This window comes from Oncorhynchus tshawytscha, linkage group LG09 (genome assembly GCF_018296145.1).
Source record: "Oncorhynchus tshawytscha isolate Ot180627B linkage group LG09, Otsh_v2.0, whole genome shotgun sequence".
Taxonomy (NCBI): Eukaryota; Metazoa; Chordata; class Actinopteri; order Salmoniformes; family Salmonidae; genus Oncorhynchus; species Oncorhynchus tshawytscha.
This window is the reverse complement of record NC_056437.1, coordinates 64,429,536-64,495,097: the sequence shown is the minus strand read 5'-3', so window position 1 is coordinate 64,495,097 and position 65,562 is coordinate 64,429,536. Positions and strand designations below refer to the sequence as shown.

General features: G+C 42.5%; 2 protein-coding genes across 7 annotated transcripts; one reads left to right on the top strand and one right to left on the bottom strand.

The window, feature by feature from the left end:
* The first annotated feature begins 3,867 nt into the window (after nt 1-3,867).
* LOC112261713 (serine/threonine-protein phosphatase 4 catalytic subunit B) lies at nt 3,868-15,018 on the top strand. Of its 6 annotated transcripts, none has more exons than XM_042327216.1 (9): nt 3,868-4,005; nt 4,505-4,786; nt 4,868-4,919; nt 10,592-10,642; nt 10,844-10,945; nt 11,276-11,449; nt 12,890-13,016; nt 13,209-13,398; nt 13,599-15,018. In XM_042327216.1, the coding sequence occupies exons 2-9, from the start codon at nt 4,677-4,679 to the stop codon at nt 13,726-13,728; spliced, it is 936 nt and encodes a 311-aa protein (XP_042183150.1). In that variant the 5' UTR covers nt 3,868-4,005; nt 4,505-4,676; the 3' UTR covers nt 13,729-15,018. The 6 variants fall into 6 exon arrangements, with proteins under 6 accessions (XP_042183150.1, XP_042183155.1, XP_042183154.1 ...); XM_042327221.1 differs by having other exon boundaries at nt 3,880-4,005; nt 4,616-4,786; XM_042327220.1 differs by having other exon boundaries at nt 3,880-4,042; nt 4,578-4,786.
* A 5,638-nt stretch (nt 15,019-20,656) lies between these two features.
* On the bottom strand, nt 20,657-52,108 carry mmp25a (matrix metallopeptidase 25a). The gene is made up of 10 exons (XM_024422663.2): nt 51,069-52,108; nt 50,295-50,427; nt 49,598-49,745; nt 32,899-33,209; nt 32,236-32,415; nt 32,002-32,098; nt 31,793-31,875; nt 26,449-26,598; nt 25,945-26,226; nt 20,657-21,623 (listed from the first exon to the last, which is right to left on the bottom strand). The coding sequence occupies exons 1-10, from the start codon at nt 51,168-51,170 to the stop codon at nt 21,367-21,369; spliced, it is 1,743 nt and encodes a 580-aa protein (XP_024278431.1). The 5' UTR covers nt 51,171-52,108; the 3' UTR covers nt 20,657-21,366.
* Between the last annotated feature and the right edge of the window lie 13,454 nt (nt 52,109-65,562).

The window sequence follows — 65,562 nt, the reverse complement described above, 5'->3', positions numbered from 1 at the left end:
GATTGAGGTCAGGGCTTTGTAATGGCCACTCCAATACCTTGTTGGAAAAATGTCTTGTGTCATGCACAAAGTAGATGTCCTAACCGACTTGCCAAAACTATAGTTTGTTAACAAGAATTTTGTGGGGTGGTTGAAAAATGAGATTTAATGACTCCAACCTAAGTGTGTAAACTTCCGACTTCAACTGTTTATACCCCTTGATTATTGAAGAATATAACTTATAAATGCCACATGAGCTAAGTTCAACTGTCGTACCAAGTCAGAACCCAAACTATAGGCTTGTTTACTCCCAATGTTTACTCCCAATGTAAATGTAAACAACCATTTCATAGCCTCAAAACATGGTTAAAACGATCATTTTGATATTGTGGATAGTTCGGCGTCTAAATCTGAGCGTGGTTACATTTCTCCAGGCCACTTTGTTATTGTTTCAATTAAGTAATCTAACTTTAAACAGACACAATGTGGATCGATGTCCACTTTGGTTCGCAAATTACATTCAGAGGTACTAAAGTAATCTCATCCAGGGTTTCCCCTCCAATTTCATGACTAAGAGATGTGCTTCCCCGACATCGGAAGTTGACTGGTTCCCAAACTGTGGGTCGACCCAGCCCAACTGGGTCGTGGGATGACCAAAGATTTACAGTGCATTTGGAAAGTATTCAGACCCGTTTTCCACATTTTCTTACGTTACAGCCTAATTCTAAAATGTATTAAATAGTTTTTTACCTCAACCCACACACACAATACCTCAATTTAATACATTAAAATATATATATATATATAAATATATATATAAATATATATATTAGTTAAGTATTCAGACCCTTTTCTGAGTACCTTGTTGAAGCACCTTTGGCAGCGATTACAGCCTCGAGTCTTCTTGGGTATGACTCTACAAGCTTGGCACACCTGTATTTGGGGAGTTTCTCCCATTCTCTGCAGATCCTCTCAAGCTCAGTCAGGTTGGATGGGGAGCGTCGCTGCACAGCCATTTTCAGGTCTCTCCAGAGATGTTTGATTGGATTCAAATCCGGGCCATGGATGGGCCAGTCAAGAACATTCAGAGACTTGTCCTGAAGCCACTCTTGCGTTGTCTTGGCTGTGTGCTTAGGGTCATTGTCCTGTTGGAAGGTGAACCTTCACCCCGGTCTGAGATCCTGAATGCTCTGGAGAAGTTTTTCATGAAGGATCTCTCCGTTCATCTTTCTCTCGACCCTGACTAGTTTCCCAGTCCCTGCCGCTGAAAAACTATCCCCACAGCATGATGCTGCCACCATGCTTCACCGAAGGGATGGTGCCAGGTTTCCTCCAGACGTGACGCTTGGCATTCAGGCCAAAGAGTTTAGTCTTGGTTTCATCAGGCCAGAGATTCTTGTTTCTCATGGTCTGAAAGTCCTTTAGGTGCCTTTTGGCAAACTTCAAGCAGGCTGTCATATGCCTTTTACTGAGGAGTGGCTTCTGTGTGGCCACTCTACCATAAAGGCCTGATTGGTGGGGTGCTGCAGAGATAGTTGTCCTTCAGGAAGGTTTTCCCATCTCCACAGAAGAACTCTGGAGCTCTGTCAGAGTAACCATTGGGTTCTTGGTCACCTCCCTGACCAAGGCCCTTCTCCCTTGCTTGCACAGTTTGGCTGGGCAGACAGTCTTGGTGGGTCCAAACTTCCATTTAAGAATGATGGAGGCCACTGTGTTCTTGAAGACCTTCAATGTGTCAGACATTTATTGGTACCCTTCCCCAGATCTGTGCCTCAACACGATCCTATCTGAGCTCTACGGACAATTCCTTTGACCTCATGGCTTCGTTTTTCCTCTGACATGCAGTGTCAACTGTGGGACCTTATATAGACAGGTGTGAGCCTTTCCAAATCATGTCCAATCAATTGAATTTACCACAGGTGGACTCCAATCAAGTTGTAGAAACACCTCAAGGAGGACAAATGGAAACCGGATGCACCTGAGAGAAAATTTTGAATCTTTTAGAAAAGGGTCTGAATACTTGTAAATAAGGTATTTTCGTTTTTTGTTAATGCATTGATATCATTTCACTTTGTCATTATGGGGTATTGTGTGTAGATAAGGATTTATTTTTATTTGATCAATTTTAGAATAAGGCTATAAAGTAACAACATTTGGAAAAAGGGAAGGGTCTGAATACTTTCCGAATGCACTATATATATATATATATATATACACACACATACATACATACATACATACATACATACATACACACATACACACTAGATGGCGAACAGGGGGCTCTGCCACTGCGCCTCCATGTTGGCACTCCCCCACAATGTAAAACAATATTTTGGAAGCTATAGAAATGTATGTCTACATTTGTTGGTTCCACTTTTATTATATTACAGACACCTTAATGCATTCTTTTAAATGATTGAACAAACAAACACTGAACAAAAATATAAACGTGACATGTAAAAGTGTTTCATGAGCTGAAATAAAAGATTCCAGAAATGTTCCATATGCACAAAAAGCTTATTTCTCTCAAATTACTGTTAGTGAGCATTTCTCATTTGCCAAGATAATCCATCTACCTGACAGGTGTGGCATATCAAGAAGCTGATTCAACAGCACGATCATTACACAGGTGCACCTTGTGCTGGGAACAATAAAATGCCACTAAAATGTGCAGTTTTGTCACACAACACAATGCCATAGAGCTGTTGCCAGAAAATATGTTAATTTCTTTACCATAAGCCGCCTCCAATATCGTTTTAGAGAATTTGGCAGTACGTCCAACCGGCTTCACGATCGCATACCACTTGAATGGCGTTGTGTGGGGGCGAGTGGTTTGCTGATGTCAACGTTGTGAAGAAAGTGCTCCGTGGTGGTGGGGTTGTGGTATGAGCAGGTATAAGCTATGGATAACAAACACAATTAAATTTTATCGAGCTGTGATTCTGAGGCCCATTGTCATGCCATTTATCTGCCGCCATCACCCCATGCTTCAGCATGATAATGCACGGCCCCAAGGATCTGTACACAATTCCTGGAAGCTGAAAATGTCCCAGTTCTTCCATGGCCTGCATACTCACCTGACAAGTCACCCATTGAGCATGTTTGTGATGCTCTGGATCGACGTGTATGACAGCGTGTTCCAGTTCCTGCCAATATCCAGCAACTTTGCACATCCATTGAAGAGGAGTCGGACAACATTCCACAGGCCACAATCAGCAGCCAGATCAACTCTATGCGAAGGAGATGTGTCACGCTGCATGAGGACAATGGTGGTCACACCAGATACTGACTGGATTTCTTATCCTTGCCCCTACCTTTTTTATTTATGGTATCTGTGACCAACAGATGCATATCTGTCTGTATTCCCAGTCGTTAAATCCATAGATTAGGGCCTAATTTATTTATTTCAGTTGACTGATTTCCTTACATGAACTGTAACTCAGTAAAATCTTTTAAATTGTTGCATGTTAAATTTATATTTTATTATGTGTGCAAAACAAAAAAGCTAAATATATATACATTTTCCTTAAAGTTTATATATTTTTTAAGTACTAATGTTAGTGTCTGCACTACAACAACAAAAAATGCTTAAATACATGTAACATTATCCTTACAACATTCAATTGAAATTCTGTAGAATTCCATCAATTCCTTCTGGGGAGTGCCAATGGCTTCAAAGCCTCTCATTGGCCAATACATAGAAAATGCAATCGGGGTTCCATATACATCAATGGGGGTGAAATTGTTTGTGGATAGCAAATATATATTGTTGTTATTTGACATTTTCAGATGGGAAAAACTATTTCAGTGGCAACTTAAACGACTAAAACCAAGTAGAAAGTATGTAGAAAATTTGCTTAAAAACTGAAAAATTCCCCTCCGGTTTCATGACTGCGAAATGCGCGTTCCCGACAGCGGAAGTTGCAGACAGAGCCCGTCCGGCTGTGGTTTGGTGAACCGGTGAAAAAAGATAACCGTGGTGGAGCGGAAAAATTGCTTTTACGTGGAATAAAACAGCTATATGTATGTATCTCGGGTTCTTCTTCCCCAATATTCAAAGGTATTTATGTTAGTTTTGGATTACGCCGTTTCGACTAGAACACATTGGTAACAGCTAGCTAGCAAGCTAAATTAGCTAGCTAAGCAACGTTAGCATTTCGTAAGTACCTGATAAACAGGCCAAGATTGTTAGCTAATCCTAACAACGCAGTTCTCTTTTCTACCACAAACTATCTGAGTATTACATATGAACACAAATATAGCCATAATACCAACCTTAATGAAAAGACCAGCCAACTAGCAGACTGAGGTAACGTTACCAATTAACTAACGTTATTATGTTAATGTTTAACTCACTTCATGCTAACTAACTCGCAAACTTCGCTAGTAACGCTAACTATTACGCTAGTTGGTTTATTGGTGTTTACACTGTTTGAAGCCCTCACATTGAACAGGATAGACATATAACAATGTCTACATGTTACCATGCTCTAAAAAAATGTATTTTCTTACTCTTCCATAGATCCCTCTATCTGCCGCTCTCTCTTTGTGACTATAACTGCCTGAACAACGAGTGTGTGTGTGTTCCGGACCAGGGTGACTGTGTGTGAAGAATACACTCTGTGTTTGCGAGGCCCTGTAGGTGACTCCTCCAGACCCCAGAGTGAGGATTGTGTGTGAGCCTCTCGCTCCATATGTGTGTGACAATGGGGGACATCAGTGATCTGGACAGACAGATAGAACAACTTAGGCGTTGTGAACTTATCAAGGAAAATGAAGTCAAAGCACTGTGTGCCAAGGCCAGGTAATTGAACACAAAGGCCATATTACTATAACATTTCTGATACTATCTAAATCTTCATCACTAAGCCTGTTTGTGTTACAGGGAGATTCTGGTAGAGGAGAGTAACGTACAGAGGGTGGATTCTCCCGTTACTGTGAGTATTTTCAGAATAGAAGACACCTTGGTTACTTCGTAGATCTGCCTAGACTGCCATTATTTGCACTTCCCAATCTGAGCCCTCGTGTTACGTGTAATGTTGGATGGCTGAATACATTAAGGGAGAATGGAAACCCTAGGCTTTAGAACCCCAGTTAACTGTAAAGTCTAGTTCATACTTGGTCTACATGTTTGTAGGCAATTAGAATGCGACCAGTGTCACTGGTCAAAACAACATTTGATTTATACTCAGGTGGAATGTCTGTAGACCGTCACTTTCCTTGTCGCACAGACGTGAAAAAAGTTTACTTCTCTGCGACTCGCAGTGTCCGTTGATGTGGTTACCGTACTGTCACAGCAACCAGACCAAATCCTCCTTTGATGATGATGCTGTTCTAAAAATTCTCAGAATGACCAACTTTTATTTTGTCACACTATGGCATTAAGCTATTTTCTGTAAGCTCGCAATTACCTTGTAAATAATTTCCTGTAATAATGGATCACAAGTAACTAAAGTTTAGACGTTGTCAGCTATACTCTTGTCATTATTTGAACTGGCTAGACAACGAACCAAAACATTGTTTAGAAAATAGCTTTTTAGTTGCCTGGCTTGCTAGGTTGACATTTACTGAATTCATTTTTAAACGGATGGGTTTTATTGGTGATAAAATAAAGTATGCTATTTGGAGCACTGGGGTGCTGATGTCATGCAGAGGCTGTTTTGTTTATACTTTTTCATAAGTATAAAGTTTGATGTCGGACGACGATAGAATGTTCATGATGTCGCTAAGACAATTGTCTACAGACATGTCGATAGACAGACTGTAAACCTGACTTAATTGTAAATCGCCATATTGGCATTGTTGCATCATCGGTTGGAGAGTTTTGAAATTCCTGAATTTACTGAGATCTTGCATACCTAAATGAGCTATACTTTGCTGGTGTCAAACCATTATGAAAACATGATACATATTTTGAAAGCTGAGAAAGAGCCCTTTCAAATGATATGACGTAAATCAAATGGTAATCAGTCAAGAAAAAACACCTGTGAAAATGTGCCGTACACTTTTTTTTCCCAAACAACTGCAATTTACACTTCCTAATGAAGATAGAGAAACACTTAGAATATATTGAGTCTTCCTTGTTTTGTAAGGATTGACTGATATCAGAATAGTAATACCTTTTAACTGTGAATGAGTTACAGCTGTTTTAAAGACCTGTGGTATTTTTGTAGAATTTTATGGAATGTTCTGCAATCAGACACTTTCTTATTTGGATAGCATAGTAAATGCATATATGCACCAAAACATATTACAAATGTCATTTAGTCTTACATTTGATAAGGAAAGACTTTATATTACTTAAGGGAATACATGATCTCATTCCACCCTGAAAACAAAGTGCAAGTTACATCATGCTATCCTAACCATAACATTATATACAACTTTCATCTTTGGGATATTGTCATCAAAATTTTACTCCAGCAGGCCACAAATGTGCATGTGTCTGCTCAAAAGGTCAGAATCAGACTCCATGAGGGTGGTATGAGGGCCCGACGTCCACAGGTGGGGGTTGTGCTTACAGCCCAACACCGTGCAGGACGTTTGGCATTTGCCAGAGAACACCAAGATTGGCAAATTCGCCACTGGCGCCCTGTGCGCTTCACAGGTGAAAGCAGGTTCACACTGAGCACGTGACAGAGTCTGGAGACGCCGTGGAGAACGTTCTGCTGCCTGCAACATCCTCCAGCATGACCGGTTTGGTGGTGGGTTAGTCATGGTGTGGGGTGGCATTTCTTTGGGGGGGCCGCACAGCCCTCCATGTGCTCGTCAGATTTTTTGGGGAAATCCTCCTTTCCATCGTGTGCCTTTTGTCATCAGACAATTTTGACTGAACTCTGCTAAGCTGTTGGACTTTGGGTAGTTGGGGCTGGAGGTGTTGTGTCAGAATCCCCGGTCGTTAGCGAACGATTGAAACTTGAGAACTGCGGGCCATTGCCCGAGTACAGTTCAGACGCAACACCATGTCTTGCAAAGACTGATTTCAGGTAGGTGATTACAGCTTTGCTGGAGGTATTTGGCAGTGTTGCTACTTCAGGGTAGTTTGAGTAGTAGTCGGTAACAACAATGTGACTTTTGCCATTGCAGTCAAAAAGGTCAACTCCAACATTGTAGTAGGGTCTGTTGGGTACTGGATAAGGCATTAGTGGCTCTGCTTGCTGCTTTGGCCTGTCGGTCAAACAGTTCACATGAAGCCTGGTTCATTTTTGGCCAGTACATTACTTCTCGTGCTTGTCGTTTGCATTTTTCCTCACCCAAGTGGCCCTCGTGTATTTTCTGTAGCGTTTCTTTGCGTAGTGTCATGGGAATGACAATCTTGTTGCCTTTTGAACACTGTCAGCCACAACAGTGAGCTCTGCCCTGCACATCCAGTAATCCTGTATTCTCCTTGGACAGTTGTTTTCCTGTGCGGGCTATCCTATCAGTGTTGTTTCTTTCAACTCTATCATTGTTTGGTCAGCTGCAGCTTCTCTTTTGATCTGCTCCATTCTCTCAGAAGACACAGGAGGTGATGCTACGATCATGTCGACGTAGGCCTGAATCTGTGTGTTTCTGTGTTTCGAAGCTCTCTTTCTTGTCGACTGCTTGAGAAAGAGTGTCGGCGGCGAACAAACCTTCCCGGGGTATAGATTGTCTTCACATTCTACTTTTGCTGTCTGGTCAACATTCTTTGGATTCTCATTGGACAATCATTCAGTGGCTTAGACATGATTGACACCAATGGTTTGTGGTCGTGTCTACTTTGAAGTCTCCCAAGCCAAACTGACGCGTCTGCAGAAATCCTTGTGCTTTTCTCTGGATCATTGAACTTGAGCACGGGCTCTTCTGTGATTGTCTTTGTTTTTGAAGCAGTTTTCCTGTTCATGGGACCATTCCCATTCATTTTTCTGTTCCAGAAGACATCTGAGTGGAGCGGACTTTGCCTCTGACCTCTGACGCTGAGAGAATCCCATATGGTAGATGAAGAAATCTGTACCTGCCCTCAGGTGTGTTGAATGTGCATAGCCTTGAGCTTGCATCGTTGAGCTTCATTTGCCAGAATCCTGATGAGGCATCCAGCTTAGTGGACCACTTTGCTCCAGCAAACTGTGACGTTCTCCTCTCTTGTTGGCAACTTGAAATGCTCTCTCTTTCTTTGTTGAGATCTCTCGGGTCTAGACATATCCTGAGATCGCTGTTCTTTTTCACCACCACAACCAGTGAGCTTACCCAGTCTGTAGGTTCGTCCATTTTTGTGATGACATCCATCTTTTCCATGCTTCCGAGTTCCTCCTTGAGCTTTTTCCTCAGTGCAAAATTGAACTTTTCTGCATGCATGCACAACTGGAGTAATTTTGTCATAAGTACATATTTTGTGTTCTCCTGGTAAACATCTAAGACCCTCAAACACGTCCTCATACTCGGCCAGTAGCGATTCTTGGTCATTTTCAGTCTGTAACGTCAATACATACTCTTTTCAACAAATTGAGCTTTTCACATGCATTGATTCCTAGAATAGGCTGTACACTTTTCCACGATCAGCAGCTGTGCTTTGAACTGTTTTCCTTTGTGCTGTAAAGTTCCTATGCAGCTTTCTTTGACTGGTACGTTCTCCCCAGTATAACCAGTAAACTTAATTTTCACCAGATGTATTTTGCTCTTCACCTTCAGTGTTTTGTAGTCATCCAGTAACAATAGGTTTACCTGTGCTCCAGTATCAAGCTTGAATGGTATTAGTTTCATTCACAGTGAATGGCACAATCCATTCAGCTTTTACTGCGTTGCCTATTTCCACAAACTCAACAAAGATTTCTTCAATCTCCTTGACTGTGTGAACCATTTTCTTTCTAGCCTCAGCTTTGCAGCATTTTGTAAAATGCTTATTTTTCCCACAGTTGTTACATGATTTGCCATATGCAGGGCAATTTTTTTGCTTGTGGATAAATCCACATTTTCCACATGTAGTGTTTTGATTTCCCTCTTTTGCTTGTTTTTTGTTTTGTAAGGTGTGTGTGGTGCTCCTCTTTTTATTGCATGCACTGACGTCTCATCCCTGTGCAGCTCTTTAGCTTGTGCTCTGGTTGTTTTTGGCTGCTGGACACATTCACTGCTTTATAAGTATGCCACAGACAGGAAAGTCTTTCACTAGTGAGTTTTTCAAATTCACACGTTTTGCTCAGTGTGTTCAGCTCAGCCAAATACGGGTCAACTGACACAAGTTTCTCTCATGATCAGAAACAGGGTATCTCTCAAACGTGACGTTCTGGCATGGTACGAAGTACTCCTCAAATTTAGCACAGTCAATATCACGTTTGCCTCGTCTTGCTGAAAGCTATTGTAAATGTCCAATTCATCCTCTCCAATAACATGCAGAAAAATGGAAGCCTTCAATTTGTCATCTCCCCCTGCTCCACTGGCTGCTAGGTAGAAATTGAATCTCTGCTTGAAATGTTTCCAACTGTCAGCTAGATTTCCTGTTAACTTTGTAGGAGGACTAAGCCTATCCATGACGGAGAACAGGAACAGTGTCAATTTCTCTTACTTCAGTATGTTGCTCATCAACTTGCTCGTCAGCAGATTCCAATGCAGCCTCGCTCTCGCTACTGTCACTCTTGCTGCTGTGGCTCGTTGTCCTCGCTCTTGCAAGCTAGCATCTTCGACTACTCGCGTCACTTCACTTGTGGTAGAATGTTCAATTTTCATCACGGAAATTTGCGGAGTACTGCTTTCTTTTCTCTTTGTCTCGTCATAGCGACTACTGATTTTACACCATGTTATGTTTGTTCCTTGTATAATGAAAAAAACGGGGTGTAGGTTTAACTACTTTTAATGAACATGTACTTAAGCTAAACTCCTTGTTTAGCCATGCAACTCATTCTTCAACCCCCCCCCGTAGTCTAAATGTTATTAACGCAGGTAGTATCATATGAAACGGCACTATGGTGTTCTAAAATGTTGGTATCCATAAGTATCATCATGTTTTTTTTACCAGTATACCATGCAGCACTTCTTCATATTTAACTTAATCATTAGCCAGTTCGTGTTAGCTAGGTCTAGCTCATACCTAATGACAAATGCTCTTCAAAGTGTCAATAGGAGTATTTTAGTTTGTAGTTATCAATTAAAATATTTACATAAAGACAAGTTGAGCTCAATCAAGTAGGCTGACTTGCTAGTTATTAACTACTTTGCCTCATTTTGGCTGATTTGTCTACTCTGGCAACAAGCAATTTCATTTCACCGACTCATCAACTGAAAAAATACTCTAAAGTATACATGTCATTACATCAAAATTAATTGTATACAGTTTCATTCCTTAATATTGTTGTCCTAATCGCAATCCAGTAGAGGTGAGGAAATTCCCAGTGGCAGCATTCACTTGCAGTCTCTATGCCAAAACTCACAATCTGCTCACTCCTACCAATGCAATGACACATCGGTGCTACCATGGCAATTCAAGATAGCGCTACCCTTACCTCTAATAAACGTTAAAGGTCAAAATACAAAAAATATAGATTTTTCTATGTTACAAGCACATGTTTAGTATTAGTGGATTAAATACATTTTTGCTCAGCTTTACTTCCTGAATTGTTTCCCTTTAATTCTCTACAATTCTCCTTTTCTATCACAGGTGTGTGGGGATATTCATGGACAGTTTTATGACCTGAAGGAGTTGTTTAGAGTAAGTTGTCTCCTTTTGTCTGCATTTCATCTGTATGATTTCTGAGTGCTGCTCTGTGCGGTGTGTGTACAGTTCCAAACTCAACATATGCACCATTTTCTTCATAATGCCATAAACTCTATGTAATTTACATACATGTCATATTCTACTGTGCCCATTTTGCTGTGTCATTATTTAACACTTCAATTGCGTGTGTGCAAGGTTGGGGGTGATGTTCCGGAGACAAACTATCTCTTCATGGGTGACTTTGTGGACCGAGGCTTCTACAGTGTGGAGACATTCCTGCTGCTGCTAGCACTCAAGGTACTCGAGAGAAGCCAAATCAAAGCTATTCAATTATTTGTATTCTTCTGACTCTCTTTTACCGCCTCTGTAGTAGTGTTTCTAATGCTATGCAAGGTGGGCGTTAATTCAATTTAAACTTATGTAAATTCAGGAAATGCAATAATTGGACATTTTTGTGTACTTCATTGTACTGTGCGATGTGTGCCCTTTGTGTCTAGCCCTACTACTAACCTAAGCTCTCTATATGTCAAAGTTGGACCTACCACCCCTCTCATTTGCTTTTTAGCCAGTAGGGTCCCTCTGAAGGACCCATTCTAACACGTAACTTAACCCCTCCTCCTCCCACAGGTTCGGTATCCAGACAGGATCACTCTGATCCGAGGGAACCACGAGTCACGACAGATCACACAGGTCTACGGCTTCTATGACGAGTGCCTCCGCAAGTACGGCTCGGTCACTGTTTGGAGATACTGCACCGAGATCTTTGATTACCTGTCCCTCTCTGCCATCATCGACGGCAAGGTGCGCTCCCCGGCCCCTTCAGTCATATTTGTCTGCTTCTCTCTGATTGTTATTTGTGCCATCTTACCAACTCCTATGGTCATGCCAAGTAGGGACGTGACAATGAACATAGGAGTTGACAATTCAGAACAAATAGATCTGGGACCAGGCTAGATTGTTATGGTTAGATGGCTAGTCTCACTAAATCACTACAATCTCCCCTCTTTATATCTTTCCTGCTAACTCTAGTTTTCCTCTGTAATTGTTAACTCTGTAATTAATGCAAGTAACGATCGCAATTGCACTCATTGGTTCAAACATGTTTTGCTGCTGTATGAGGAAGAATGTTTTTAAAGAAACCTGTTTCTGGAGTTGAATTGTGTAAGGCCTTAACTAGACTGAACAACAATATAAACACAACATGCAACAATTTTAAATATTTTACGGAGTTACAGTTCATATAAGAAAGTCACTCAATTGAAATAAATAAATTAAGCCCTAATCTATGGATTTCACATGATTGGGAATACAGATATGCATCTGTTGCTCACAGATACCCTGGAAAAAAATAAAATTGCCTCATGCAGTGCAACACCTCCTTCGCATAGAGTTGATCAGGCTGTTGATTGTGGCCTGTGAAATGTTGTCTATGTGAAGTTGCTGGATATTGCCAGGAACTGGAACACACATGTTGATCCAGAGCATCCCACAGATGCTCAATGGGTGCTATCTCTGAGTGTGCAGACTATGGAAGAACTGGGATATTTTCAGCTTCCAGGAATTGTGTACAGGTCCTTGAGACATGGGGCTGTGCAATTTCAGGTGATGACTGCGGATGAATGGCACAACAATGGGCCTCTGTGCATTCAAATTGCCTTTGATTAAACAAAATGCTATTGTGTTCGTTGTCCATAGCTTATGCCTGCCTATGCCATAACCCTACCGCCACCATGGGGTACTCTGTTCAAAATGTTGACGTCGGCAAACTGCTCGCCACAAGACGCCATACATGGGGTCGGCGGTTGTGAGGCCTGTTAGATGTATTGCCAAATTCTCTAGATGTTGATGGCTTATGGGAGAGAAATTAACATTCAATTCTCTGGCAACTGCTCTGGTGGACATTCCTGCAGTCAGCATGCCAATTGCACAGTCCCTCAACTTGACATCTGTGGGATTGTGTTGTGTGACACAACTGCACATTTTAGGGTGGCCTTTTATCGTCCCCACCACAAGGTGCACCTGTCTAATGATCATGCGGTTTAATCGGCTTCTTAATCCGTCCACCTGACAGGTGTGGCGCATCATCTTGGCAAAGGAGAAATGCTCACTAAAGTTGTGCACAAAACTTGAGAGAAATAAGCTTTTTGTGCATATGAAAAATGTCATGGGTCTTTTATTTCAGCTCAGGAAACATGGGACCAACCCTTTTACATGTTGTGTTTATATTTTCTCTTTGTGTAGATATTTTGTGTGCACGGCGGCCTTTCTCCATCTATTCAAACTCTGGACCAAATCAGAACTATCGACAGGAAGCAGGAAGTGCCTCACGACGGCCCCATGTGTGACCTGCTGTGGTCTGACCCAGAAGGTAAGATACTGGTACTGTTCAGAAACAACCCCCTAAATAAACTTATGCCCCAAAAACGTGTAGCTGTAAGCAAGATGGTGAAGTCATCCTCCAAGTCATCCTGTCACACATTGTAGCATCTATGCCCCAACGAAAAGGAATGAGATGACTCCAGTAGCAACCAGAATGTCTCTCTACTTCTCTCTCTCCCAGACACCACAGGGTGGGGTGTGAGCCCTAGGGGGGCAGGCTACCTGTTTGGCAGTGATGTGGTGGCCCAGTTCAATGCAGCCAACGACATCCACATGATCTGCAGGGCCCACCAGCTGGTCATGGAGGGATACAAGTGGCACTTCAATGAGACCGTGCTCACTGTGTGGTCTGCTCCCAACTACTGCTACAGGTCTGTGTCCTGTCTCCATCTTTTTCTTGCTCGCTTGTCTCGTTTTCTTCTCCCGTCCTATATATTCTGTATTTGAACTGCTGAGTTTATGGCCAAACTCTGCTGTGTATGCATGTGCTTTGTTAGCTTATAACAATGTTTAGGTCGCAATAGCAACCACCTCTCTCTCCTGCCCCCTTCTCTCTCTCTGTGACAAACAGATGTGGTAATGTGGCGGCCATCTTGGAGCTGGATGAGCACCTGCAGAGGGAGTTCATCATATTTGAAGCCGCTCCGCAAGAAACCAGGGGCATTCCCTCCAAAAAGCCAGTGGCAGACTACTTCCTGTGACCTCTCACCCTGGAGGGAATATATGGCGCCTTTGGCCGCGTTCCCCTGCTTAGACGTTGCGTGCATCAACCAATGGTTACGTGCCACGTCATCGACTGTCGTCGATTGCTATAACTTGATGCGTCGTTTGCTATAACTTGATGTGGTTAGCTGATACTTAAAATACCTATCCAGGGGTTGTAAGATCTGGCATGCGTCAGCAATGCCTGGGCAGAGGAACGCGCCCTTTATGTTAGGATGGATTCTGGTGTCTTGAATCTCTTCAGTTCTGTTTCAAACTGACCCCTAGACCAGGGGTAGACAACCCTGTTCCTGGAGTGCCGCAGGTACTGTACAATTGTCTCAAAGAGCCACACTGAGCTACTACGCTTATTGTTCAGTGATTGCCTAAATTCAACACACTTGGTCTTCCAGGTCAGTTTAATCAAAAACAGGAAGTGTCTGCCGCACTCCAGGACCAGGGTTGCAAACCCCACTCTAGACACTTCTTGATTCCCCACTGGAGAAATGAAAGCGCTGTGTCGGTGTGAGCAATATGGCAGGAACTCTACCTAGCCCTCTATCCACCTACCCTATCAGAGGATGAGGTGGCGCTATTACCATACTGCTGATACTGTCCAGACCTTGGTCGGAAGATCATGAAGTATTTAGTTGTGACCGCTTTGGGTCCGTTTGAAACTGTGCCCATGATTGTTGTTATTTCAGCTCCATAAAATGGCCATCACGGAGTTCTCCTTTTTCTTCCTCCCCTCCTATTAACTTCTCTTATCCCCTCTTGCCACCATTGAGTTGTTTGGTATTTGTCATTCCCCCTAATCTTGTAGTATTTTTACATTTGAAAATGGGAACATTGTCCTACAGATGGTGGGATACTTGAAAGGAGATGAGAATATTTTAATCTGCAGATATAGGAAATTAACCCCATTTCTGGGTTGAATTTTCCATATGCATAATTTCTTACACATTTTTCTTTTCTTAGATTTTTGTATAACTGTTGTGTAAAGGATGAACTGCAAAAATGATTTTTGCTCCAGTTTGCTATTTCAGTTTACTGTTTGCTTGTGTTTTGTCTCCAACTCAGTTTTCAAAAACATTGTTCTCAATGCTACTCAGCATGCACCTACACTCAAACAAAACAAAAATAAAGTAACTGGTTAAATGGGATCACTACATACAACTTTTTTTTTTCTTTCTACCCTGCTGATGCCTATTGATCCACAAATCTCTGTAGGGTTCACTGTTGACTTTTGATATTGTGAAAATAAAATCTTTTTGTATCAATCTCCTTTATCTGCTGGAGGTTTCAAGTTCTGTTTATTTAGCCAGTTGATGCATGGATTGAAGAAGAAAAAAACTGTTTTTGACCTACTTCAATTATGTATCCAGACATGATATACTGTTGGGTGTTCCCAACAAATCCTAATAGCAATATTACAGAATGCATGAAATGAGTAAGTGTGGTGATTGTAGATAACATTTTAGTAATTTAGCAGGCACACTTGTCCAGCGTGACTGCTATATATTTCCACATATGTTTATATATGTGGAAATTCAGAGAAACATTCAGAGAGAGCTGATGAGCAGATGGGCTCCTGCATTTTCAGCATGTTTTTACAGAAAGATGGATTAAGAGCTAGATAGTTTTGTTTTTCTGCAAGGACATATACAGGATTCTACCCTCCACAACATAACCTTCAATCCAAATCAAAACCAAACCTGCAACCTAATTTTGGACAGAATTGCCTGGAAGGATTCCTACTACCAAAGATTATTTCCTAGGTATATACAACAAATGCGCTGGCAAACCAACTACCAGCAAAATAAACACAAGAAACCTGAAAACACCATCTAACCTGGAACTGAGTAATGTTTAGTCTGAAGTTACTTTTAAAGCCAAGAAGAAAAATAAATATGAATTATATATTTGACTTTATAAGGGCTGAATGCGAAGTTAAGGCTAACAAGCTTACTAGGACAGATCAGATCAATTAGCACAGGTGTGAAGTGAGAGGCCCTTGAGCCCAACAATGGCAGGAGAGTTTCACAGCCTCCCCCACCCAAATCCAGAGGCCTTTGAAGCCCCCCCATCTGTGCAGAGGTCCTTACAATACAGTATCCCCTGGATTTATCTCTATTTTGAACTGATATGCTGCAAGGACACTTCAATTGTTAATTACCTCAAACTATTTTGTTGCTTTGATCACATCAGAAATTATCCTCCCCGCAATCTCCAAAATACAACAGCCGCAGGACAACTTTGTTTGGAAGTCGTAAAGGACGATTCGCCAACACTACAGAGATATAGCTAGCTAACGTCTTCCTTTTCCACGTGGAAAAAAACGGTGGACAAAGACTTGCAAGCTAGCTGGGAATTTCTACAAGGAACCCAAAAAATCTTTTCCCAAGTGGGTGACACCTACTCCCGTTGCCTGCTACACTGCTGCTTGGATTCCACCTGGCGATCTGTTCACCGTCTGCACTAGCCTGTCTGGGTACCTGTGCCCTCCCCCTGTCTGGTACAGGTACCCCCGCCACACTCCCCCCCTCTCTCCCAAGCTTTCACTCGCCTCCAGCACATGCACTGTTGGGGCGAGTGACTTTTTGCTAGCCCCAAGTCATATATTTTATCTTGTGCTTTAAGGTATTTGCCTCATGACTCCTGTGTGCTTGATTGACTATGAACTTGCTTGTTTACCCAACCGTGGGACAGACTACGTTTGTTTCCATACTCGGGATGCCGACTTTATATTCATGTTACCTGATGAAATTGCTGTACAATATGGTCTTGTTGCCATCTTATCCACATTCAAATGTCATAAATCAACACTACAGAGCTCTCCCTGTCCTCTGCCGTGCCCTGATTGTATTACTGCTGATGATATCTGGAAATGTGCATGTACACCCTGGGGCATCTACTGTTGCTAGCCCTAATTCTCACTTGTGCTCTGGCAATCTTTACCAAGGAACACCTTCAGTGCTTGCTTGTCTCCACAAAGTCTTTCTCCAAACAATTTGATTTGCTGTTTTTAAGCATTCAACTTTCAAATAGCTCTTGACTGTTTCTGGGTATTATCGTTCTCCATCAGCACCGGCCTGTCCTCTAATTGCCCTAAGCGCTCTCCTGGACCCTTACACTAAGTCTGAATGTGTCCTGTTAGGTGACCTAAACTGGGACATGCTTAAACCACCTGACCAAGTCCTAAAGCAATGGGGCTCCCTAAATCTTTCTTAGATTATTACCAATCCCACAAGGTATGACTCCAAACACCTAGGAAAGGCTGATCTCATTGATGTTATCCTCACAAAGAATCCTGATAGGTATCAGTCAGCCTGTTTTCGCAATGGCTGCTCAGTGAAACGACCTGTCCTGATTTGTCATGAATGCCTGCTAAAAAACTTTCATGAGCAAGCCTTCCTTCATGACCTGGTCTCTGTAAATTGATGTAGAAACAGCTTTATCCCCTCTGTCGCCTGGACCTCCTTTTTTTATATTTTCAGTACTGTTAACCAAAACGTTTTATTTCGTGTATGTCCATCACATGAAATCCAAATAAAAATTGATTCAAATTACAGGTTGTAATGCAACAAAATAGGGAAAATGCCAAGGGAGATGAATACTTTTGCAAGGCACTGTACTCCACCTCAAGAATACCATTTGGCGAAAGGCTCAGCACATGCATAGTTAGGCTGACTGGCTCTCGTTCAGGCAAATGAGAAATAAGTGCACTCAGGCTATCCGGAAGACCAAAGTTAGTTACTTTAAGGAGCAATTCTCTCTCTGTTGGTCTAACCCCAAGAAGTTATGGAACACGGTTAAAGACCTGGAGAATAAACCCTCCTCCTTCCAGCTGCCCATGTCCCTTAATGTCGATAATGTGGTTGTTACTGACAAGGAGCACATGGCTGAGCTCTTTAATCACCATTTCATTAAGTCAGGCATCATATTTGACTCAGCCATGCCTCCTTGTCCGTCCAGCATTTCCTCATCTCCCACCCCTTCTAATGTGACTATCCCCGATGCTGCTCCTCTTTTTCCCCTGCCCCACTACAAAGTTTCTCCATGCAGACAGTCACTGAGTCCGAGGTGCTAAAGGAGCTCCTTAAACTTGACCCCAAAAAACCACCTGGGTCAGATGGTTTATACCCTTTCTTTTTTAAGGTTGCTGCCTCTATCATCATCAAGCCTATCTCTGACCTTTTTAACATCTCTCTCCTCTCTGGGGAGGTTCCCATTGCTTGGAACGCAGCCACGGTGCGTCCTTTATTTAAAGGGGAGATCAAGTTGAGCCTAACTGTTATAGGCCAATTTCTATTTTCCCTGTTTATCAACAGTGTTGGAAAAACTTGTCAATGATCAACTGACTGGCTTTCTTGATGTCTATAGTATTCTCCCCTCTGGATTTTGTGTTAAACGCTCTGCAACAAAGCTTTCTCTGCCCTTAACCTTGTTCTGAACACCACCAAAACAAAGGTCACGTGGTTTGGTAAGAAGAATGCCCCTTTCCCCACTGGTGTGATTACTACCTCTGTGGGTTTACAACTTGAGGTAGACACCTCATACAAGTACTTGGGAGTTTGACTAGACGGTACACTGTCCTTCTGTCAGCACATGTCAAAGCTGCAGGCTAAGGTTAAATCTAGACTTGGTTTCCTCTATCTTAATTGCTCCTTTTTCACCCAGCTGCCAAAGTAACGCTGATTTAGGGGACCATCCTATCCATGTTAGATTACGGTCGCTCGTCTTTCAGTTCGTTGTATCTGGTGACTGGAATGAGCGGCAAAAAAACACTCAAACTGGACAGTTTCATCTCCATCTCTTCATTCAAAGACTCAAACATGGACACTCTTACTAACAGTTGTGACTACTTCGCATGATGTATTGTTGTCTCTACCTTCTTGCCCTTTGTGCTGTTGTCTGTGCCCAATAATGTTTGCATCATGTTTTGTGCTGTTACCATGTTATGCTGCTGCCATGTTGTGTTGCTTCCATGTTGTTGTCATGTGTTGCTGCCATGCTGTTGTTGTCTTAGGTCTCTCTTTATGTGGTGTCTCTTGTGATATGTGTTTTGTCCTATATTTTTAATCCCAGCCCCTGTCCCCGCAGGAGGCCTTTTGCCTTTTCTTAAGCCGTCATTGTAAATAAGGATCTGTTCGTGACTGACTTGCAGAGTTAAAAAAAATCCCAAATACATTTTGACAGCATGCTATGGTAGTTAGTCAAATATAATCCAACATATTTTTCATAAATACTGTGCATTGGGAAAGTATCCAGACTACGTTTTCTAAAATGGATTACATTTTTGAGAAATGTTTGCAAAATAAAGTAGAAATACTTAATTTACATAAGTGTTCAGACCCTTTGCTATGAGACTCTAAATTTACGTCAGGTGCATCCTGTTACAATTGATCATCGTTGAGATGTTTTTACAACTTGATTGGAGTCCACCTGTGGTAAATTAAATTAATTGGACATGATTTGGAAAGGCACACACAGTGGATGTCAGAGCAAAAACCAAGCCATGAGGTCAAAGGAATTGTCCGTAGAGCTCCGAGACAGGATTGTGTCTAGGTACAGATCTGGGGAAGGGTACCAAAAAAATGTCTGCGGCAATGAAGGTCCCCAAGAACACAGTGGCCTCCTTCATTCTTAAATGGAAGACTCTTCCTAGAGCAGGCCGCCCAACCAAACTGAGCAATCGGGGGAGAAGTGCCTTGGTCAGGGAGGTGACCAAGAACTCGATGGTCACTCAGACAGAGCTCCAGAGTTCCTCTGTGGAGATGGGAGAACATTCCAGAAGGACAACCATGTTGTCCAACCAGCACTCCACCAATCAGGCCATTATGGTAGAGCGGCCAGATGGAAGCCACTCCTCAGTAAAATGCAAGCTCGCTTGGAGTTTGCCAAAAAGGCACCTAAAGGACTCTCAGACCATGAGAAACAAGATTCTCTTGTCTGATGAAACCAAGATTGAACTCTTTGTCTGAATGCCAAGTCTCACGTCTGAAGGAAACCTGCACCATCTCTATGGTGAAGCATGGTGGTGGTAGCATCATGCTGTGGGGAGGTTTTTCAGTGGCAGGGACTGGGAGACTAGTCAGGATCGAGGGAAAGCCGAACGGAGCAATGTACAGAGAGCCTTGACGAAAACTTTCTCCAGTGCGCTCAGACTGGGGTGAAGGTTCACCTTCCAACAGGACAACGACCCTAAGCACACAGCCAAGACAATGTAGGAGTGGCTTTGCGACACCTCTGAATGTCCTTGAATGGCCCAGCCAGAACCCGGACTTGAACCCAATCGAACATCTCTGGAAAGACCTGAAAATAACTGTGCAGTGACGCACCCCTTCCAACCTGACAGAGCTTGAGAGGATCTACAGAGAATGGGAGAAACTCCCCAAATAAAGGTGTGCCAAGCTTGTAGAATTATACTCAAGAAGACTCAATGCTGTCATCGCTGCCAAAGGTGCTTCAACAAAGTACTAAGTAAAGGGTCTGAATACTTATGTAAATATGACATTTTTATTTTATTTTATTAGCAACAAAAAAACATTATGGGGTATTGTGTGTAGATTGATGAGAGAGAAAAAAACATTTAATCTATTTTAGAATAAGGCTCTAACCTAACAAAATATGGAAAAAGTGAAGGGGTCTGAATCCCTTCCGACATTACATTAAAATGTGTTGAAAGTGTTTATTTTTAAGGAAATAGTATTTCACAGTTCGCTAGCTTCATGCTAACTGAATTTAGCTTCGCCAATCTCTAGCTAGCTTTAGGCTATTAAGTTTCAGCTATTGTTAGCTCACATGTTGACGATTTAGAATGTAATGGTTCTAGCATTGTTTATCTCATGCCGCCAGTCATTTGTAGCTTCATGGGAATTGACACTGCTGAGTTCTATATAATGTTACCCGCAACACTATTGCTAATCATTCATTTTTATTAGTGATGACTCATTTGCTTTTGGATCATGAAATATGTTTGTGAAACTATATGGGCACATTTACACACTTTGCATTCAGTATTTTCACAACACATCTTGTGTTTGGGACTTATTGTTCATATGTTTATGCCCAAAAAAATCTCAGCCTTTTTAATTTACATTTCTTGATTATTTTTTTTTAATACAATCTGCAAGAAGGCATTTAATTGTACACCATGTATATCCTGTGCATATGACAAATACATGTTGATTTGAATTACATAGATAGAGAAAAATTATCTTTACCAACATCTCTGTGTTCTTGTTCGCAAATGTAGCAAAACATTCAATCAACTGAACGTGCCCCTAAGCTAAGTTCAGAACGACTAAATAATAATTGAACCAATCACGGTATTACACAGGATAGGATAGAATAGTATAATTTAATATCCCATATGGAAATTGTCTTTGCAACAAAGGACAGGCATACTTGTTGGGCAGATTACATACATCAGGTAACATACAGTACATCACAAGACCTAATGACCAAATGGACATACTTAAATACACTGTAAATGTCTTATAGTCCTCTGAGCACTGAAATCATCACAACTCCTGAACCCTGCTTGCTGTCTGTCATTTTATCTATTTAATTTTCACCAAATCATTGTAATCATTGTAGTTGACAGAGAAAAAAAACATTGAAAACAGTGAATACTAACATACAGAAAATAACAACAAAGCAGAAACAGACACTATGATTAGCCAATAAGATGCTTGTATTGTTACAGTTCTGCTCCGGTCACAGTCTCTGCCTGTAGGGTGAGGCATCTTGGGTAAGTGGGTGGGAGTTGGTCCACCAACCTTACATTTCATCCAATCCACTGCTGTGGATTTTGGATTGATACTTCCTTGGTCCAATCCCCCTCTCTTTAGCACCCAGTAGGAGGTGTCCTTGAAGAAATAAGCATCTCCTGAGGGGCAGAGGGAAGAGAGTGATTGTGGTATGGTTTGTGTACTTCAAGGAGAGATGTGGTCAACTAAACATATTGGGAGATTCTCAATTGGTGTTGCTCGACTCCTCGCTTCATCTCCTCGCCTCGTTTTGAAAAAGGTCAAAGGTAATCTAGGAGCGGAGGCGAGAAGAGGAAACGTTGAAAGAAATGCGCTTGTATGAAATTAGACTCTCCTCCACTCGTGCGTCATCAGGCAAATTACATTTACAGGGAAGGAATCCAAAAATAAAATGTTTATATAACTACTGTATAGTTTTTAAATGTGTGCATGCTTTTCTCCTTCGAGAGGGTGTGGTAGATTTGTTTTTAAACACTTCTGCGCTAGCTGCAGGGAAGAAACTCTTGTGCATCCTCTGCCGAAGTAGGTAATCGAGGAAGAGAGCATACTCCTCCAATAAATGTCGTTCCACTTCATGATTGTGTCCCACTTGTTGTTGATTCTTCACAAAAAAATACAGTTTTATATCTTTATGTTTGAAGCCTGAAATGTGGCAAAAGGTCGCAAAGTTCAAGGGGGCCGAATACTTTCGCAAGGCACTGTATTTGGTCAATAACAAAAGTTTCTCAATACTTTGTTATATACCCTTTGTTGGCAATGACAGAGGTCAAACGTTTTCTGTAAGTCTTCACAAGGTTTTCACACACTGTTGCTGGTATTTTGTCCCATTCCTCCATGCAGATCTCCTCTAGAGCAGTGATGTTTTGGGGCTGTTGCTGGGCAACACGGACTTTCAACTCCCTCCAAAGATTTTCTATGGGGTTGAGATCTGGAGACTGGCTAGGCCACTCCAGGACCTTAAAATGCTTCTTACGAAGCCACTCCTTCGTTGCCCGGGCGGTGTGTTTGGGATCATTGTCATGCTGAAAGACCCAGCCACGTTTCATCTTCACTGCCCTTGCTGATGGAAGGAGGTTTTCACTCAAAATCTCACGATACATGGCCCCATTCATTCTTTCCTTTAAACGGATCAGTCGTCCTGGTCCCTTTGCAGAAAAACAGCCCCAAAGCATGATGTTTCCACCCCCATGCTTTACAGTAGGTATGGTGTTCTTTGGATGCAACTCAGCATTCTTTGTCCTCCAAACACGACGAGTTGAGTTTTTACCAAAAAGTTATATTTTGGTTTCATCTGACCATATGACATTCTCCCAATGTTCTTCTGGATCATCCAAATGCTCTCTAGCAAACTTCAGACGGGCCTGGACATGTACTGGCTTAAGCAGGAGGACTCATCTGGCACTGCAGGATTTGAGTCCCTGGCGGCGTAGTGTTACTGATGGTAGGCTTTGTTACTTTTGTCCCAGCTCTCTGCAGGTCATTCACTAGGTCCCTCCGTGTAGTTCTGTGATTTTTGCTCACCGTTCTTGTGATCATTATGACCCCACGGGGGTGAGATCTTGCCTGGAGCCCCAGATCGAGGGAGATTATCAGTGGTCTTGTATGTCTTCCATTTCCTAATAATTGCTCCCACAGTTGATTTCTTCAAACCAAGCTGCTTTCCTATTGCAGATGCAGTCTTTCCAGCCTGGTGCAGGTCTACAATTTTGTTTCTGGTGTCCTTTGACAGCTCTTTGGTCTTGGCCATAGTGGAGTTTGGAGTGTGACTGTTTGAGGTTGTGGACAGGTGTCTTTTATACTGATAACAAGTTCAAACAGGTGCCATTAATACAGGTAATGAGTGGAGGACAGAGGAGCCTCTTAAAGAAGAAGCTACAGGTCTGTGAGAGCCAGAAATCTTGCTTGTTTGTAGTTGACCAAATACTTATTTTCCACCATAATTTGCAAATAAATTCATTAAAAATCCTACAATGATTTTCTGGATTTTTTTTCCTCATTTTGTCTGTCGTAGTTGAAGTGTACCTATGATGAAAATTACAGGCCTCTCATCTTTTTAAGTGGGAGAACTTGCACAATTGGTGGCTGACTAAATACTTTTTTGCCCCACTGTATATTTTATATTTAAGATTCTTAAAAGTAGCCACCCTTTGCCTTGCACACTCTTGGCATTCTCTCAACCAGCTTCATGAGGTAGTCACCTGGAATGCATTTCAATTAACAGGTGTGCCTTGTCATTTGAGCCAATCAGTTGTGTTGTGACAAGGTAAGGGTGGTATACAGAAGACAGCCCTATTTGGTAAAAGACAAAGTCCATATTATGGAAAGAACAGCTCAAATAAGCAAAGAGAAACAACAGTCCATCATTACTTTAAGACATGAAGATCATTAAGGAAAATGTCAAGAACTTTGAAACTTTCTTCAAGTGCAGTCGCAAAAACCATCAAGCACTATGATGAACCTGGCTCTCATGAGGACTGCCACAGGAAGACCCAGAGTTACCTCTGCTGCAGAGGATAAGTTCTTTAGAGTTAACTGGGCTTCAAATTGCAGTCCAAATAAATGCTTCACAGAGTTCAAGTAACAGACAAATCTCAACATCAATTGTTCCGAGGAGACTGTGAATCAGGCCTTCATGGTCGAATTGCTGCAAAGAAACCACTACTAAAGGACATCAATAAGAAGAAGAGACTTGTTTGGGCCAAGAAACACGAGCAATGTTCATTACACTGGTGGAAATCTGTCCTTTGGTCTGAATTTTCCAAATTTTAGATTTATGGTCCCAAACACCATGTCTTTATGAGACGCAGAGTAAGTGAACGGATAATCTCTGCATGTGTGGTTTCCACCTTGAAGCATGAAGGAGGAGGTGTGATGGGGTGCTTTGCTGGTGACACTGTCTGTGATTTATTTAGAATTCAAGGCACACTTAACCAGCATTGCCACCACAGCATTCTGCAGTGATACACCAACCCATATGGTTTGCACTTAGTGGGACTGTCATTTGTTTTTCAACAGGACAATGACAATGACCCAAAACACAAGGGCTATTTGACCAAGAAGGAGAGGGATGGTGCTGCATCCTGGCCTCCACAATCACCAGACCTCAACCGAATTGAGATGGTTTGGTATGAGTTGGAACGCAGAGTGAAGGAAAAGCAGCCAACAAGTGCTCAGCATATGTGGGAACTCCTTCAAGACTGTTGGAAAAGCATTCCTCATAAAGCTGGTTGACAAATTGCCAAGAGTGTGCAAAGCTGTCATCAAGGCAAAAATACATTTAGATTTGTTTAAGATTTTTTTGGTTACTACATGATTCCATGTGTTATTTCATAGTGTTGATATCTTCACTATTATTCTACAATGTAGAAAATAAGGACCCACAAAGCTTCTCACGGAGTACTGTAGTGTGATCCTGTATTGGTCAGTTGGTAGAGCATGGTGCATTTTGCTATGGGGCGTAGAGAAGATTTTGCAATTTCATAACTCATTTTATGCAATTCTACTCATTTTGCCAAGGGGCGGGGAAAAGAATTTGCAGTTTTCCAGCTAATTTCCTGCCATTCTGCACATTTTGCCATAGGTCGGTAATTCGACCATGCTTACTACAAGTTTAGATAGCTGGCCACTAGACTAATTTACAAATCTAAAAAATGTTAGCTGACATGGGCTACTGTAATTGAGTGACCGACATAATAGAAATTATGCAACCTTTTGAAATAGCACCTTTTGAATTCCATGTTCCAGCTCTCAACAGTAAGTTGCGACCCCAATTGAGTTCCTAAAAAAAATGGATCCGCAGGCCTACAAAAGTGGGGGTAGCCAGTTGCCCATTTCTGGGTAAAATGGTTGGATTGGTGTTAAGGGAATTTTTATCAATGATGACTAATTATGTATACATTTCAATCAGGGCTGACTAATCCGAATACTATTATGCTACTGTACATGTATGAATTTTCTCTCTTGCTCCAAGTATTGAATACAATGTAGTGAATGTAGTCAAGAGTTTAGAACAATGACGGTCTGTTCCTTGGTACAAATGAATGAACTATGAATCCAGACTGTCTAGAATGCTTATCTACACTGACTTACCTTGGCTCTAGGCGAGGAGGGAAGGCTTGAGAGCTATAGAGCCTTTCTACCAGTGTCAAGAAGAGATGGAACATTTAGAAAACGCTGACATCATTTTCAGTTTATAACCTGTGGTAAAATGTGTATGAACTCAGTACTCTCTTGAATAAAGGCTGTTACTTGACTTTTAAGATCGGGCTCTGTCCATTCCTATAAAATAAGGATCTTACAAATTCTTATGAATTGACAGAGTGTTTAATTTGAATTGGGAATTAAAAACAGAGGAATTAAATTCCTTCAACAATTGGGTAAAGGCCAATCTGATCCTGGATCTGTGATTAGGTGCAAACACTAACTTAGCGTATTTCTTACCGTCTCCCCAGCTGATGATGTCATCTGGGTCAGAGGGCACCCCTGTCCAGAGGGAGGCCATTTTGGGGTACCCCCCCTCCAGTTTCCTGTCCTGCCCCCCTTCGTCAAATCTCCAGAACTCCCCTCCGCTGAACACGTACGTTTTCCCATTGTGTGCCCACACAAACACCGCCTCCACCCTCTCCAGTGGCCGACCCTCCATGGTATGCATGCCCCATTCCTCTAGGGAGCGTGGGTACCCAGGCAAAGAGGCCCTGTCTTTGAACATCCAGTACTGGGCTCCTGCACAGAGAGTAGAGAGAACATAAGACAACCAGAGAGAGATTAATCACATTGAAATATATCATTTATCAGACATAAACCGATAGAAGACGCTCATTTGGGCATTCATATACTACTCACACAAGCACATAACAGTAAGCAATATACAATTGAGAATACTATATATTTACGGTATAACATATCATATTATGCAGTATTATATATTTTTGAATATATTCTCACCAATGAAGAAGATGATGTGTCCGTCACTCCTTTCATAGACTGTGTCGATCCGGTCCAGCCTTAGGGGGAGCCCAACCCAGAAGTTGTGGATCAATGCTGGGATGAAAGACACCAGAGAACCCCACTGCTGAGCACGCCAGAAAAAAGCACCTGAGAAAGGGAGGGAGAGAGAGAGACAATAAAGGGAGAGGCACAGGTTGGGGGGAGAGAGAATGGGAAAGTGTGTGTTTTGGGTGTACAGTATACAGTAAGTGTATGCACTATGCATATATATTTGTGTACAATGTATGGGTTACAGTTGACTTTAGATAAGTGACAATGGAAAAGTTGCACGATAGACAGTATGTTCCACAAATCTAACAACGTAAATATATTGTATTTTATCTAAACAGTCTAGAAGGCAAAAAAAAATGATATACACTTCTATTTTCGCAATGTGATTTACATTTATCAAAAACTCCGATACCAACAATACGTTGGACTTTGACGTCAAGAAAGGAAAAGCCTGCTGGTGGCTTCGGTGATGGAGGCGAATTGGGTAAGTAGGTACAAAATTGCCCAAAGAGTTTGGTCATGTTATGTTGCTAGTAGATGATTTTTTAAAAACAGTCCATGCAAAACGAACTGGCCCACTCAGATCTAGCATGATGCTTGGGGATGGAATAGGCTGGCTAGCTAGCTAGTAAGCAAGCTACAATAACTCCATCAACACTGCACGTTTTGCAGAAATAAATGGTCGAATACCAATTGGATTAATGTCATCCTTTGTTTCAAGGTATGTCTTTATTTTTGCTGAACTGTGATCTTTATTGGCTGATATAGGTTGCAGAATATCATGGTAGCCAATGTTGGGTCAGCCATTATAAACTCAGCATTATAAACTCTGTTTATTTTCAGCAAACTTAATATGTGTAAATATTTGTATGAACATAACAAGATTCATACAACTGAGACATAAACTGAACAAGTTCCACAGACATGGGACTAACAGAAAGGGAATCATGTGTCCCTGAACAAAGGGGGGAGGGTAAAAATCCAAAGTAACAGTCAGTATCTGGTGTAGCCACCAGCTGCATTAAGTACTGCAGTACATCTCATCCTCATGGACTGCACCAGATTTGCCAGTTCTTGCTGTAAGATGTTACCCCACTTCCACCAAGGCATCTGCAAGTTCCCAGACATTTCTGGGGGGAATGGCCCTATCCTTCAACCTCCCAGACGTGCTCAATGGGATTGAGATCCGGGCTCTTCGCTGGTCATGGCAGAACACTGACATTCCTGTCTTGCAGGAAGTCACACACAGAACGAGCTGGTGGCATTGTCATGCTGGAGGGTCATGTCAGGATTAGCCTGCAGGAAGGATACCAAATGAGGGAGGAGGAAGTCTTCCCTGTAACACACAGTATTGAGATTGCCTTCAATGACAACAAGCTCAGTCCGATGATGCTGTGACACACCGCCCCAGACCATGACGGACCCTCTACCTCCAAATCGATCCCGCTCCAGAGTAGAGGCCTCGGTATAACGCTCATTCCTATGACGATAAACGCGAAACCGTCCATCACCCCTGGTGAGACAAAACCGCGACTCGTCAGTGAAGAGCACTTTTTGCCAGTCCTGTCTGGTCCAGCAACGGTGGGTTTGTGCCCATAGGCGATGTTGTTGCAGCTGATGTCTGGTGAGGACCTGCCTTTCAACAGGCCTACAAGCCTTCAGTCCAGCCTCTCTCAGCCTATTGCGGACAGTCTGAGCACTGATGGAGGGATTGTGCGTTCCTGGTGTAACTCTGGCAGTTGTTGTTGCCATCCTGTACCTGTCCCACAGGTATGATGTTCGGATGTACCGATCCTGTGCAGGTGTTGTTACACGTGGTCTGTCACTGCCACTGTCAGCTGTCTGTCCCGTCTCCCTGTAGCGCTGTCTTAGGAGTCTCACAGTACGGACATTGCAATTTATTGCCCTGGCAGTCCTCATGCCTCCTTGCAGCATGCCCAAGGCACGTTCACGCAGATGAGCAGGGACCCTGGGCATCTTTCTTTTGGTATTTTTCAGAGTCAGTAGAAAGGCCTCTTTAGTGTCCTAAGTTTTCATAACTGTGACCTTAATTGCCTACCGTCTGTAAGCTGTTAGTGTCTTAACAACCGTTCCACAGGTGCATGTTCATTAATTGCTTATGGTTCATTGAACAAGCATGAGAAACAGCGTTTAAACCCTTTACAATGAAGATCTGTGAAGTTATTTGGATTTTTACTAATTATCTTTGAAAGACAGGGTCCTGAAAAAGGGATGTTTCTTTTATTGCTGAGTCTACCTGGATTTACTGTTACTGCTGCTAGTAACATTAGCACTCCGTTTAGTATGTGGTTAGCTATAGCTACCATCGGCAAAGAACAGTTTTAGCCAGTTTGGTTATCGACGTTCAATGTCTACTATGATGATAAAGGTTTATTTTGATTTTGTATGAGAAACGCTGATGTGCTGAACTTCTAATAAGTGATGTGTTTCAAGGCTGCTAGTGGTTAGCTAGTAGGGGTAAGCCAGCAGGGGTGTAAAATGGGCTATGCTAAAAGCCTGCGCACTGTACAAGTGCCACGGTGTACTCTCTGTTTAGGGCCAAATAGCATTCTAGTTTGCTCAGTTTTTTGGTAATTCTTTCCAATGAATCAAGTAATTATCTTTTTGTTTTCTTATGATTTGGTTGTGTCTAATTGTGTTGCTGTCCTGTGGCTCTGTGGAGTCTGTTTGTGTTTGTAAACAGAGCCCCAAGACCAGCTTGCTTAGGGGACTCTTCTCCAGGGTCATCTCTCTGTAGGTGATGGCTTTTATATGGAAGGTCTGGGAATCGCTTCCTTTTAGGTGATTGTAGAATTTAACGTCTGTTTTCTGGATTTTGATCATTAGCGGGTATCGGCCTAATTCTGCTCTGCATGCATTATTTGGTGTTTTACGTTGTACGCGGAGGATATTTTTGCATAATTCTACATGCAGAGTCTCAATTTGGTGTTTGTCCCATTTTGTGAATTCTTGGATGATGAGCGAACCCCAGACCTCACAACCATAAAAGGCAATGGGTTCTATAGAAGGCCGTTTTTGCCTTGTCTCTCAGCTTGTTCACTGAATGTTACCTGCGGCGCTGATGTTTAATCCGAGGTATGTATAGTTTTTTGTGTGCTCTACGGCAACGGTGTCTAGATGGAATTTGTATTTGTGGTCGTGGCAACTGGACCTTTTCTGGAACACCATTATTTTTGTCTTACTGAGATTAACTGTCAGGGCCCAGGTCTGACAGAATCTGTGCAGAAGATCTAGGTGCTGCTGTAGACTCTCCTTGGTTTGGGACAGAAGCACCAGATAATCAGCAAATAGTAGACATTTGATTTCAGATTCTAGTAGGGTGAGGCTGGGAACTACAGACTGTTCTAGTGCCAATTCGTTGATATATATGTTGAAAAGGGTGGGGCTTAAGCTGCATCCCTGTCTCACCCCACGGCCCTGTGGAAATAAATACTTTTTTTGTTAATTTTAACCTCACACTTGTTTTTTCCCCAACACCACTTTCCATCAATTTATATTAAAAATATAAAGGTAAAATAAATCAAATATAGCAGACCCTCATGAAATCAGCAAAGCATGAGAAGATTTTGCCTTTGTTTTGGTTTGTTTCTTTGTCAGTTAGGGTGCCGTCTAGCGTACAGTAATTTGTCAAAAAGCCAATTTGACATTTGCTCAGTACATTGTTTTCACTGAGGAAATGTACGAGTCTGCTGTTAATGATAATGCATTTTTCCCAAGATTGCATATCCCACGGTAGTGATTGGGGTAACATGTGTCTCCACTTTTGTGGATTGGGGTGATCAGTCCTTGGTTCCAAATATTGGGGAAGATGCCAGAGCCAATGATGATGTTAAAGAGGTTAAGTATAGCCAATTGGAATTTGTGGTCTGTATATTTTATCATTTCATTGAGGATACCATATCTTGTCCTGTAGTTCATTCAATGTAATTGGAGAATCCAGTGGGTTCTGGTAGTCTTTAATAGGTGATTCTAAGATTTGTATTTGATCATGTATATGTTTTTGCTGTTTGTTCTACGACCAAAAAGAAAGGAGAAGTTATCAGTTATGGATAGATAACTCTTCGTATTGTTGTTTGTTTAGGGTTTTCCAATTTTCCCACACGTGGTTAGACTATGGATTTTTCAATTACATTGAGCTGCTTTCTGACATGCTGTTTCTTCTTTTTCCGTAGGTTATTTCTGTATTGTTTTAGTGATTTACCATAGTGAAGGCGTAGGCTCAGGATTTCTGCATCTCTATGTTTAGGTTGGATAGGTTTCTCAATTTCTTTCTTAGGTTTTTGCATTCTTCATCAAACCATTTGTCATTGTTGTTCATTTTCTTCGGTTTTCTGTTTGACATTTTTAGATTTAATTGGGAAGCTGAGAGGTCAAATATACTTTACACCTTCACTCTTACAGTGGGACGTTTTGTCCAGGAAGTTGTCTAAAAGGGATTGAATTTGTTGTTGCCAATTAGTTTTTTGGTAGGTTTCCACACTACTTTCCTTCCAGCTATAGCATTTCTTAATATTATTTAGTTCCTTTGGCTTTGATGCCTCATGATTGAGTATTGCTCTGTTCAAGTAGACTGTGATTTTGCTGTGATCTGATAGGGTTATCAGTGAACGCAGTGACTGTGAACGCTCTGAGAGACTAGGTTGAGGTCAGTGATAAAGTAGTCTACAGTACTACTGCCAAGAGATGAGCTATCAGTGTACCTACCATAGGAGTCCCCTCGAAGCCTACCATTGACTATGTGTGACAGAGCTGCAGGATTTGTGACCCGTTTTTGTTGGTTATGTTGTCGTAATTGTGCCTAGGGGGGCATATGGGGGAGGAAATGCTGTCTCATCCAGATAGGTGTTTGTGTGTGCTGCGGGTGTCAGGTTTCTTTCCAGTTCTGGAATTTAGGACACCAGACTAGTGCATGTCCCTGGGCTTGGAAATGATTGATTTCCCCCTCCAAGATAGAGAAGCTGTCCTCATTAAAGTATGTGGATTCTAGTGGGAGGATATAGGTAGTACACAAGAGGAAATTTTCCTGTGTTTTTTTCTCCCTCTGCTGTGTGTGCATCTTGCTAGCTATCACTCAAATGATTTCTCGCTCTCATTTTACTAGCTGTCACTCAAATGGCGAGGGACTGAAGGTCACCGACTGAAACTCAAATTGCTAGGGGGCTGGACCACGTGGGAGAACATTTAGAGAAAATGGCGCCACACAGACACTGACAGTCCCAAGCCCATACATTTTTCTATAGTTAACATGAAAAATGGTTGTTCTTCTTACCCTTGAAGAAGAAGACTTCTCCTCTGATGTTGGCAATGGCATCATATTTCCCCTCACAGCGATCTGGCAGAGCAGGGTCTGGGCTGTGTTTGTAAGGGGCGGTAGAGAGAGGGTACTGTATCTTTCTGATATTTTCATGATATTGTCATATAGTATCTTAACCATAACAAGTTGTAGTATTTGCAGTATTTGTCCAGTTATACACTCACTGTGGTGTTAGTCTTGGGGATGGAGGACTGGGCAGGAAAGGTAGGTTGGGAGTGGTTGGGGCCGGAGTGGGATGCGTGGCAGACCTTCTTCTCTTTCCTATGAAATACCATTTCAGTATTTTTGAGCATTGTGTTCCTGTGCCTCTGCATATGGGTCTTTCTAATATTTCCCTTTGTTGAGGACCCAAACAAAGACTTCAAATGTGTGTGTGCACTGTGTGTGATTGTGTGTACCGTATATAGCCTGTATTCCTAGCCTGTCATCTGTAGGTAGTGTGTAGCTCTGGATGTCCCCCACAGTCCCCTGGTAGTATGGCCTCATGATGGAGGGATTGGAAGAGGTGTGTGAGAGGCCCAGGGCGTGGCCAAACTCATGCACTGCTACCGTGAAGAGATCAGTGGTGCCAATGTCATCTGAGAGAGAGATTGAGAGGAGAGAAAAAGAGACAATAGATCTCAAATCAAATTGTATTTGTCACATGCTTCGTAAACAACAGGTGTAGACTGTGAAATATTTACTTACATGCCCTTCCCAACAATGCAAAGAGGAAATAATAACACAAGGAATAAAATATAAATTGTAACAATAACTTCGCTATATTACAAGGGGTACCAGTACAGAGATGATACATATACTGTAGGCATAGGCTATTTGGTGATAGCGGGAGAATGACAGAAATGGAGGAAGGGAAAAAAAAGTGAGACAGAGGTTGGGGGAGCTAAAGATGAAGAGAGAAATGGAGGGAGGGGAGAGAAAGCGAGAGAGTGTAAGAGATGTTGGCAGGAAAGGAGGTAGATGGATAGATAGGGAAAGATAAAGCAATTAAAATCTCATTATGTTGTTCACAGAAGTGCACACCGTTTATGTGTGTTACGCCCTATGAGCCTCTCCCTCACCTCCATACCCGTAACTCCAGCTCTCCCCATTGTCAAAGTGGGTGTCCCCCGCCATGTCCGCCGTCCCGGGGAAGAACGCGTGAGCCAGGGTGCCCCCTCTGCCATCGAAGGGGTACCCATCCTCGTGGTAGGAGCTGGGAAAGGACACCCTGAAGTCCCCCTCTTGGTTGGGGTGGTCCCGGGAGGGGCGAAGAAGTTGGAAGTTGAGGGGGGTGGGATTGCTCCACACACGGAGGGCATAGGTGAGGATGAGATCCACCAGTTCGGGGTGGAGGGAGGGGGACAGGGAGGGGGAGGGATAGCTGAGCACACTGGAGTGGGGGAGGATGAGGGAGGGCATGAGAGGAGATTTGGTTTGCGAAGAGAGGGTATATTACTGTAAACTTTCTAAGTTTACCTGTAAAGTACCATAATTATCTTTCAAGGGTTTTATGTAATCTATCACAAGACATCTAGTGGCTCATTAGGGTACTTCAGAATATGAACCATCAACTTAGTGAATACCATTGGTGTGTAATATGAGGGATTCAAATCAAATCAAATTGTGTTAGTCACATGCGCCGAATACAACAGGTGTAGACTTTACAGTGAAATGCTCACTTTCGAGTCCCTAACCAACAATGCAGTTGAAAAAAAATATGATTAAGAACAATAAATAAAAGTAACAAGTAATTAAAGAGCAGCAGTAAAATAACAATAGCAATACTACACACAGGGGGTACCGGTATAGATTCAATGTGCGGGGGAACCGGTTAGTTGAGGTAATATGTACATGTAGGTAGAGTTATTAAAGTGACTTTGCATAGATGAAAATAACAGAGAGTAGCAGCGGTGTAAAGGGGGGTAATGCCTTGCGGTCGGAGGCCGAGCAGTTGCTATACCAGGCAGTGATGCTAACAGTCAGGATGCTGTCGATGGTGCAGATGTAGGACCTTTGAGAATCAGAGGACCCATGCCACATATTTTCAGTCTCTTGAGGGGGAATAGGGGTTGTTGTGCCCTCGACTGTCTTGGTGTGCTTGGGCCATGTTAGTTTGTTGGTGATGTGGACACCAAGGAACTTGAAGCTCTCAACCTGCTCCACTACAGCTCTGTTGTTGAGAATGGGGGTGTGCTCTGCCCATTTTGTCTGTAGTCCACAATCATCTCCTTTGTCTTGATCATGTTGAGGGAAAGGTCGTTGTTCTGGCAACACACAGCCAGGTCTCTGATCTCCTCCCTATAGGCTGTCTCGTCTTTGTCGGTGATCAGGCCAACCACTGTTGTGTCATCGGCAACCATAATGATGTGTTGGAGTTGTGCCTGGCCGTGCAGTCATGAGTGAACAGGGAGTACAGGAGGGGACTGAAAATTCACCCGAGGGGCCCCTGTGTTGTTACCTACCCTTACCACCTGGGGGGCGGTCCCTCAGGAAGTCCAGGATCCAGTTGCAGAGGGAGGTGTTTAGTCCCAGGGTCCTTTTTTTCATCCAGGTGGGAAAGGGCAGTGTGGAGTGCAATAGAGATGGCATCATCTGTGGATCTGTTGGGGCGGTATGCAAATTGGAGTGGGTGTAGGGTTTCTAGGATAATGATGTTGATGTGATCCATGACCAGCCTTTCAAAGCACTTCATGGCTACAAACGTGAGTGCTACGGGTCAGTAGTCATTTAGGCAGGTTACCTTAGTGTTCTTGGGCACAGGGACTATGGTGGTCTGCTTAAAACATGTTGGTATTACAGACTAGGACAGAGAGAGGTTGAAAATGTCAGTGAAGACACTCGCCAGTTGGTCAGCTCATGCTTGCAGTACACATCCTGGTAATCCGTCTGGCCCTGCGGCCTTGTGAATGTTGACCTTTTTAAAGGTCTTACATCGACTCTGGAGAGCGTGATCACACAGTCTTCTGGAACAGCTTGTGCTCTCATGCATGTTTCAGTGTTATTTGCCTAGAAGCGAGCATATAAGTAGTTTAGCTCGTCTGGTTGGCTCGTGTCACCGGGTAGATCTCGGCTGTGCTTCCCTTTCTAGTCTGTAATGGGTTGCAGGCCCTGTCACATCCAATGAGCGTCGGAGCAGGTGTAGTACGATTCGATCTTAGTCCTGTATTGACGCTTTGCCTGTTTGATGGGTCATCAGAGGGCATAGTGGGATTTCTTATAAGCTTCCGGGTTAGAGTCCCGCTCCTTGAAAGCAGTAGCTCTAGCCTTTAGTTCAGTGCGGATGTTGCCTGTAATCCATGGCTTCTGGTTGGGGTATGTATGTATGGTCATTGTGGGGATGATGTCATCGATGCACTTATTGATGAAGCCAGTGACTGATGTGGTGCACTCCTCAATGCCATCGAAGGAATCCCGGAACATTTTCCAGTATGTGCTTGCAAAACAGTCCTGTAGCTTAGCATCTGCTTCATCTGACCACATTTTTATTGATCGAGTCACTGGTGCTTCCTTCTTAAAATGTTTGCTTGTAAGCAGGTATCAGGTGGATAGAATTATGGTCAGATTTACCAAATGGTGTGCGAGGGAGAGCTTTGTATACGTCTCCGTGTGTGGAGTAAAGGTGGTCCAAAGTGTTTTCCCTCTAGTTGCACATTTAACATGCTGATAGAAATTTGGTATTACTGATTTAAGTTTCCCTGCATTAACTCCCCTGCTACTAGGAACGCCGCCTCTGGTTGAGCATTTTTCTGTTTGCTTATGGCGGAGTACAGCTCATTCAGTGCCAGCATCAGTCTGTGGTGGTATGTAGACAGCTATGAAAAATACAGATGAAAACTCAAGGTAGATAGTGTGGTCTACAGCTTATCATGAGATACTCTACCTCAGGCGAGCAAAACCTCAAGACCTCCTTAGATATCGTGCACCAGCTGTTATTTACAAAAATACATAGTCCGATGCCCCTTGTCTAACCAGACGACGTTGTTCTGTCCTGCCGATACGGCGTATAACCAGCCAACTGTATGTCGATAATGTTGTCATTCAGCCATGACTCCGTGAAGCATAAGATATTACAGTTTTGAATGTCCCGGTAGTTTAATCTTCCGCATAGGTCATCGATTTTATTTTCCAAAGACTGCACGTTTGCTAGCAGAATGGAAGGAAGTAGGGGTTTATTCGATCGCCTACGAATTCTCAGAAGGCAGCCCGCCCTCTGGCCCCTTTTTCTCCGCCTTCTCTTCACGCAAATGATGGGGAACTGGGCCTGTTCCTGGGGAAGCAGTATATCATTCACGTCGGGCTCATCGGACACGTTAAACAAAAACAAGTAATCATATTACTGATGTCCAGAAGATCTTTTTGGGTCATAAGAGATGGTAGCGGCAACATTATGTACAAAATAAATTTTAAAATAAGTTACAAACAACGCAAAGAAACAAACAAAAAAACGATTGGTTAGGAATATGTAAAACATCAGCCTTGTTCTCCGGCAATCATCTTGATTCTGAATGAAATAATCATTTTTTAAATCATTTTTTCACACTTTTATTTATTTTACTATGTCAGTATGTATTTTGTCAATGTTTTGGCATCAAGCTGACGGCAGTTGTGAAAGACATTAACAGTTGGAAGAGTTGCAGAGTTAATTGAAAATAATGCCATTGTTGATTAGATGCTTTTTTCATTAGGATATTTGGTCTATCTACTATATATATATGGAAACAGTATTGAAACAGATACAGAAATTCTACTATATATAAATACATTTTTTTTGTTATACAAATATAAATGACCAAAGTTATGATAGATTGCCATAGACTTTCTGTTAATTACCAAAATGACTGAAGATTCCGGTAACTTTGGTAAACTACCTGTGGTATACTAACGAGGCAAGATGCAGCCATGCTGTTTAGCATCAAGTTTAATAACAGAATGAATTGACATGTGCATTCTCATAATGCACTTTGACCTTGACTATGGTACGTACGGTGACCTGCGTGTACCAATATTACTATAATGTAATACCATAATTGAACCATGTAGTTGTTATAGGCTAATTAATACACTACATCATCTACTCATTTTAGTCTGACAAACAGTAACAAATGATCCCTATTAAATGGGCGGCAGGTAGCCTAGTGGTTAGAGTGTTGGACTAGTAACCGAAAGGTTGCAAGATCGAATACCAGAGCTGTTGAATACAAAATATGTTGTTCTGCCCCTGAACAAGGCAGTTAACCCACTGTTCCTAGGCCATTGTTGAAAATAAGAATTTGGTCTTAACTGACTTGCCTAATGAAATAAAAGTTTTTTTGAAATGCTTGTACTGTAAACAACTAAAATAGTATGTATCTTTTAAACATTTCAATGAACAGTTTGACATCATGCGTTTCTTTTTCTTACGACCTTTGTCCATACATCTTTTCACATCATAACAATTCTTTCTCTTTTTTTCAGCCTCATCAGTGTGAATGCGTGTATGTAAAAGTCTTTAAGGGCTGTAATGCTGGGGTGGTCTGATGACCCTGTAAAGAGCAACGCAGGCTTTGTGTGTCTGCGTTCAAATGTCCTTAACTGACACTGTACAGGTGAGACGAGTCAGTCAAAGAGTCAGTTACCACCAGAGATGGTGTTTCAGGAATAACTCATGCTCTCAACTGATCCCTGTGTCATATGTGGACGGTCAGTGTCTCTGCCTATCACTTTGTAAGATACTGGACCTGTCTGTTGTGTGACAAACTCAGGTATCCATCTCGGTCCTCCTCCCGTTGTATTTCGCAGGTACACGGCATCATCCACTCCAAATTACCTTTCCACTGTACGTTGGTCATGGTTAGAGCATTGGGCCAGTAACTGAAAGGTTGCTGGTTTGGCTACTCAAGCCGACAAGGTTAAAAATCTGTCGATGTGCCCTTGAGCAAGACACTTAACCCTAATTTGCTCCCGGGGCGTCGTATTACTATGGCTGACCCTGTAAAACATCACATTTCACTGCACCTATCCAATGTATGTGACAATATTTTCATTTGGTTTTACTTTTACTTGTACTGCTTCCTGCGAAGCACAGCATTGCGAACATGTCTGCTCAAGAAGAGGTCAGCAGGCGTTTGTCCTGTTCTGCAGTCCGTTGTGGTGCGGTACTGCAGTCAGAACAAGGAGATCTTGTCCTTTATGTCCAGAGTGGTACTGGCAGGCTTTATTAAAACCATTTTTGAATGTCTGAACATACCTCTCTGCCAGCCCTTTTGAAGCTGGGTGTCCATGCGTGCTGGTGGAGGGCAGGATTCCGTTCTACCTCACAAACGTCTGGAATTCGTTTGACATTAAAGTCTTCGCATTGTCCGTTACGATTTTCTCAGGTAACCTGAATGATGAGAACAACTTCTCAGTCTGGTTATGGTAGCATGTGAAGTGATTTGTGACATTCTGAACACTTCTAACCGTTTAGAGTGTGCGTCAACCACTATCATAAACATGGGCTTGCAAAGTCTGTGTAAACATTTAACACTCACCATGGAACTCCCATGGATGCAACAAAACCTGTCATGTCATATTTCACACTCCTTGCAGACCAGGTCCACTTCTCTATATCGTTCTGGCCACCAGACATAAAGTATTTGTGAGCAAGTGGTTTCGTTTTTACAATGTCCTGGTGTCCTGTGTGTATTGCCCCATTAGAAACACCCTCGTTCCTCCGTGTGTAGAATTTCAAATTTACTTCAACCTGTTCAAGCCAACTCTCCATGATATATTTGTAGACTTTTGAGAGCTCACTCTCCATGTGTGTTGCCCTGGCTATTTGTGTAGCATTCAGCAGTGCTTCCTCAAAGTGCTCTGTTAGCAGTGTGTGAATGTGAGCTGACACAGTTCCGGCATTACTGGTCTCAGGTAGTAGTCATACGCTGACAAAATGTTGGCCTACCGCTGGATGCAATCGTAGGGAGGCTCTTGTGCTCCCCAAACATGGTAAGTAAGGGTTTGTGATCAGTCAATAAGTTAAATTGTCTCCCCCACAGATACTGATGGAACTTTTTTAGTCCATAGATTAGTCCCAAGGCTTCCTTTTCAATCTGTAAGCATTTCTTCTCAGCTGGGGCATCTCTATTTGGCATAATGTGCTGGATGATAGCTTAAATACAATGCGTCACAAGCCAAAGAAAGAGGTACTCACGAGGCACAGATGTCAATTCAATGTCTATTCCATGTTGACTCAATGTAATTTAATTGAAATGACATGGAAACAACGTTGATTCAACCAGTGTGTGCCCAGTGGGTAGTTTTGAGTCACAGTGGACTAAGACCTGATCACTCATTAACAGCTCTTTTCATTTGTTGAAGGTATCCTGTTCCGGTTGTTTTCAACGCCAAGTCACTTGGTCTTTCAGCAACCTGTACAGTGGCGCTAGAACTGTGCTCTGCTGTGGCACAAAACGCCAATAGTAGTTAACAAGACCCAGAAAGGCCCTCAGCTCCTACACGTTTGTATGCGCAGGTGCCCCGGGGATAGCTCTGAAAGATAGAAGGGATGGAGCTTATCCCGAAAGGTAACCTATTGTGCATTCAGAAAGTATTCAGAACCCCTCACTTTTTCCACATTTTGTTACTTTACAGCCTTATTCTACAATGGATAAAATAAAAACTTTTCCTCATCAATCTACACACAATAGCCCGTAATGACAAAGCAAAAACAGGTTAATAAATGTTGGCAAATTTATAAAAACGTTTTAAAAAAACGAAATACCTTATTTAAATACGTTTTCAGACCCTTTGCTATGAGACTTGAAATTGAGCTCAGATGCATTCTGTTTCCATTGATCATCCTTCACCTGTGGTAAATTAAATGAATTGGACATGATTTGGAAAGGAAAACACCTGTCTATATAAGGTCGCAAGTTGACAGAGGGTGTCAGAACAAAAACCAAGCCATGAGGTCGAAGGAATTGTCCATAGAGCTCTGAGACAGGATTGTGATCTGGGGAAGGGTACCAACATTTTTTTGCAGCATTGAAGGTCCCCAAGAACACAGTGCCCTCCATCATTCTTAAATGGAATACATTTGGAACCACCAAGACTCTTCCTAGAGCTGGCCGCCCGGGCCAAACTGAGCAATTGGGGGAGAAGGTCCTTGATCTGGGAGGTGACCAAGAACCCAATGGTCACTCTGACAGAGCTCCAGCATTCCTCTGTGGAGATGGGAGAACCTTCCAGAAGAACAACCATCTCTGCAGCACTCCACCAATCAAGCCTTTATGGTAGAGTGGCTAGACGGAAGGTAAGTATCTATGTACGAGCTCATATGGTGCAACTAGGGCTGTTGCGGTGACCGTATTACCGCCACACCGGCGGTCACGAGTCACGAAGGTAGTCAAATTCCATGTGACTGTTTAGTCACGGTAATTAGGCTTCTCAAAGCTCTGTTGCTGCTGATAGTGATTAGTAGCTGATCAAACTTGCTAACTGCTTGGTACTCAGCAATCTATTATCCCTCTAATCACTGATTAGATTTTTGAATACATTTGCATTGATTGTCAAACACTTAATGAGAGCCCATGAGCTCACGTTGTGCAATATTTCTATAGGCTATGCAATTGCGAGAAAACAGAGTGATAGCCCCACTAAAAAAAGGAGGATCCCATCAGCTTTTTATAGACAAGGCCTACTATATTTTTTTCTCAACTTTCCTAATATTAAGCACATTGTTTATCTTGTCATGACTGTCCTGTTCAGATCCAAATAGGTCAGATCAGGTTTGCAATGAATGACTGCAACCACATGCCCTCTCACCCGCAGAAGGGGGAGGAGGAAACTGATGGTGGTTAAAAACTCACACCCTGTTGTAAATCAAGGTAGAAGATTCAGGTCTCACTCTCCAAATTCATGAAAGGAATGTGCCTTTGTTTCAACAGACTTTTACCGCCGAAACTCTAATACGTTCTAAAGCGAATACTGGAACAATATTTCGAACATAGACCGTGGGGAGTGGTCAGAGGTGATCTAAAGAACACTTATTTTGTGATGCATATTTTTCCCGTCAACCCTGTTTCGAGACAGGTGCATGATAATGGTCCATTCTAAATCAAAACAAATTTCACACATATATTATTTAGTATATGTAAAGATTAAATCAAGAATAGTCTGTTGGGTGACAAGATTAGCCTATCACTTGTGATGTCACACCCTGATCTATTTCACCTGTCTTTGTGCTTGTTTCCTCTCCACCCTGATCCGTTTCACCTGTCTTTGTGCTCATCTCCACCCCCTCCAGTTGTTGCCCATCTTCCCCATTATCCTCAGTGTATTTATACCTGTGTTCTCTGTTTGTCTGTTGCCAGTTTGTCTTGTTTTGTCAAGCCTACCAGCGTGTTTTTCTCTGTTTTTTAGCACTCCCGGTTCCAACCTGTTCTGCCTGCCCTGACACCGAGCCCGCCTGCCTGACCCTTCAGCCTGCCATGACCTCGAGCCTGCCTGCCACCATGTACCTTTTGGACTCTGACCTGGTTAATGAACTTCTGCCTGTCCTCGACCTGCCTGCCCCTTGTATTCTAATAAATATCAGAGACTCTGACCATCTGCCTCCTGTATCTGCATCTGGGTCTCGCCCTGTGTTATAGGAATGATATATTATCACTTTAATGATGCCCAGCATAAGAAACTGCTTTTTTCCCCTAAACTTTTTCGATTCATATTCGCACACCTCATGTAGCCTAGCCCATAGGCCTATATGTGGCCAAATAACTTCTTAAAATGAACCACATTAATACGCTTTACAAGGGGTTTAAAGCCTAACTGACTTACATAAGCAGGGCATGAGTTTCAAGTTTGGGAAAGATCATTTTCACCATAAAAATACAACTTTATATTGAAAGCATTACGTGCATAATCTCATTTGAGGTCACAGTGTTTTCTCGCGAATGGAACATTCACACTTATAGCCTACTGCCATGTGTGCATTGCTGCGCGTATAATGTGAAGAAATAGACTCATAGTTTATCAACATTTTAAGCTAAACATTCTGTTCTATTGCGTCAGCCACAAAAAAAAATGCTAGTGGCTATATTAATTTGGGATCTATTGAACCCCACAACTGTCCCAGACTATGTTTGGAATATTTATTTATCGCACAATAGGGTCAACTTTTGTACTATGGGGGACAGTAGGCTAGTGCTTTTGCTGTATGTTAGACCTACTCCTCTTGTTGGTTGACGATAAGTAAATGATAGACAGTTCTTCCAGTATCTTCAATAAGGACTTGCACAGTTGTGTCCCCGGTGTGTCTGTCTTCACTTGTAGCCTGTGAGAAAGACCTGATCACATGTCGGAGAGCCATGTGAGTGAGAGGCACTTTGGATTGCGCAGCACTCAGGGAGAAGGGCACAATGCATCACTCCAGGCCGCAAAAGGCATGGATTTTTTATAGGGTGCATTACGACAACAAAGGCGATGCTGCCGTGAAATTTGAGGCATTATCAAGTGCTTGTCAAATTGTGAATGAGAGACTATTGGAGTGTTTACAGCCTGCGCAAAAAAAACAAAGCAGAGCTCATGCCTTTCAAGCGACTTTTTTCAAGTCTTAATTAAAAATCAAAACAAAGCCCAATGTTTGTAGAACAACTAAAGTTACATTAATAACTCTAAATTAAGCATATTAGGAGTTCCTATGTCACGTCTGCTCCCACTCTTCCCTCCCCCTGGTGCTTGAGGGCACCAGGTTGTCCTGCATCACGCACTCCTACCATCCATCACGCACACCTGCCTTCCCTCGTCACGTGCATCAGCGTTATTGGACTCACTTATCACCTGTTAATTTCCTCCCCTATATTTGTCAGTTCCCCAGCTCTGTTCCCCGCTGCTGCACTGTATAGTTTGTCTTTTAGTATTAGTTTGCTGACGCTGTTCCTGTCTCGTTCCATGTCCGTTTTACTCCCCATACCTGCTTCGTCTCTCCAACGTCATCTCATGTGACAGAATGCAGTAGCATACATACGAAGCATCGGGGAGTACTGGTGTTCCGGTTGGTATGGTGGCATCGGTGGCATCTGGGTCAGGAGTTTTTTGGTGACGTCGGGGTGGATTCCACTGCCGATGGAACCGGGGTTGCCTAAGCCAGCCTGTCGGGCTTCCACTCCCTGGCTGGCTCGAGATGTTTCCTTGCCTCGGTTGGCTCGGTGGCTTCCCATCCCACGTCACTCTCCACCGGATCATCGGGCTCTCTCTCTCTCTCTGCAGCCGGATTGTCAGGCTCCCATGCCTCAGCCGGCTCGCCAGGCTCTCACGCTCCTGCCGGTTCGTCGGGCTTCCACGCCCCAACCGGCTTGCCCAGCACCCATGTCTCGGCCGGTTTGCCCAGGTGGGACGCCGGGTGGCGCCCCAAGAGGGGGAGGGGAGGGGGGGGTACTGTCATGTCTGCTCCCGCTCTTCCCTCCCCCTGGCGCTTGAGGGTGCCAGGTTGCCCTGCATTACGCACACCTGCCTTCCCTCGTCACGTGCATCAGCGTTATTGGACTCACTTATCACCTGTTAATTTCCTCCCCTATATTTGTCAGTTCCCCAGCTCTGTTACCTGCTGCTGCAATGTATTGTTTTTGGTCTTTCTTATTAGTTTGCTGACGCTGTTCCTGTCTCGTTCCATGTCCGTCTTTATTAAATGTTTTACTCCCCGTACCTGCTTCGTCTCTCCAGCATCATCTCATGTGACAACCTATTTCTTTGTTAACCACTCAACACAGAATAGCCGTATGTGCGCACTCTCTCAAATCGTTTGGAGAAAATATTTGTTCAATTGTTTTCTTCATACTATAAAATAATGCCACATGAATTCTAAGCAAATCTTGTTTGCTAAATTAACTAGTGTAGCCCACAGGTGTGTGGCATAACCACATCAGGACCACTCAAAGTATGCTATTCTTTTCTTCTGAAATAATGGTATTTATTGTGAAGGTGTAGGCTATATTACATGGATTAATTAGACTTTTAAAATGTAGATGTTCCAAAGGTCTGCATCAGTGGCTTGTAGGCTATGTATGACTCACATAGCCTACAGGAGGCAGTGGCCTCCTGTGAGTCAGCTGTGTCTACACTCTCTGTCTGTGTGTGTTGTGTGACACACCATCTGCATTACTGTGCAGTCTCTCTGGCCTGTGGACAATATCATTGTCAAACTGATCCAGTTTCTCCAACCATCTAGCCAACTGTCCCTCAGGTTGTTTGAAGTTACTCAGCCACCTCAGTGAGCTGTGATCAGTTCTCATTATAAATTTCCTCCCCAGCAAAAACTGTCTGAAATGTTTAAGAAACACTACCACAGCAAGAAGCTCCTTCTTGGTAGGTGAATACTTCCTCTCCTGTTTTGACAGTGACCGACTGGCATGTGCTACTACTCTCTCTCTACCCTCGTGTTTCTAGGAGAGGACTGCCCCTATGCCTGTGTCACATGCGTCAGTATCCATTATGAAATCTAGATTTGGGTCAGGGAAAGCAAGTATGGGGGATGTGGTAAACTTGGAATTTAATTTGTTAAAGGCAACTTCATACGCTGCATTACACTCAAACATTTCCCCCTTATCTGTCAAACTGTACAAAGGCTCCGCCATAGCTGCAAAATCTGGCATGAACCTCCTGTAGTATGACACCAGGCGTAAAAAGCTTCTGTCTCCGTTTTCATGGGGTCAGTCGACACTATCAGCCGAGATGATGTGTCCCAGGTAGCTCACCTGTGACCTGAACAAATGGCACTTAGATGGCTTCATCTTAAGTCCTGCATGATCCAAACCTTGTCTAAACACTTCACATGCTCTTGGAATGTACGACCAAACACTATGATGTCGTCTAAGTACACCAAACATGTTGTCCACTGTAAATCAGCCAAAACCAGGTCCATGAGACCCTGGAAGCTGCTTGGAGCATTTGTCAACCCAAACCCCATTATCTGGAACTCGAAAAGTCCTCTCATTGTCATAAAAGCAGTTTTGCAACGATCCTCGGGGTGCATCTCGACTTGCCAGTAACCACTGGCAAAGTCTAAAGTGGAAAACCACTGAGCACCGGAAAGCAAGTCCAAGGTCTCATCGATCATAGGAAATAGATAAGCATCTTTTAGTGTTCTCATTTAACCTTCTGTAATCCGCACAGAACCTGATTGAGCCGTCCTTCTTTCTTACTAACACCACTGGTGCTGCCTATGGACTGCTGGATGGGTAAACTATTCCCCTTTCTAACATATCCTGCAAATGCTCGTCAAATTCTGCTTGCAGATGAACAAGCACCCGCCTCAATGCTCGTTTGATAGGCCTGGTGTCCCCTGTGTCAATCCTATGCTGGACAAGTTTAGTGCAGCCCAAGTCAAAATCACCAGTGCTAAACATTCCCACATACCTCCCCACCATTTCCTTTACTGCTCTCAGCTGCATCGAAGTTAGTTGGCTGCAATCTATATAAGATAACTAACGAGACTGCCCCAGGAGAGATCCTGATCGACATGTGTACTTGGTGCATTGAGTTGGTTGGAACATCTCCAGCGCGCTGATAATAAATAATTATTAATTTAAGTGTAGAATTTCCATGACACTACCAACAGGTTACTTGTATCAGTGACTAACGCAGGGCTCAAGAAGACCCTCAGTTTTGTCATTTTTTTACTGTACCCTCAACTTTACCAGTTATAAACATTTCACTTCTGGATGGGATAATCTTGCCGTTCATCAACACCACTTAACGCACTCCCCCTGCCACTCCCCTGAAAATCAAGGGAATCTGCTTCCCCAAAACACGTGTTTTCTTTTTCACGTCAAGTACAGCCCCATATTTTACCAGAAAGTCTGTCGCTATCAGTACACACTGGTCTGCGTTGCTAGCAATGACAAAATCCCAGGTCAGATTCAATGTTCATGACTGTGGACCAGGTCTCCAAGACTGAGAGAAACTGTCCATTGCAACTTTAAAAACCTCTCTAGGATAGGGGGCATCATTTGGAATTTTGGATGAAAAGCATGCTCAATTTCAACTGCCTGTTACTTATCCACAGAAGATAAGATATCATATTATTAGAAGATTTGGATAAAAAACACTCTAGTTTCTAAACTGTTTGAATCATGTCTGTGAGTATAACAGAACTTATGTAGCAGGCGAAACCCTCGAGGACAAACCATTCAGATTTTTTTTTTGAGGTCACCCTCTTTTCAATGAGTTTTCATTGGGATTCCAGATTTCTAAGGGACTTGCTTGCAGTTCCTACCGCTTCCACTGGATGTCACCCTTCTTTAGAAATTGGTTGAGGTGATTCCTTTGTGTAATGAAGAAGTACGGCTATCTTGAACAAGTGTCACATCATGTTTGATAGAGGCACAAGACCAGAAAGCATGCTTGAGTTTGTTGTCTTCCTGTATTGAACACAGATCATCCCGTCTTCAATTTTATCGATTATTTACTTTAAAAAATAACTAAAGTTGTATTACAAAAGTAGTTTGAAATGTTTTGGCAAAGTTTACAGGTAACTTTTGAGATTTGCGCAAGTTGGAACCGGTGTTTTTCTGGATCAAACGCGCCAAATAAATGGACATTGTGGATATATATGGACGGAATTAATCGAACAAAAGGACCATTTGTGATGTTTATGGGACATATTGGAGTGCCAACAGAAGAAGCTCGTCAAAGGTAAGGCATGATTTATATTTTTATTTCTGCAGTTTGTGTCGCGCCTGCAGGGTTGAAATGTTCTCTCTTTTGTTTACTATGGTGCTATGCTCAGATAATAGCATCGTTTGCTTTCGCCGAAAAGCCTTTTTGAAATCTGACATGTTGGCTGGATTCACAACACGTGTAGTTTTAATTTGGTATCTTACATGTGTGATTTCATGAAAATGTTATTTTTATATGAATTTATTTGAATTTGGCGCTCTGCATTTTCTCTGGCTTTTGACGTTAGCGTCCCACATATCCCAGAGAGGTTTAACCATGCTTTGGTATGGTTGCAATGTACCACTTATCTCCAGTAGCATTTCTCCATACCTGTTCATGTTCCATGGAAACCTGGACCCCGAGTCCACCACGAACTCATACTCTGAGTCGGCAAATTTGCACTCCAGGTAAACCCCACTCTCCACCACACTTGATGTAATTCTCGCTGTGGACTGGTCAGCTGTGCATGTAGTTGAATCCGATGCTGTGCTGACATGGAAAAGGAAAGGACAGTTTTTACATGTGCAATGACATTTCCAGCAGGCCCTGCTATTGGTCGACGTAGGTCATCCTCTGTCGCTCCCGGGGATGCTAGATCTCCCTCTCCCTGGTCCGGTCTGTATCCTCCCGTGGCGTTTGCCGTTGCTACTGTAGAAGACCCTGGAAACACTCTGCTGCTTTGGTATGTCCGCCTCTGATGTGGCTGCCAAATACTGCACCTTAGTCCGCAACTGTGCAACGCTCTCACGCAATGACTCAAACATCTCTTTTGGAACTCTGACATTCTCTCCAACTTGAGGCAGAGTTACCTTGCTTGTCCCACACATGTTCACTTTTTTATTGTGCAGTGTCTTCACTTTCCAGCATTTCTAGCTGCTTTATCTGATCAAGCTCTGTAGCCATGCTAATGGCCTCTTCGAACGTTTCTGGTACTGCCTTGCGCAGGTGCATACGCAGATCACTGCACCCAATGTGTGTAATAAAACGGTCTCGTGCCAGCGAATTACGTGTGCTCGTGCTATAATCTGGATAAGCCTTTGAAGCTAGCCTGCTTAAATCATGCCCAAAGTCATGAATGCACTCAACGACTTTACCTTTTCTGTCCTGAAAAAATGCATGATTCCAGTCAGCATGTGCCGGTGGCTCAAAATGCCTCTGCAAAGCCACTTTCACACTGTTCTAATCATTCTTGGTATCCTGAGGTAAAGTACTACAAAATCTCTGCTCATTTCCCCTCAGCAACAGCATGAGAAAGTTTAAACGATCTACCGCTCACCATCCATTCACTTGCGCTGCTAACTCAAATTGTTCAATCCAAACAGTCCATTCATCTTCTTTCCCCTCGAAAGATTCTGACATGAACACTGGCTGGTCAATCCGACTGTCCATGGCATCCGGCTGATCCACCACCGGCTGTCGGTCGGCCAGTGGTTGTTGATTGCTGTTCCCGGGTTGTTCAACTTTTCCCTCCATTTTCCAATGCAGCTAACCAGCTAAAATTAGCCAAGCTCGTAAGTTGTTAGCTAGTTGACGTGCAGATCCCACCATTGCCACCAATTTGTAATGAGCCTGTAAAGCCAATGAAAATCATACGTAGTTTGACTAGCGTAAACAGTCCTAGGACACTGATTTCCCATAAATAACCAAGTTGTAATTTATTTGGATGAACACAGACAGTGCACCCCAGCACTGACCCGCTGCACAATCGCCTCACCAAAGACTCTCCCTCAGCATGCTCCAGCATCCTCACATACAGCAACTAATTTGCATAACATTGTGTGATAGCCTGAGAGACTTTTGAATGTGTAAAACATTACACTATGAAAGAGCAAGTTGATAAAGATTTTGGATTCCCAGTAGATTACAACGACATTGGACAAATAGTTGCTTCTAGCTCTGTCAAGTTGGTTGTTGATCATAGCTAGACAGCCATTTTCAAGTCTTGCTGTAGACTTTCAAGTCAATTTAAGTCAAAGCTGTAACTAAGCCACTCAGGAACATTTAATATCGTCTTGGTAAGCATGTTATTGTCCTGCTGAAAGGTGAATGTCTCCCAGTGTCTATTGGAAAGCAGACTGAACCAGGTTTTCCTCTAGGATTTTGCCTGTGCTTAGTTCTATTTCATTTATTTTTATCCTATAAAAACTCCCTATTCCTTGCCGATAATAAGCATACCCATGACATGATGCAGCCACCACCATTCTTGAAAATATGAAGAGGGGTACTTAGTGATGTGTTGTGTTGTGTTGGATTGGATTTGCTAAACTAAAACTAAACTAAAAGCGGATTATCCTAGTTCGGTGAGGACCTGAGGTTTGGTATCTCATGATTTTATACTTTAACAAGTTAGTTAAATCGGAAGCTTAGTAGTAGAGCTTTGGAAACAAAAAGGGAGCAATGAAGTGATCTACGGGATTTTAATAATGAGGACCAGCCAACCTTTTGATACAGGATACAGTGATGTGGATTAAATCAGTCACCTGTGATAAAATGAAGGGCACTATGGTAGATGGTTTATGAGTAATGGCTGCTGCATTCTGATAAATGGTGTCACAATAGTCAAGAACTGGCAGGAAAATTGAATGTACTGTACAATTGGCTTCTTGCTATTTAGGGACAGGCAAGACCCATTTCTAAAAAAAAAAGAAGCCCACTTTAAATCTTAGCTTTTTAACTAGCACGTCTCTGTTTTTTAAATGTTAAATCGAGTGAAGATTATTATGGCCTAGTATGTGCCACGTAAACAGCTGGTAACTGAGTTGTTTTGAAATCTGGTAACTAGTGTTCTATACATTGTCAACGAACATGGTGTATAATTGAGCAATAAAACCAGAGGAGGTGTAGTATATTGCCAATATACCACGGCTAAGGGCTGTTAATATGCACGGCGCAACAAAGAGTGCCTGGATGCAGCCATTAGCCTTGGTATATTGGCCATATACCACAAACCCCCGAGATGCCTTATTGCTATTATAAACCGGTTACCAACGTAATTAGAACAGTAAACAGTAATTTATTGTCATACCTGTGGTATACGGTCTGCTATACCACGGCATTCAGAGCTCAAACCAACCAGTTTATAACTAGTATTTTTCAGCGACATCATACCTCCAGGTGATATCATTCTTTTTCCAGCTCAGCCCAGTCAAAGCATATCTCTTTTTCCTCTTCCTCCTTCTCTTCCTCAGGTCTTCCGTTCCGACAATGTCAGGCAGGGAACAGCGAGGGGTCTTCATCAAAGAAAGAGTAGCATGGTCTGAGGGAGGAGAGGGAGGGGGGCCAGAGAGAGGGGGAGAGATAGAGGACATTCATATTTTTATAATTCTATTCTATTCTTTCATCGGTGTGTACAATAACAGTTAGGGTGGAGAAACAAAGATGAAGTTATCCAGGCTCACTCTATATATACATATATACACACATACATATATATATATATATATATATATATATATATACACACATATATATATATTTACACACACTACTGATCAAAAGTTTTAGAACATCTACTCATTCAAGGGTTTTTCTTTATTTTTACTATTTTCTACATTGTAGAATAATAGTGAAGACATCAACTATGAAAGAACACATATGGAATCATGTAGTAACCAAAGAAGTGTCGAGATGAGATTCTTCAAATAGCCACCCTTTGCCTTGATGACAGCTTTGCACACTCTAGACATTCTCTCAACCATTTTGTTTAATAACATTTAGGTATTTTGTCCATTTAGCAATTAAAACATGTTTTTTTTGTCCAATTAAACATAGACTCAGCGTTGCAAAAGTATGCTAAAGAGTTTACCCAGTGTTCCTGTCTCCTCTAGCCCAGCAAACCTCTGCATCTGGCGGAGAGCTTTCTGGATGCCCTCCCTGGTCTGGAGCCTCTCTGTGCGGGGGTCCGGAGGGGGCAGGTACCCATACCGACTCAGCCAGTCCTCCACAGAGAGAGAGACACACATACATGCACAGAGTGATTCCTAATTCCTTGATATATTACAGAATAAGTAGTGATTAAGTGTGTTTGCATATGTGGAAGAAACACAAATGTTTGTGGAAAAAGACAGCTCAAGAATGATACCATACACACACTTTGTACACACACACACACACTGTGAAACTATCTCCAGTATGCATATACATTGGCCTCAGTTCCAAGGAATATTGTAAACATGCACCACTATATGCAATTTATTGTTAAACATTAGCCTGCCCACATTTGAGTCCAATGAGCTTTTCTTTTGTTTAAAACCCATAACTACCATGAGCTTTTCTTTATGTTTAAAACACATAACTGAAACATAACATTTATGGGCAACACCACAGTCAAATAATTCAATGCAAATGGCAGTATGGATCTAGTGTAAATCATTAGTAGAGTCCCAATACTAGCATTGAACATAGTATGCCAATCTGGCTATTTGAACAATGCCTATTGTATGAAAACGTATTTAATATCTAATGTGTACATCTCACATGTCATATGAATCTGAGGGAATGTCATAAATGCGAATAATGAAGGTTATTAAATTCGTTGTCATTACCGGACTGGAAGAAGCGTGTAGGGTTTCCTACTTACCACTCCACGAGAGTACTGGTCAGCCGTTGGGGCACACAGCCCGATGGAGATTGTTAGAAGGAGCCCTGCTCCGCTCACCAAGAGCAGACGATGATAACACATAACTAACCTGAAAATGCGTTTGCTCACCACGACCTCTGGTAAAGATGGGCTACACCGGATGTCCGTTTCATTCCACAGAGTGTGTGACCACTTGAGCAGTCAAATGCTTGACTCATAACCGTTGGCTTCTCGGTGGACACTCAACCTGAAACCTTTGCAGCTCTCTGGATAACTCTGATGAATCAAATAAATAAATAGATATAAACAACCTTTTTCCTGAGTAAGCAGAGAAAGCACAAGATGGGGAGAACAGTTCCTCAGAATAGTTGAAGATGCTTCTTTAGCAGAGCTCTGTCTCGGTCTGTTTTTCTCTTGCAACATCCCCTGAGACTAGGCTGGGCCTGCGCATGGATGGACATACTGTATAGATCAATAGGATGCACTTATAGTCAGCAGCCCCACCCCACCCTTTTTCTCTGGGTTCATTTTCTCATCCACTCCATTCTAGTAAACACACACACACACACATACACTTTTTTAGTTTCCTCTCACTCTGCAGAGCACTTGTTTAGAAGGTGGACATGTAAACAGCTTGTCCTGTATATTGCTCTATATACCCCATCCTGAAAAGGAGCTGTCCCACACTGCATCGAACCCATACTCCGCCTCTGATCCGGGGATGATAAGTTCAAGAGTACAAACGTCTTCATAGAGTATGTCCAAATTGATGCCAAACGATGATGTCATCAGCGTACAGAGGTGACGGCAAACCGGCAAGAGAACTGACCCTGTGTCATACACATACCCACATGAGTTCAGCAGAACCCACAACACAGACGGTAACAGTATTCACCACATATTTTTCATTCAAAGCAGAGAGATGTGTATCTTTTTGTGTCACCACTGTAGAGGGCCAGACGAGATGAAGGAGAGAGGGGGATGGAATGTAAGAAATAATCAATAGAGGGTCTGAGAGAGGATATGAATGGGGGCGAAGTATGGAAAGTGGGGGTGGGGGGGGGGGGGGTGATGAGGTCCTGAAACAGTGGGTTCCACTCCTTCCTGTTTGCTGGGGCTGATGTTTGACACCCCCCGGGGAGAATTCCAACCTGTTGAGTATTGTGTTTATAAAAATAGATTAGATAGAGGATGTTTATGAGGAAGATTAAAACAGAGGAAGACAGCTGGGGATTTACGGAAAGAAAGAACGCAATACATACACTACATGACCAAAAGTATGTGGACACCTGCTTGTCAAACATCTCATTCGAAAATCATGGGTTATTATGGAGTTGGCCCCCCCTTTCCTGCAAATACAGCCTCCACTCTTCTGCGAAGGCTTTCCACTAGATGTTGGAACATTGCTGCAGGGACTTGCTTCCATTCAACCACAAGCGCATTAGTGAGGTCGGGCACTGATTTGGGTGATTAGGACTGGCTCACAGTTGGCATTCCAATTCATCCCAAAGGTGTTTGATGGGGTTGAAGTCAGGGCTCTCTGCAGGCCAGTCAAGTTCTTCCACACTGATCTCAACAAACCATTTCTGTGTAGACTTTGCCTTGGGGGCATTGTCATGCTGAAACAGGAAATGGCATTCCCCAAACTGTTGCCATAAAGTTGGAAGTACATAATTGTCTAGAATGTCATTGTACGCTGTAGCGTTAAGATTTCCCTTCAGTGGAACTAAGGGGCCTAGCTCGACCCATGAAAACAGCCCAAAACCATTATTCATCCACCAAACTTTACAGTTGCAACTATGCATTTGGGCAGGTAGCGTTCTCCTAGCATCTCATATTGCTCAAATAAACAGCAAATTTGGTTGAAAAAAAAACAGATAAAGCAACACCTTATGGCAAAAAGCCTCTCCCCTATTTGACTTAAATAGTTTCTGTGTATGCATTGATATGTAGGCTGTGTGTGCCTTTAAAAACAAAAGTATGTAGTTCTGTCCTTGAGCTTTCCTTGTCTATTAATGTTTTGTATTATGTCATTCTGTATTATGTTTTATGTGAACCCCAGGAAGAGTAGCTGCTGCTTTTGCAACAGCTAATTGGGATCCTAATAAAATACCAAACCCAGATTTGTCTGTCGGACTGCCAGATGGTAAAGTGTGATTCATCACGCCAGAGAACGTGTTTCCATTGCTCCATAGTCCAATGGCAGTGAGTTTACACCACTTCACCGAAGCTTGGCATTGCGCATGGTGATATTAGGCTTGTGTGCGGCAAATCGGCCATGGAAACCCATTTCATGAAGCTCCAGTTGAACAGTTGTTGTGCTGATGTTGCTTCCAGAGGCAGTTTGGAACTCGGTAGTGAGTGTTGCACCTGAGGACAGATGATATTTACGCGCTACCCACTTCAGCACTCGGTGGTCCCATTCCCGGGAGTTGTTGCTCCTAGACATTTCCACTTCACAATAACAGCACTTACACTTGACAGGGGCAGCTCTAGCAGGGCAGAAATTTGGCAACAGCACACCAGACAACCAAATGAAAAATCTAAAGTTAATTAGGCCAGTCTGCATGTGTGTTTGTATTTAATATCTTATTCTAGAACACAAATGGAACATTTGAATTGGAACAAGAATCAACCACCTTTATGCATATAATTTGATTTCCATGTACTGTACCTTACTGAACTCTCGAGCAGGTGTCTTGATGGTTTGGTGTGCTATGTTTAGGGATAAAAAAAACGACCTATGCCACTGACTCTAGAACACAGCAGTGTGTATGTGTGTGTGTGTGTGTGTGCATTAGGGATGTGTCATGGTCATCCTCCTCTTCATCTGAAGAGGACAGGCGAGAAGGATCGGAGGACCAAAATGCGGCTTGGTATGTGTTCATGGTGAATATTTAATAAAAGAAAGCACTGAACACTGAATACAAACTATAAACAAATAACGACCGTGAAGCTATAAATGAGACCTGTGCTGACACAAGCAACTAACATAGACAATCACCCACAAACAAACAGTGAAACCCAGGCTACCTAAGTATGATTCTCAGAGACAACTAATGACAACTGCCTCTGATTGAGAACCATACTAGGCCAAAACATACAAATCCCCAAATCATAGAAAAACAAACATAGACTGCCCACCCCAACTCACGCCCTGACCATACTAAATAAATACAAAAACAAAGGAAATAAAGGTCAGAACGTGACAGGATGCAACAGTACAGTGGGCCCACTGATCGGTATGCATCACGGTTTGTGGCCCATGGTAACAGTATGGTAGGTATCTTTATATATATATTTTTTAAAACACATCACCCTTTAAACAATGAACTCTTTATTTTTCCTATAGACACATACAACTTTCCATTCAGAAAATGGCAGCATGACTGGCTAGGGGAGTCAAGAGGAGAAAAACATTAAAATTAAAAGTCATTCTTAGCTTTGAGAACCTGTAGGTGCTTTGCCTTCTCTATTTTAAATTAACAGGGTACATACTTGTATTGCCTATACAATCTTTGGCTATGAATACTCCCACTGCTTTTGTTATTTCTTTATGTTTTGTTGTTGGAAGGCAGCAGCGAGAATTGTTCCAGATCAACTGTAATGTCAATACCATTGTAAAGCACAATTTCTCCCCTTTCCAACAGAATCAATTACATGACCTAAACACTGCCCGTTTCTGCATAATTCAAGCAGGCAATGAGCCCCGTCTGGTCTTTTTAAAAATGGCGGGTGGGGAAGCGAAACTAATGCGTGATAGTGAGAAGGAGAGATGTTGTGTGGGGAAATTGCTTTTTTTCACTCGATCTGTCCAACTTATCGCCTCTAAAATGTAAATAAAACACTATAAAGAGTTTATAAAATGTGTCATTACATACCTATTTGAAGGTTTGTGTCGAATTTGAATCGGGTTTTTAGGGCGGTGCTAAAGTGATCTTAGAAAGTAAACAGCGGCTTTGAGAATGATGATCGCATGCAATGATGAAGAAAAAAATGACTAGGTATCCCCCCTTACCCCGTCACTGTCCATTTCTTGTTTTTAAATGATGAGAGAAGTGCTACATACACCTGGTGGAGAGAGATTGTAAGACAGAAATAGTTGCTTTATGCGTGCTGTACGTTATGGCATGACACGTCACGATGTAACGGAGGGTCAGTTTTTTCAACTTTTCTCCAATAGTATAGAGCCATTACCATGTCGATCAACAGTTGAATAGAAACCTAGTTCACACCCCCGATTTTGACGTCAACACAGTCACTACAGTCCCATTAGTTTTCTTTGTAGCCTCGTTTGAATGTTGCGGTTGCGAACATTTGTAGGAATGGGGTGAGTTTACGTTAAATGACATCATGTTAGAAGTGTTTCCACTCAAGTAGCCGACAGTGTCAAAGCAATGCTTGCAGACTGTATTTTGTTTGTTTACGGTCTTCTTACCCTCGTCATCGTATTGAACGCTGAATCCAAAATGTTCCCACAGAGCGGATTTGAAAGACGGCGGTGCCTCTTCAAATTTGCTCCGCTCTGTCTCGCTAGCGCTCAACATTGTCACGTTGTAGCTGAGAGAATTTTGGTTTTAGTTTCCCATCTCTTCCTGGCACCCATTTAGGGAGGTTTCCTACTGAGATGTCATTGCAAATTGTCCATTGGTTGTTTAAGGGGCAGGGGGTTGCGGTCACTACGGTTGCCACATTGAGAAATTGCTGTGGAGTAAAGTTTGTCAGCCCTCGGGAGCCCCATAACGGCCTGGTGCCCCAAGCAGTTGCCTGCCAAGCTACATGTCTAATTGTGTGGATTTGAATGTACAACGTGCGTGTAGTCTGCAACGCAATAAGCAAATTATAGGAAAATGACAGGCATATCGTAATTCCGCAGTTCACGTGTGCGTATTGAACCGTAGGGGGCGTACCGAACTGTTTGACAACATACTGTGTACCGTTGCATCCCTAGTGTGCATGCATGTGTGTGTGTACTCACCCATGTCTGCCTCCAGATCAGGTAGACTAGATGTGTTCACTTCACAGGTGTTCCTGCTGTAGGGGTTGCAGTAGCCGATCTCAAAGTCAAAGGTCTTGAGGATCAGGTCTCTGAAGTCGTGCCTCTCTATCAGACCAAACAGTTTACTACCCTGCTGCCCACCGTAAGCTCTAGTCTGAGAGAGAACACCAGACAGATGTTAATATACACAGAGCTTAGACACACAGTACAGTCGTTCACAGTCACATGCATGCATGTACATGCATACAATTTCAGCTACATCATCAGTACTTACATTAACACATTATTCACTCCTACATTAACACAAAAACTCATAACAAAAGACATACACATGCTCACATAGACGTATCCTCATCTCACATTGATTAACTGCTACTTGAATGAGTCATTATTCACTCATTTTACAGATATAAAAGTCCATATCAAAGGGATAGACTTACGTTGCTCTTAGGGTCAGAAAATATGCGGTGAAACGATACTGCATCCTTTGATCAAATTCCATCAAGTCCTACATTTCCGGCAGAGAGAGAAAAAGATAGGGAGAGAAAGAGATGTGGATAGGAAGAGATTGTTTAAACTTGAATGTAGCAAGAACCATTGAATAACCAAAAATACTGTACATTACATTATTTATGTAATGAAAAACTATTTCAGTAAGACTTCCAAGAATTGGAAATTGTTTTCATTGTTCAAATTCCCGACTATCTTCTCTATCGTTCCAATTCATTTTTTCGCACAGTGCGAGAAAAATAAGGAAGACTTCACATATTAATTGGAGAACGCTTGAAAATAAAAGGGAGCAGCACACTCTAGGAGCTCGGATGCAAAAATTTAATTACCAACGTTTTGACAGCCAAGCTGTTTCCATCTTTTAAAAACATTTGTTTAACTAGGCAAGTCAGTTAAGAACAAACTCTTATTTTCAATGACAGCCTAGGAGCAGAACGACATATTTGTACCTTGTCAGCTCGGGGATTTGAACTTGCAACCTTCTGGTTACTAGTCCAACGCTCTAACCACTAGGCTACCCTGCCGCCCCCATCATCAGGGTATAATCACAAACACTGCGGATGACTCGTTTATATAGTGCCAAAAGACACAGGTGTCTGTAATCATGGCCAAGAGTGGCCTAATATCATTGGTTATTTATCCAATATTAAAATGGCATACAAAGAACAGCATACAAACAAGAAATGGATAGCATACGATCATAAATTCATTTTCGACTACACAAGCTTACAAACAATTACAATGGCAAAGTCACAATAATCACAAGAATGATCTCCAAGTCTACGTATAGTCACAACGCATCTACATATAGTCACTCTTAGTGATTATGTGCGTCAAGTCATTATTCCACGGGGACCCAGGTGGCAAAAAGAACCATCATTGGGACAGCGCACAGATGATTTCTGTGAGCGCTGGTGTGCCATTCTGAACAAATGCTCTATTGATTTAATGACATTAAATTGTTGACCAGTTGAAGAAGGATTTTATTTAAATGGATAACACGATTAAAGACAAACGCACAGCTCTACAAATAGTTGTTAATGATGATGGCATATTCAATGAACTGATGAAAACTAACCAAGTTGTCTACAGAAATAAAGGAACTTAAAATCAAGAAATTCAACCAAGACAAAAAAAGACAAGGCCGAGGATAAAGTATACTTCTGGAGAAACCCTGACAAAAGAGGTCCTGCTCCCCCTCCCCATGGCAGACGCAGGAGGGATGCCGCTTACTTCGATCCACCCCCGTCTGATCAACGCTCTACAAACCATCGGCTTCCAGTGGTAGTTTTTTATTCAACGAGAGACTAGACCGAACGAATGGCGGAGGTGGCCGCAGGCACGCGCATCGACGAGATGCCGCACCGGACGGGGTAAGAAGAAACGACTATCAGAGCGAGAGGAGACCGTTCACACGGTCCCAGAACCCACCGGACTGAGTGTCTTTAATTTATCAAGCAAGATATTGAGCCCTGCCCATGTCTCTTTGCTTAATAAAGGATGATCTTTTTTGCCTTACAACCCAGTGCAACGATTTTGATGTTAAGGTAGACATGTTTAAGTTTTTTGGAAACATCCGTTTAAGGGAATACTTCAGCTCCCCTAATTCTGACACTTCCATTGAACCAGTAGGTTGCTCTCCTTGCACATACTCTGACTCCTTTTAGAAGCAAGAGTTATTTTATTCATCCAGCCAATCACTCTATCGAGACATATTGCAGACGTGTGGAAAAAGATGTTGGACATCTCCTTAAGAATAAACAGGGGCCTAAATCTTTCCATAATTTACCTAAGGATGAAAAACAAGCTTTGCTTGATTTACAATCCGATATGTCAGTCCTTATTCGTCCTGCTGATAAGGGTGGGTCCGGTCGGTTGTACTCATGGATAGGACCGTTTATGTAAATGAGTGTCAGATAGCTGCTTGACAACACCTTTTACAAGAAACTCAGAAGTGACCCTACTTCCCAATTTCAGAAAACTATCTTTACTGTCCTCAATGGGTATTTAAGTTCTGGTCAGATAACCAAAAAAGAACATGACTTTTTGGCTATTCAATACCCTAAAATTGCCACTTTCTACACTTTGGCGAAATTACACAAGAATGTTACAAAACCTCCAGGGCGCCCTATTGTAGCGGGCATTGATGCAGTAACGGCCCCTCTATCTACTTTTGTTGACTTTTTTATTCGACCACTCGCAGAACAGCTTCCCTCCGTTGTAAAGGACACCAGCAGTATCATCTCTATCATTGAATCTCTTGATCCTCTCCCTGAGAATAACTTGTTAGTTACTTTTGATGTTGAGTCGTTATACACAAATATTCCACACGAGGGCGCTAATAAAGCTATGGAACATTTTCTTCTGCAACGTCACCCTAATCAAATCAAATTTTATTTGTCACATACACATGGTTAAGATGTTAATGCGAGTGTAGCGAAATGCTTGTGGTAGACTAATACCCTAATGAACTACCTTCCAGTGCATGCATTATAACATTGGCTGAAATAGTACTCATACATGACTATCTCATGTTTCTAAATTATTTCGTAATTCAGACGAAGGGTACTGCTATGGGATCCCCCATGGCTCCTAACTATGCTAATTTGTATGTGGGTTACATGGAGAAACAAGGAAACAGTCTTTTCAATCCTCTGAAAAATGTTTTCTTGCCTCACATCCTTATTTGGAAACGGTATATTGATGATATTTTTGTTCTATGTAGGGGTGATGCAAAACAGCTCCAGGCATTCCATGCTTTTCTTATCTCCTGTTCTGAGCATCTGAGATTTACTATGCAATCTGATACACGTCAAATCAGTTTCCTTGATCTTCTGATCTTGTGTGAAGATAATGTTCTATTCACTGATCTTTACAGGAAGCAAAACGCAGCATCATATGATGCACAATGCATCATACTGGATCATTTCTGTATTTTGAAAGTTACATATCTTGACAACTTGATTGCTGATAAGCAACACACAAAATGGACTAATGAAACAAATACCAAAAGATTTGAGGTGGAATTTTCCTTTAATATTAACTTTTGCAGAGTTAAGCATTTCTTGCAGTAAAAGGATACACCAAATGTAGGCAACATTTTTACTCAGGAACAGGAATGGAGAAATATGATTTCATTCTTTCAGTTTTCATCTTGAGAGAATGCGAATGTGCGAATGTAGATACCATCTGTAGAGGTGTTATCTTTATCAGCATGATAAAAGCAGATAGTTTTTCAACCAAATAAAATATGTATCCAAGCAGTTTTCTATTTCCTTTACAACCGGTAATTTTGACATTTTACACTGAAAAAATATTTCCCGTTTTTTTGTTGTTGAGTTATTGCATTTTCTCCCTGGTAAATAAACGTATTTGCTCTGCAAAAAGAAGCATAGAAACTTTGCAGATTTCAACTTGATTGAAGCGTTCATTCGATCCATTTTTGACATTATTCTGGTGAGCAAGGGATTATTTACTCTTCTGGCGCAACATATGACAGAAGAGAAGCTGCATGTATCTAATTATAGACAAGTTGACTAACAAATAGCCTACCAAAATCTCAGAAATTAGAAGCAGAAACAAATCTAAATCAGGCAAAATAAATCCTACACACCCTGTCCAAAAATCATTCCACCATCTTTGACTAGCCTACAGTGCATTTTCTATATTAGTGGAGTAGGGGCTGTTGCGGAACTCAGGAATGTTACTTTATCACAAATAGGCTAGTCGTGTTGCGGATGGGTTATTAGCAATTGCGGGCGGGTGTTGAAAACCCCCCAGCTAACTCGCGCATCACTAATGTCGTGCCTCTACAGCCACCTACTGGTATTCACAGAACATTACAGTTGCTTCCCTCATTTTGGACATCAAAAAACACTGTTCCACAGGTTGGTGTGCAGTGTTCGTAAATTGCTGTAAATAATACACTCAGGGAGTTATTTTTCCAATAATTAAAAAGGGCTCCACTTTCTAAATCTCAGATTTTGAAGCAGCACAGGGTGATATTGTAGATGTTGTCTTCTGGAGAACACAGGCATTCTGACAAATGGTACAATTACATCAAAACAATGAAATCACACATCAACCAATGTGTCATGTTAAGCTGGTGAATGTGCGTGTGTGTGAAATCAAATCATATTTGTAAACAACAAGTGTAGACTAACAATGCTTACTTACAGTACGTGTGTGTATTGCAGCACAGTACAGACTTACGAAAATCACATGATTTCATAAGTGAAATTCCCATGTTTTGTTTATTTCCCCAAAAAATGCACATGTGAAACCATGTGGTTTTGGAACAGCTGATAATATTTCATGTGGATTTTCACATGTATTCACATTTTTACATGAGGCACTGCCAACAAAAAGTTGTTAGGATGTCTCCAGAACATCAGAAAATAGCCGCAGTGTTCTCCACTCAAATATCTGACACAGTTTGGCATTGAGTATGTTTATTTATACAGTAAATACTATTCAACATGTTATTACCTGAGATTTGCACTCACAACCTCTTGGTTCACGGCATGCCAATCTTCCTGATGCACCACCCTGTGTGTCACTTTTTTAATATCACCTGTATTCCTACACTAAACTTAAAAGTAAATCTCAGCTTTTGTATAATACACTCAATATATATATACTTTTTTATTTATATTTATTGTAGTGATTCAGGAGTAACATTTAAACAAAAAACCCTCAAATTGCTGAGAAAATACTGATTAATTTATAACTAAAATAGCAGATGTATTATAGGTAATGAATGTGTAGGGGATATTGTGGAAATTCTACACAGGGACACTCTAAGTCAATCTTAAATGAATCATTTCTAACACAGGGACACAGTCAATTTTAAATGATTTTTTTTTTGTTGATCAGCACGCTGGGGAGGTTCCAACCAATTCAATGCACCAAGTACACATGTTGATCAGAAGCTCTACCTGGGGAAGTCCCGTTAGTTCTCCTCTATACAGACAAGTTATATTTGCATGATTTAGCTTATTCATCATTCAGAATAAATGTTTGCTTCCTTCATGTGACTGACCAATACTGGGTCAGGCATGTGATAGACAAATACCTCGAGAGGCTTCTTCTCTCTAAGCTGAGGCCCTGTGATATCCCTTTCTCAAAGCAAGGTTCTTGGCGTAACCGCCAAATTGCAGATACTGATAGTGAGGATTCGTTCAATAAGTCACTTGCATGAACACATACATTGGTTATTAGAAAAGCACAAACTTAAAAAGTTCCATCACAGGGTCTTCTGAGAATGCTACAGACTTTGTGGCGCAGCATGAAGATCAGCGTAATGCAAAACGTGAGTTCAAATTCCCGGTTCGTTTGTACTGAAAAGTCAGTACTAAGTGATCAGGTGAAATGTAATCATACTGACTAAAGATTAGTAAAACACGTTTTTACACATTTTAGGTGAACAGCACACCACTTACGTTAAAAACCCCATACAATTTAATGAATTCACTTACAAAAAGCCATATGTGAAATAGCTATTTTCACATGTTGAGCTGAAATGTTCACTTCAAAACAAATGAGACACGAGGTCAGTTGTTCACATGTTTTCACATACCTTCAAAAAGTATTCACACCCCTTGACTTTTTCCACATTTTGTTGTGTTACAGTGGGATATATACATTTGTCTTTTTTTTGTTAATGATCTACACAAAATACTCTGTACTGTCAAAGAGAAAAAATAAATAAAAATAAAACACTAATATATATTGATTAGATAAGTATTTAACCAACTGAGTCAGTCAATACATGTTAGAATCACCTTTGGCAGCGATTACAGCTGTGAGTCTTTCTGGGTAAGTCTCTAAGAGCTTTTCACACCTTGATTGTGCAACATTTACCCATTATTCTTTTCAAAATTCTTCATGCTCTTTCAAATTGGTTGTTGATCATTTCCAGGTCTTGCCATAGATTTTCAAGCAAATTTAAGTCAAAACTGTAACTAGGCCACTCAGGAACATTCACTGTCTTCTTGGTAAGCAATTCCAGCCTTGTGTTTTAGGTTATTGTCCTAATGAAAGGTGAATTAATCTCCCAGTATCTGGTGCAGAGCAGACTGAACCAGGTTATCCTCTAGGATTTTGCATGTCCTTAGGGAAGTGTACGTTATTTATAATAAGGGTTACCTGGAAAAAATCAGATCTCTGAAATGAGAACGGTTGGCACTCCCTTCAAGCAAAATATATTTTAACTAAACCCTCCCTGAACACTTGAAAAAAACAAGTGACCCTCCCCTATACCCCAAATAATTAAAACATACAGTGCATTCAGGAAAGTATTCGGACCCCTTCACTTTTTGTTACGTTACAACCTTAGTCTAAACCTTAGTCTAAACCTTAGTCTAAACCTTAGTCTAAACCTTAGTCTAAACCTTAGTCTAAACCTTAGTCTAAACCTTAGTCTAAACCTTAGTCTAAACCTTAGTCTAAACCTTAGTCTAAACCTTAGTCTAAACCTTAGTCTAAACCTTAGTCTAAACCTTAGTCTAAACCTTAGTCTAAACCTTAGTCTAAACCTTAGTCTAACATTTTTTATTTTATTTAACCAGGTAGGCCAGTGGAGAACAAGTTCTCATTTACAACTGCAACCTGGCCAAGATAAAGCAAAGCAGTGCGACAAAAACAACACAGAGTAACACATAAACAAACAATAAACAACAGTCAATAACACAAAAGAATAACACAAAAAAATAGAAAAATATATGTAGTGTGTGCAAATGTAGAAGACTAGGGAGGTAGGCAATAAATAGGGTAGTACAGTCGTGGCCAAAAGTTTTGAGAATGACACAAATATTAATTTTCACAAAGTTTACTGCTTCAGTGTCTTTAGATATTTTTGTCAGATGTTACTATGGAATACTGAAGTATAATTACAAGAATTTCATAAGTGTCACAGGTTTTTATTGACAATTACATGAAGTTGATGCAAAGAGTCAATATTTGCAGTGTTGACCCTTCTTTTTCAAGACCTCTGCAATCCGCCCTGGCATGCTGTCAATTAACTTCTGGGCCACATCCTGACTGATGGTAGCCCATTCTTGCATAATCAATGCTTGGAGTTTGTCAGAATTTGTGCTATTTGCTGCTATGAGTGCGGTGAGCCGGGGCACCTTGCGTGGAGATGTCCTGGCTGGGAGGAGGCCATGCCATCCGCATCCACCAGCTCTGGGGTAACCCGGATGGCGAGTTACGTCACTTCCTGTTGGGCGCACACCGAGACGGCCCCTCCGATGGTTCCTGTACGAATCGTTGGCATCGACACCAGCGCTCTGCTGGACTCTGGCAGCATGGTGACCCTGGCCCACCCGCAGTGGCTCACACGGGGCCCGAGTCGGACCCGGAGGAGGGAGACGACCCCGCTCCGGCAAGCAAGCCACCGTGCGAGGAAGACCGCAGGCTCCCCTTTATGGAGGTGGAGGCCCTACCTCCGACACTGGAATCCTCACGGGTCAGTTTGGGACGGCCCAGTTAGAAGACCCCAATCTCCAGAACGCTAGGGGCCAGGTGATTGCAGTGGATGGCGTACTGTTACCTGGGGTAAGTGATTGGCGCTACCCCCACTACGCAATCAAGCATAATGTATTGTATCAGGTAGCAAAGCATAATGGGGAGGCAAAAGACTTGTTCCTCATACCCAGCCAGTATGTCAGGACTGTGTTGCAGCTTGGCCACACCCACCTGCTTGGGGCACACCTGGGGATGGAGAAAACCAGGGAGCAGATCGAGAACTGGTTCCACTGGCCCGGAGTCAAGCGCGCCGTGTAGGACTACTGCCGTAGTTGCCCGGAGTGCTAGATCACAGCTCCGGGGTTCTCCGAGGTGCCGGGGCACACGGATCTCGTGGAACATCATATCCACACCCGTCCAGGAGAAAAAGTGTGTAAACGGCCATACCGGATACCATAAGCCCGGAGGGTGGTGGTCCAGCGGGAAGTGACGACAATGTTAGAAATGGGGGTACTGGAGGAGTCACACAGTGAGTGGTCTATCAACATAGTGCTGGTTCCAAAACCAGACGTAACCGTCCGCTTCTGTAATGACTTCCGGGGCCTGAACGAGGTCAGTAAGTTAGATGCCTACCCCATGCCCCAGGTGGACGAACTGATCGACCGCTTGGGAATGGCGAGAGACGTCAGCACCTTGGACCTGACGAAGGGGTACTGGCAGGTGCCACTGGCAGCGGCCTCCTGGGAAAAGACTGCCTTCTCCACCCCAGGGAGGGGGGGGGGGCTATACCACTACCGGGTTCTGCCTTTCGGGCTCCACGGGGCACCAGCGACCTTTCAGTGACTCATGGACCGCGTCCTGCGGCCGCACAGTGAGTACGCCGCTGCTTATCTGGATGACATAATTGTGCACAGTGACAGTTGGGAGTCACATGTTTGCAGGTTACAGGCCGTGGTGGATGCGCTAAGGGATGCAGGTCTGACCGCGAACCCCCACAAGTGCAAGCTGGGCTACGCCGAGGTGGAGTACCTGGGCTATCAGATCGGGAGGGGTAATGTGAAACCCCAAGAAAGAAAAAAAATCGCTGCCATTAGGGGATGTCCGGTCCCCCGAACCAAGTGTCAGGTGAAGTCATTCCTGGGGTTAGCAGGGTATTACAGTAGATTTGTACCTAACTTTGCCACAATACCTTCTTCCCTCATAGACTTAACAAAGGCACGACTACCCCAGACAGGGCGATGGACAGAGGACACAGAGGCGGCGTTCCTGGCCCTGAAGGATGTGCTATGTTCGCACCGGGTACTCGTCACCCCGAACTTCTCAAAAAACCTCCTGGTCCAGACAGACACGTCTGACACAGGGGTAGGGGCCGTTTTGTCCCAAGAGCAGGAAGGCGAGGAGCAGCCCATCATGTATGTCAACAGGAAACTCCTCCCGAGGAAGAAAAAAATACTTGGTTGACGAGAAGGAGTGCCTCGCCGTGAAGTGGGCACTGGACACCCTCAAGTTTTACCTCCT

Bases quoted from the DNA above. Each gene is read 5' to 3' on its own strand.
- LOC112261713 (XM_042327216.1), top strand. From the start codon at position 4,677: ATGTGTGTGACAATGGGGGACATCAGTGATCTGGACAGACAGATAGAA. The intron at 10,946-11,275 runs GTACTCGAGAGA...CTCCTCCCACAG, and splicing joins TGCTGCTGCTAGCACTCAAG to GTTCGGTATCCAGACAGGAT. The intron at 13,399-13,598 runs GTCTGTGTCCTG...TGTGACAAACAG, and splicing joins GCTCCCAACTACTGCTACAG to ATGTGGTAATGTGGCGGCCA.
- mmp25a (XM_024422663.2), bottom strand. From the start codon at position 51,170: ATGTGTTATCATCGTCTGCTCTTGGTGAGCGGAGCAGGGCTCCTTCTA. The intron at 26,599-31,792 runs GTAAGAAGAACA...TCCCTTTCTCAG, and splicing joins AGAAGTCTTCTTCTTCAAGG to GTGCTTTTTTCTGGCGTGCT. The intron at 21,624-25,944 runs GTAAGAAATACG...TCTGCCCCTCAG, and splicing joins CATCATCAGCTGGGGAGACG to GAGATGCTTATTTCTTCAAG.